Here is a 70,464-nt window from a genome sequence, read left to right as displayed (position 1 = left end):
TCGAGCAACAGAGAAGTAGGATGAAAGGAACCACAGGAAATGAACCAAGCGGCAGAGTTAACCGCCAACCTGCCCATGATGACCTCAACTGCAAACAGCAAGAATGCACCAACTACGAGAGACCCCAGAGCTTGCAGAATGGGCGAATGTGTGTGTGTGGGTGTGTGTGCACACACAGGGGTACACATGTGCACACAGACACGGTCCAAGTATAGGCTGCTCCCAAGAAAGCCCTTCCTGCTCAGCGGTCCAGGTGGCTGAATGCCAGCAACAGAGAAGGAAAGACATCATACAGACACAAACAGAAGGAAAGGCAGGGGCTTGTCACCATCCGATAAAACAGGCTTCAGACAACAAAAGGAGAGTCATTGAGAGATGTTATAAAAGATCAATCTGCCAGGAGAAATGGCAATCCTGAGCGTGTGCACCACCAGACTTCCAACCCTGGGAAACCCAAGGCAGGACTCATGGAGCTGGAGGGAGAGAGTCAAGCCACAGCCACAAACAGGTGTCAGCACTAGCCTCCAGCTCCCAGTAGGACTGTGAAATGGAGGACCCGAAAGACAGGATCAGGAAGCAGGTTCTGGCGGGCACAGGCAGAGCCATGCACAACAGCCACCCGGCATGTCACCCCCTGGCACGCGAAGGCCACCCACCACCACATTGCATCCTGCAGCAAAGGAGCCCAGCAGGTTTAAAAGATGGATGTCCACAGTGTGGTGTGCTCTCCCACCACAGGAATCAAGCCAGAAGTAAATAAAGATCTTTAAACATGGAAATCAAGCCTCACACTTCCAATCAATCCATGAGTTGAAGAAGGAGCCTAGCGGGAAAAAGACGTTAACAGACAGAACCCAACAAAAGAAAACCACGGCAGACCAGAATCCACGGGATGCTGCAGTTAAGTCAGCGCTGAGCACGGAAAGCACTTTACATAAGCAAATTTCTATAAATGCTGTAAGAAATGAAAAAAGTGTTCAATAATCCAAGTTCCCATCTCAAGGACCTAGAAAAGAAAGGCAGAATAAACACAAGTGAGAGGGGAAGAAATAATGCAGACAAGAGCAAGAACCAATGAGAGGAAACCAGCAAGAAAGAGAAAGATCAATGAGGCCAAAAGCAGCTCTCCAGAAATTCAATAAAATCAGTAAGCCTGTGTCAGCATTGAGAAAAATAAAAAAAAAATATGAAGGAAAAGACTAACTAACACTACGGATGCAATGAGGGTATCACTAAAGAGCTTACAGTCTTTAAAATAGGATAAAGAGATTCTGCAAACTTACTCTGACACATTCTGCAACTCAGAAGACCAAGTCCTCAAAACTTCAAACTATGCAAACTGAACCAAGATGAAATAGATAATCTAAATAGTACCATAATCATTAAAGAAATGGAGCTTTTTTAATTGAAAAGTTTCCCCAAAGAAATTTTTAGGCTCAGAAAATTTCACTGGAGAATTCTAGCATTTACAGAATTAACACCAATTTTACACACTATCTTCCAGAAAACAGAAGGGGAAAGAACACTTTCCAATGCATCTCTTGAGGCCAATATTAACTTGATACCAATACCAGATGAGCAGAGTACAAAAAAGGAAAATCCAAGACCAATATCCCTCATGAACCAACCTAGATGCAAAATTACCAAACAGAACATTACCCAACAGAATTAAAATACATAAGAAGTAACTCTATATATGACCAAGTAGGATTTATTCCAGTTACATAACATCTGGAAAATCAGTGTAATCCACCATAATAGGCTAAAGAATAAGATCATATGATCACTCTAATTGATGCAGAAAAAGTGTTGGAAAAAATGTAACCTTTGTTCATGACAGAAACTCTCAGTAAGTGAGGAGCAGAATAGGAATACCTTTAAAGAAGAGCACATATGGAGATCCTATATCCAGAACTATATTTAATGGTGAAATGCTGAACATGTCTCCCCTAAGAGAACAAGGCAAGGTTGTTTATTCTCACTACTGTATTCAACATATTACTAGAAATCCTAGCCACTGAAATAAAGCAAGAAAAATAAAAGAAAGATACAAAATTATGTCTATTTGCAAGATACATGATTGTCACAAATCAGAAAATCCCAAGAAATCCACAAAACAATTCTTGGAACTTATAGCTCCTGTGAGATTATAGGGTACATAATCAACACTCACAAGTTATATGCAAATCTATATATAGATAGAGAGCGAGAGAAAACAGAAATGAAAACACAATAGCATTTCAATCCCCCCAAAGACCAAACACTTGCAAGATCTGTATGCTGAAAATTTTAAATGCTGGTGAAGAATATTTGAAGAAGACATGACATGGTATGTCTATATGTGAACAGACATACCACGCTCATGGATTGGAAGACTTATAGTAAGGGGCAAGTGGACATCCAGAAATAATGAACCTCCATGTAAAATTCACACCTTACAAAAAATCTAAGTCAAAATTTTTCATAGACTTAAATTTAAATGTGAATTAAAACTCTTTTTAGAAAAAAAAATGAATAGTCTCTTCAGGATTTATAGTGGTGCAAATAGTTCCTGACTTGATAACAAGAGCACTCTCCAAGTCCATCTGAAGAAAATGAACAGCCAAGCAACAGACCACAAGTTACACAGGCAGAGTACATCCCAGCCACAGAGCTGACAACATGGAACAAACTCCCAATGTTACCGTAAGAAATAGACAAGTGAATTAGAAAACAGGCCCCAGACACAATGAACATGTGCTCACTCAGGAGGCAAATGCTGACCCACACCATGGACCTACCAGAACGGACAGAGCAGCAGCAGCACCCCCACAGGCCCAGGAGAATCCAAACCCACAGGCTGCCCACATGTTGGGGTTTGGGGGGCCTTAAAACACTAACTGTGCAATTGTCACCCAGCCCAGAAGTTCTACTCTTAACCTTTCATCCCAGGAAAACAAACACATTAACACAGAATGTGGAGCTCGCTGTCCACAGGCTGAGATGGGGCACGTGGAGCAACCCACCAACATCCAAAGCAGCTGTTCTCGTAGCAGCCCAAGGTGGGAACAGCCAGGGCTTGTTCATCCCAAGGGTCAAACTGACCGTGGCCCATCTGCCCTGTGGAGAACCACCCAGCAGCTGTAGCAGCAGACCCCGACTCCAGAAGCAACTGGGACCCTCCAGGAAGTGCCGAGGAGCAAAGCCTCAGTCCCAGGAGGGTGTAAGCCGCACGATTCCTCTTATCAAGGACAAAATGCCAGAAACAGGACAAATCAGTGGCTGGCAGAGGCCAGGGCTGGGGAGGTGGGAGTGGCCATGGAAGGGCAGCTGGAGGGATCCTCGCAGTGAAAAGGGTCAGCATTTGTCTATGACGATGAACACATGGCCCTGCATAGAGTCTCTCTCTCTCTCTCTCTCCCTCTGTCCCTCTCTCTCTCTCTCTCTCTCTCACACACACACACACACACACACACACACACACACACCCATGAACTGGGGAAACTGGAGAATCTGAAGGAGATTGGTGGCAGTTACTGACATCAATACATTCTGCTACTGTTTTCTAAATGTCACTTTGGGGGAAACTGGCCAAGTGTGAAAGAATTCTTGATTATTTCTTACAATTGCAGGTGATTCTACAATTACCTCAATAAAAATCACGTGTGTCGACTTTGAGTTATCACCAGAGTGGCCCCCACACAAGGACGGCTTAGACTCGCGAGCACAGACCCCCGTGCCCTCGTGGGGCGCTTGGCTGGAGCAGAGCTGGGGTCTGAGCTGCTCGTCTGCTGCAGGAGCAGGCGGTGGGAACTCCAAGGAGGTCACCTTGGCCTGACGGGCACCAAGAAGAGGGGCAGCTCAGGGGTTCAGCGTGGGACAGGAGGAGCTATTGGACGCAGGGTCTGGCTCCTTCGAGAGCCGCTTCCCTCGTGATGGCCAGATGCACGTTCAGGAGGGCCGTGACTCAGAGTTACTGATGGTCACTGTGTTGTTTTTGACAGTTACGTGAGAAAGTCACTGCTCCGACTGCTCAATAAAGATGCCCTCACTGCACGGGCCCCGGGGTCCCTGGAGAAGGCACCGGGCACTTCCTCTCCAAGAAGCAGGACTCTAGCTCCAGCCCACCTGGAGCCCACCACAGGTGTCTGCATTCGAAGCATCTGAGGGGACGATCAGACCACAGCATTGAAACGGGGACAGGGTGACCTTGGAAAGGAAGTCCCAACCACAGGCTTTCACCCCACCTCCTACCCAGCTCCGTCACCTCCATTTGGCCCCAGCAGGCAGCAGCCCCTGCCCCAGGCTGCCCTCTGAGTGAGGGGCCCTCACAGACCCTGCAGCCAAGGAGGGCTTGAGAGGCCACTGGGCCACAAGCAGATGGACAGAGCTCCCTGGGCACTGAGCAGGTGGCCCGGGCCCTGGAACTGAGCAGGGTGAGCCAGAAAAGGTCAGAGGTCAGTGTGGGAGCCCTTGGCGGGTCCACAAAGATGAGCCTCTTGGTGGGGGCAGCGTGGGGAGGCTGGCGGCCCCGGGGACAGGCCAGCCGGTCCTGCCTGTGAGGCTGCTTCACAGGTGGGGAGCTGGAGCTGGGCTCAGGTGTGCCCCCACCTCATAGCTCATGGTCACGAAGATGAAGTTAATCCAAGGACATGGCTCCCAGCAGCCACCCGCCATCCTCTGTGCCCGGAGCCACGGAGGACAAGGAAGGAGTGCCCCAGGGGCTTCAGGCAGAGCGATGGTGACCCTGCTTCTTCCAGGAGGACCTATGGGATCTCCACAGGGGAGAAGTGGAGCTCAGGAAGACCCCCACCCCGTGTCTCCAGGTCAGCAGCTGGCGGAGTCCTGTGGGCAGATAAGTCCCCTCTCTGTCCCCATCGGGAGCAGCCAGAAGCACCTGTGTGGCCTGAGCCCTGCGGGAGACGATGGTGTTGGTCTCCGAGGCCCCACAGAGTCCCCACCTCCCTGCACCCCAGCAGCTGCGGCCGGGGTGGAGAGGGTCCGTGTCCGTCCACCTCTGTCCACGGTGGAGGGCGGAGCCTCCCTCTTGCTTGGGGCTCTCATAGACTCCTTTGGTCAGTGGATGCTTCCTGACCGTCCCTGACTTGTAGCCAGAGCAGTCGGGGGAGAGAACAAGGTGGGGCTGGCTCAAGAGAGAGGTCCTCAAGGGGGATCCTGGACACCAGGGGACAGCGGAGCCCCCCAGAGTGAAGCCGTCTGAGGCCAGGGGTGTCTGCCGGCAGGAGAGCCCAGCTGCCCCACCCTGCAGGTTGCCGGTGTTCACCGGGGGTGTGCTCTGTCCTCGGGGCTCCCCGGACAGCAGGGCTCTCACCCCCCTTGGGTGAGGAATCGGCTGGCAGGTGAGCCACCCCGAGGTCGGGATGCTCTTCGTGCAGGGGTGCCTGGGGGCCGGCGCTGCTGCAGCCCAGCCTCCCGCTCCCCACTTCCTCCACGCCCAGCGCCCCCGGGAGGAGACCTGGCCAGGGCCTTCCTGCAGGCTCCCTCTGCCGTGTGCTCCCACCTCCAGCTCCTGGCCATGTCCCCTGCACAAGGGCACTTTGGGGCCAGGTTTGGCATCCTGTTCCTGCTGGTGGATGCCCACAGGAGCTGCCAGACTCCACCTGGGGGCCACGTGTCACTTCCCCAGCCCTGCAGCACCCACGTAACTCCCTGGCGTGTCTGTGTGTGGGCCTGTCCACGCGTGTCCCTCAGAGTGTGGCATCCCGAGACCCCACGGCCTGGCCATGCTGGAGACTGGTGATCTCGCCCATCGTGAGATGGTCACTGGGGTACCAGTACTGGTCCTGGTTCCCAAGAGAGACCCGGGCTCCAGAGCTGGGTGGGGGCAGCTGGGTGGCACGGGCACCCTGTCCTTGTCCTGCCCCTCCAGGTACTCCCTGCTCTCTGCTGCACACCCTGGGAGCCCCCGGGGTCAACCCTGAGGAGAGGAGGCCAAGGCCATGCCCAGGAAGGCTGTGCACTCTCAGAACCTCCCAGCCGTGTGGCCTGGAGCCCCTGCCCCCCCTTCTCCCGGCTGTGGAGGCCGAGCCGTGGAGGTTCTCGGTCTCCACTCACCTTCCAGCTCCTGGGCCCTGCTTCCTCCTGACGGTGCCCTCATGGCCGCAGCCGCCCACTGGGCAGGGGACTCCTCAGGGCCTGTCTCTCTCTTCTTCACTGAAAGGGGCCCTGATGGCCCCATGAGGCGACTGCCCAGCTGCCCTGAGGAGGACACAGAACCATCTCGTTCAGAACCTCAGCAGGAGGGTGGCCGGGAGGTGCCCTGAGCCGCGGGTCCACCCCGGGCTCCCCTGTCCAGCACCCATGTCCTGCCTGGCCAGAGTAAGCCTGAGAGTTGGCTTTGTGTCCCCACCTCCCCTGCCCTCCCTCCTCCCCTGCCCTCCCTCCTCCCCTGCCCTCCCACCTCCCCTGCCCTCCCTCCTCCCCTGCCCTCCCACCTCCCCCCCTTCCTCCTCCCCTGCCCTCCCACCTCCCCTGCCCTCCCTCCTCCCCTGCCCTCCCTCCTCCCCTGCCCTCCCACCTCCCCTGCCCTCCCTCCTCCCCTGCCCTCCCACCTCCCCTGCCCTCCCTCCTCCCCTGCCCTCCCTCCTCCCCTGCCCTCCCACCTCCCCGCCCTCCCTCCTCCCCTGCCCTCCCACCTCCCCTGCCCTCCCTCCTCCCCTGCCCTCCCTCCTCCCCTGCCCTCCCACCTCCCCTGCCCTCCCTCCTCCCCTGCCCTCCCACCTCCCCTGCCCTCCCTCCTCCCCTGCCCTTCCCCTCAGGCCCAGGGCCAGCACCCAGGGTGCAGTGCCGCCTCCTCTCTGCAGCCTGGAGCTCTGCTGCCCCGCGCCCTCCCACAGCTCCCACCCCGGCTCATCGTGCCCACCACCTAGAGAACGTGGGCAACCACAAACCCAGGGACAGAAAGCTAGGACTTACTGCAGACTGCGGGCAGCAGGGGACAGCAGGGCTCCTGCCCACAGAACGTGGATGAGCCGTGGTAGCCAAGGCCTCCCTGAAGGAAGGCCACCCGCGGGGAGCCCAGGCCCTGCCCCAGGCCTCTGTGGACTCCCAGGCTTTGCGTTGGAGCTGGCTGTGTCCCTGGGGGTATTTGGATTCCCAGGGGGACTGAGAAAATGGGGCCAGGTGCCTCCGTTCCTTAATCCACTGTTCTGGAAGCTTCTCTGAGCCAAGTGCTGCCCCACCTCTGGGGGCCTGGGAAGAGCACACGATCCAGAGACGCAGGGGGGCCACACGTGCAGGACAACCTGAGCCCCTGTCCACTGGGAGGAGGTGGCCAGGGAAGGGGAGGGGCGGGGAGGGCTGTGGGGAGGGGGACAGCAAGGGATAAGGGAAGCTGGGACAGGCGATGGGTGTGGGCAGTGACAGGTCAGGGGTGTGGGCAGTGGGGACAGCTCTGGGCTTGGAGGAAGGCCCCCCCCTCCGCCCCCAGCAATGGTGGTAAAGGCACGGTCTCCGTCAGTTCCCGTCTACACCTACCCAAGTGAGTCTCAGGAAACCAGGGACAGCCCTTTATAGGGCTGACGTGGGGCAGCAGGCAGGCTGCTGTCCCCCAGCAAGCCCACCTCGGGGCCCGCCCACCTCCTGCTCCTTCCCAGCAGGGCCGAGGTGCCAGGGTCGTGCACACTGGCGCAGCCTCTTCCTGCGAGTCGCCACCTGTGGGTCCTCCTCCCCAGGGGCAGGGGAAACCTGAGAACCTGCCCTGGTTGGCACAGAGGCCGCTGAGCCTGGGCCCTCAGCCCAGCACCCAGACCCCACCCTCCTCGCCCGCATCCCTGAGAGGGCTCCTGCCAGGAACCCCATGTGAGGGGCAGGTGCAGTGGCCAAGGTTAGCCCTGATTGCAATCCTCTTGGACTGCCCAGTAGACTGAGCCATGTGTCATTGACCCCTAACGTCCTACAAGATAAATCTCACTACTGTCTTCACAAGGCCCACGTGTACACGGATAGCCATGCCCATCACAGTGCCTGCAGCCCACGGGGCCGAAGTGGTGTTGGAGAGAGAGCGTAAGCTCCACTTATCTTACGCAGCTGACTAATTGCAACAAGCCGAGGCCTTTCACAGATGCAGTGCCAGGCGCTCGGGTGGACCCTCCGCTCGTCCCAAGGACCCCCAGCAAGCTGGCCCTTCGTCAAGCACCCGAGACGCTCCTTCAGGTCAAATCTCACTTTCCCCAGGTCCGTTTTCCAAGATCAGGAAAAGTGAGGCTGACCATTTGGCTCCTCGGTGGACAGGAGGCACGAGGAGACCAGCTTCCCGGCCTCCCAGCAGGGCCTGCCGTGGACCTCTGTCCCCGAGACCCACACGGAGCTGCAGCCCTAGAGCCGGAGGACAGCCACGGATGGTCCATCAGGCCCTGACAGCCGCCCACCCCCACAGGCCCCCACCAGGCCCCCAATTCCCAAAAGCTGATTCAAGGGCTTTTGGCAAATCTAATTAGCAAAATGTTTAAGACAATTGGAAAAGAGTAGACATGAAGAGGAAGGGCTGGGGCCTGCTGGGAGGGACGGGGAGTGGGGACGGGGGCCTCAGCCCAGAGTGAGGACAGGGAGCCACGGGGGATTGCAGGGAGGGGGCTCTGCTCCTGCCCCCCAGCTTCTCCAGAAGCTCGCAGTCCAGAGCACGGCTGAAGCTTGGCTGCGGGCTCAGGCACAGACATGGGGGAGGCTCTGGGGATGGAAGGCCCAGCAGGGAGGAGACCGCCCTGGTCCTCAGCCTGGCAGAATGGGAGCAGAGGCTGTGGGTATGGAGACCCCAGCTGCAGGAGGCTCCCAGAGGCCAAGGGCCACCCAGAGTTTGGAGAGAAGCTGAGGTCCAGTGGGTCCTGTCGCCTGGCTTCTGAGCACCCAGCGGCTCTGATGGATGAGGAACGGCCAGCCTTGAGGCCCAGGTCTCGCCTGACCCCTGCATCCCCCTCCTGCCAGGACCATGTCACTCTCTGCTTGGTGGATCTGGGACCAGGGTCTTGAAGGTGGAATCCCTCGCTCACCATGTGACCAGGACGGGAGGAACCAAGTGTCCAGGCCTGCAGGGAGGCCGGCTCCCGCTCCCCCTGGTCTGGTGCGGTTCTGTACCATCCTGCAGCCCGAGGTTTCCACCAAGGACTGTGGGCAGAGCCTGGGGGGCCTCGCTGGCCGTGCCCCCGCCCAGCTCCCACCCTGCCTGTGGTGCAGTCCCCTTGCCCACCACACCTTATCCCTGAGCTTGGTGCCTTGAGGTCCGTCTTCTGCAGGATCATATCTGTGGCATCACGGAACACTCCGGAGCATGGGGGACCCAGGGCCACCAGGGCAGGTGTTCACATCTCCGCCCAGGGCTCAGCTTAGGCTGCTGTCCTGCCTGTTCTGCTGCTAAGGGACACTGGAGAGAAGGAAGGTGGTTCCTGTTCCTGTTCCTTGGGGAGGAGAGGACAGGTGGTGAAGAGCTCATCTATCTAAGACATTTTTAAACAATAATGATAAAAACAAACAGGTATGATTTTGAAACTACATTAGGAGCAATGGTCAGTGGGGAGTGTTCTGGGCTCTTGTTCTCTGGCTTCATCTATGTTCAGGACAGTTCACCAGCAGAAGCCGGAACGTGGCAGGAACTGCAGTTGGTAGTTGAGCCAGTCACAGAGGAGCCTCCTGCCCAGCCCCTGCCCCGGTGGCCCTGGAGCGGTGGCCCGGCCTCACGCTCCTCACTGATCTCCCGCCATGTGCCTGTCTATCTACCGCGTTTTCTCGGGGTCTGCTGCCGGCCGTTCCTGGTGTGTCTCAAGGGGCTCTTGGTTGCTGGCTCTTCAAATCATTTCCAGTGTGTCACTTCACCCACCGCCTGGATCCTGCAGGAGGGCTCTTCCTGGAAGGGAGGAGCTGGTGGCTCTGACTCCACCTGGCCATCTGGGGCCGTGGGCACCTGGTGGCCCAGCAGCCGTACATCCCCTGCTCCCGGCTCCCTGGTAAGGACCTGGGCCCCCTGGGACCTCGAGTGCTGTGAGGGAAGACTGGGGTCCCTCTTGTTGGCAGGGGGTGGGCAGCACAGGAGGAGCTCAGCTGGGAAGCAGTGGCAGCCCACCTCGTGGGGACTGTCACCCAGCCCTGCAGAGCACAGGATCCAGGAATTGGAAGCTGGCTATAAACAAGCTACTGGTAAATAAGGCCAGCCACCGAGCCAAAATGCAGGACGTTCCTCCAGCTCCCGATGGCCACTGGGCACTGAAGCTACCAGCCTGCCCACGGAAGAAATGAGCATGAATAAGAGAACACGTATTTGGAAAAGCTGCCATTTTGATGAATGTGCGGGAGGCCTGGCTGTGAGGCCTCGGATGGATCTTATTTTGGGGTAGCCTCAGGTTGCGATTAATTGTCCCCCCTTCCTTCCCAGCCTCTGTTAAGGGAAATGGTGCTGGGGTTGTCTTTCAGGAGGCAGACACAGCTAATGATCAATCCCACTGGCAGCCGCTCCTGCTGGGTGCAGGACAGAGTGGGCGTGGCCAGTAGGAGCAGGTGCCTCTGCCCGCTGCACCTGTGTCCCCAGGCAGACGTGCTGCTCCTGCAGCCTCTTCCCTGGTGGGTGCTGGGGCCTGGTTCCCCGACGGGCTCTGGTTTCACATGGAGCACCTCCTCGGCACGGCTTCCCATCCTCTGCCCCGAGAGCCGCCGGTCAGCGAGGACAGACAGACAGCTCCAGAGCAGGGTCCTGGCCCCAGCCCTCCCTCAGGGTCCCGCCAAGGCCTAAAGGGTGTCCAGACTCCCTTGTGGCCAGCCTATTCTCCCTGTGGGTGTGGGTGCAGTTGCTCTTGGGATGGGCTTCTGCCACAGGAGCTGGGCTGCAGGGGTCGTGTGCCCTCTGCTCCCGACCCCCTGACCCAGGAGACTCCCCTGGGCATCCTGGGTGGCCACCCACAGCTGAGCCCAGCACGTGACTGTGAAGGACAGCAGGGAGCGCTGGGTGAGGGGAGCAGGCTCTGTCACTGCAAGGTGTTGGGGAGAGGGCTGACCCCTGCCCTGCGGCCAGGCCGTGTGCGTGGGGGCAGCTGACCTGTCCCAGCAACACTGCACAGAGTACTGCAGGGAGGGGCCCGGGAGCAGGGCAGTCCTGGGGGTCCAGTCTGACAAAGGCCCCAGAGGGATCCTGAAACCTCCCCAGGGGAGAAACCAAGACGTTTGCATAGGGACGCAGAGAGGAGGGTGGACAGGGGACCTCTACTTCTCCATGAGTCTCCACGGAGACTCAGGGCATCCCGGAGAAGGCTCCGGAGCACGCAGGTGTTTAAACGTCTACGATCGTCTTAAATTCCTATGCCAAAGTCACGTCTGTGAGAGAGGAGCTGGGGGGGCTCCTGCCTGACAGCGGGTGACACAAACCAGGGCACAGGGAGGGTGGAGGCAGGGCAGGCGCCCTGAGCACAGTCCAGTCGGGACGTTCTGACTCAGGGAAAGGCCCCTCCCCCACCCAGGCAGGACGCTCTGCCTGGTGGACCAGGGGCACAGCTGCCTGTCTGTGTGGACATGGGGAAGATCCAGCTCACAGCACGCTCCTGGGTAGGTGCCTCCTCGGTGTGGACCCCAAAGCCAGTGGAAGAGGGAATGTGGAAGAGAGGTGTGTGCGCGACCCCTGGTTGGGGAGCACTTCTAACCTACGTCGGCACCTGGGAAGCCATAAAGGGTACAGAGGAGCGTGTCCCCCAGAGGGCCAGACCCCTGCGGGGAGGAGAGAGGCAGCAGAGGGCGGCCCTGCAGGAAGCCCCCGCAGGCCTGACCACCATGCTGTGCCCAGAGCTGCTGCAGGGGCTTTCTCGAAGACAAATGGCTTAAAAGAACATCAGGCCACGTGTGGACGCGCCCTGGCAGACAATTCCCAGCGGCCAGGAGTCGAGGGAAAACTGCACCAGCATCCACAAGAGGCAGGTTCTTTAGGAGCTCTTCTCCCAGGGAGGCAGGAAGGAGGAGGGGCACTTCCTGGAGGCTTCGTGAAGGGGAAGGGTGTTCACATCACCGCTGGTGTGAAGGGAGGGGGCCAGGCAGCACCTGGGCTCTGCCAGCTCTGCTCAGCACTCATGGGGAAGCTCCTCCCTGGTCCCCAGCATAGTCCCCATGCCCTTGGCCCCAACCCCTGTGAGGTCTGCACAGCCTCCAGCCCCCACCTTGCAGGAGCTGGATCCAGGGCCCAGTGGTCAGGCCAGCTGAACATCCCAGGCTGCAGGAGGCCCAGAGGAGGGGACCCACCTACCTCTGCTCAGTTTGGGATCCAGGCACCTCCCAGGGCCCCGATGCTGGGCAGATGTGATGACGGCAGGACAGGGAAGCCGGCCCCACCAGGGAGAGGCGGAGCCACCCAAACAGCAGTCCAGGGCAGCACTGCCGGCGGGTCCCCTGGACTGGGTCTCCTGTCCTCCCTGGGCCCAGGCTCTGCCCCCCACTGTGATGATGCCCCCCCACCACTCTCAATGGAGGCCTAAGAGCCAAAGCCAGGATGCTCCTGCCCTTGCAGGAACGTGAACATGGACGGCTGGGCAGAGCAGTGGGCAGGAGTGCGAGGCCAGGGCAAGGCTGGGCAGGAATGCGGGAATGACACGGAGGCCCATGTCCAGGGGGCTGGGAGCAGCATGCTGCATGACTTGGACGGTTCTCATGCCATTTGTCTGTGATTAACTGCTGGGTCCAAGCCCAGGACGCCCCCTCCAGCCCCTGGCCTGAGCCGCATCTGCTCCTCCAGGAGGCCCGGGAACTGGGCTGTCAGGAACACTGGGCCTGCTCCTCACAGGCCATGCCGGGGCTGTCCATAGGAAGGTCATGGCAAAATGCACTCAGAGGGGCACCGACGTAGCCTGGGACCAGCCAGGAAGGTGGCACGAGCCAGGGCCCACGTGGCCCCAGGGAAGCGTGCAGAGGGGGGTGCTGCTGCTGCTGGGCAGGCAGCAGTGGTGGGTGGGGCCCCAGACATACATGCACCCAGGACCCAGCAGCCTGCGCCTCCTCCCAGGCAGGCCCTGGCCCACCCTCGTGTTGGAGGAGGACTTGGAGTCCCCCCGTGGCCCGCGGCCCTGTCACTAGCTGAAGCTCCTCCTTGCTAGGGGACAGCGTGGGCAGAGGTGGGCCCAGGGTGCACCTTCTAGACACCTGCTGCCTCGTGGCCTCTGGCTGGAAGGCAGGATGCTACGGGCTCGGCCCTGCCAGGGACACCATGGGGAAGTGGCCTCCTTGGTGCTGATGGACTCGGATGGTGAGCATGGAAACCTTTGATGCTGACCCTTCAGTGCAAATGAGCATCAAAGAAAGACACTAACACTCCACACAGCTCAGAAGGGAGCTGATCGCACATTCATCCCGTTGTCCGTGGTTGGCAGAAAGCTCTAAGTACCTTTAATACTTTCTAAATCTGACAGTTTTAATTATTTCCCCTGCGGCATTATTGATCCAGCGAGTCAACCTGTGACTTTGAAGGCCTTTGTCAATACCCACTGCCAATACCTGGCCCTGTCCTGCCTTGGCAGAGAGGGGCCAGCCAGGGAATAGGCCCCGGGTTGGGGCCTGTGGCCCCAGTGAGACTCCCAGAGCCCCCTGCTCACCCCTCCACAGCTGCCCTGTCCTCTCTGGAGAGCAACGACCCTGGAGCATCACCCAGGCAGCTCTCAGCCTGCAGCTAAGATGTGGTGAGGACCACTGTCCAGGCATGGCAGGTCCCCTGGACACAGGGCAGGGCACGCCCTAAAACCCTGCCAGCCAGTGTGACCCAGCAAGGGCTCCCTCTGGCCAGGCAGTGTCCCTTCAGGAGCTTGCAGGCCAGTCTAAGGGTCAAGTGCCCTGCTGAGCAGCTTCAAAGGCTAGTGGGAGAGGACACGGGCCTCCCTGGTGGCACTGGCTCTTCTTCTGATACTTCTGCTCTCCCCCCAGGTCTCCTCCTCCTGGAGAAGTCATCGATGCGGGCACATCAGGTGTCACTCCACCCACTCTCCAGCTGCATTCGCCCGTCCCCCCCATAACCCTCTGCCATGCATGGGCAGCGACTAGTGGGCAACTCCCCGTGAGAGTGGGGGCTTCCTGGCCCTCTCCAGCGTGGGGTGAGAGGCCACTGGGCTGGCGTCTTGGACACAGGTGCAGATCCTTCCCACTTACCCAAAGGGGATGACCGGAGAAGAGAAGGTGAGTTTCCCTGTGGGATGGGCGAGGTCAAATATCCCAAAAAGCAAGCTCTCCGGGCGTCCTGCTGAAGGACAGGCCTGGCGCCGAGCTGCCGAGCTCACGTGTCACAAATACCTTCTCTACCATCTCTGCCAATTCCACGTTGCCGATGTTATCAGATTTGTCCATTTCTGTGTTGACAAATCTGGCTTTCTTCACAAGGACCAAATTTGAAACCTGCTGGGAAGGTGGACCTTGGCTGCCCGTTTGCAGTGGTCATCTGTCTCTGCTTCCCCTGGCAGGCTGTGACGACCTCGACACGGTTTATTACAGCTCTCATTCCAACGGTGTTTGGCAGGACAGCCGTGTTCGCGAGCCAGATACCCATGTGTTCTCGGGTCTTTTCTGGACTCCAATCTCTGTGCCCTGCGGCTTGGCGTCCCTGTGCCCGCACGCTCTCTTCTGAGAACCTCGCCGCGCTTCCCTCCACTCCTCATTGGGAAGCTCTCTGCGTCGTGTTTTCAGGGCTGGACCTGCCAGTTCTCTGCCTCAAATAGACTTGAAGATTACATTTTGCAAAATACAAAATTGAGGCTTTGATCAAAATTGCCCTGAATCTACAAAGTGAACTGGGAAGCATTTTTCTCTTTGCAGTGTTAGGTCTCCCCACAAGCACCTGGCATGAGGGGTGACTCCAGGTGGCAGCCTGATGGCTTAAGGGACACTGGGAGAGCTGCAGGCACTGATCTGCATGTCTGTGACGGTGGCTCAGAGGTTGGCCTGCAAGCCAGTGAGCCGTGGGACTCCTCAGCCTGCCGGAAACAAGCTGCCCACCTGTCCATCATCCACCCACCTGTCATCTGTCAATCAAGCTATCGTTTCCATCATCTGTCTTTCATCTAATGTCTATCTTCTGCTTATCATTGATAACCTGCCTACCTGTCTATGCAAGATATATCATCTCTCAGCCTATCTACCTCTCATCTGTTAATCTATTATCTATTCTCTCTGTCTCTCCTGTCAGTTCTGCCTCTCTGGAGAACCCTGACTAGCACACATGATATGACTCACCTTCTAAACAATCTCCTATGTCTTTCCAATAATATTGATATCGTTTTATATTAAATGTGCCCACTGCATTTCTGATTTTTCTAGTTTTCCATTGCATACATGATGTGATGGAAACGAGGATTCCCACTTGATATCTGCAGGAAAATAATAAGTCTCGGGGCTGAAGTGTTTGTTCTGGAACCGAGACTCCTGCGGTACCTTGAAATACTGGCAGTGCTTTCCATATCAGTCCATTGAATTTTCCAAACACACTCTTCCATCTGTATATAGTTATATACTTTTAAAAAGCATCTTCCATTTTCTTAATTATTGTCTTCTTAATTGACAAATAGCAGTCGTGCCTATTCCTGGGGCACAATGTGACGTTTTGACTTAAACGTGTGCTGGAAAGATGCAAACAGCTAATTAGTGTCACTGGCTGGAGATGGAGCCTAGCGATTTTGGGATGCACAGTACTGTGGGCTGCGGCTGCTGGGCAGTGCAGCGGGGTGGGGGGAGGAGTCCACCTGCCCTTTGCTCAGCACCTGCAGTGCCCCTGGGGCTGACTTTCCCTTCCCAGGCACTTCCTTCCTCCTGTTAGTCACTGAGCCCCCTGTCCCCCTGTGGTAAGCCACTTCTCCAGGCCAGGTTTCCCATTTGTCCCCAGGATGCCTCGGTGGAGAGATGCCCAGTGTGGGGGCAAAGCCTCACTTTCTGCTTAAAACCCGGCCATGCGTGGAGAGGGCCCAGGCCTCTGTAGAAATACCACCGGCTCTCAGCGCTGTTAGAGGCCGGCCGTGGGTCTGCGTGGGCTCTCACAACCACGCCGAACTCCCGCAACTTCAGAACTGCCCCGGTGTTTACTCCGCGGAATGTGGAAAGCGCTCTGTGCTGCTGGGGAGGCTCAGGGGTTGATTTGCTTCAGAATCTGTTACTGTGTGTGGACAGGTCCCCTGGAGTTGGGATGCCCGGTGCTTCTGAGCTGAAACCTCTTCCATTGTGTCGCACGCTTTTCAAGTAGCCGTCGAAGCTGTTTCCTGGGCTCAGGGGGCTCTGGAAGGTGGTGCCTGTGTGGTGAGCCCCAGGGGAGCACAGGCCAGGCACCTGCTCCTGACCTGGGTGGCCGGGCTGGCCCCTGGCCTTCAGCTTCTCCCATAGCTGCGTCTGGGCTCCTTCAAACAGCTCTTCCACTTGCATTTTCCAAAGAACATCCTTTTAAGATTTTGCTTTAAAAATGTATCATTATATATTTTAGATTGTTCTTATGATTACGATCATCTTTTTTTTTTTACATTTTTCAATTTTTTTATTAGGATTTCAGAAAAGAAATATTTAGCTCTTTGACCAAGCCTAGTTCTTTTTGCAGCTTTCTTGAGATGTCTCACTGACTGATATCTGAAAAGTGCAGCATTTAAATTCCTGGTTTGAGCAAGTTGGGCACAAGCAAGAGCCAGGGCCACCACTGACCTTCATGAGGCCAGCCCCTTGCCCACCCACCCGGTCACAGCAGCTGCTTGGCCTCATAGGAAAGTGTCCAGAATTCTATGCAATGAAATCAAGAGAAGCTCTGTCTGTCGGTGACTGTCTTCATTCTGTGTGGCAACCTCGGGGGCCCCAGAGCAGAGCACACCTGCAGGTGGCTTCCTCTGTCACCCAGCAGAGTCCCGCTGAGGGGACCTCCATGGTCAGTCCACACTCTCTTCCGGGGACGTCGTGTGGTCTGTAGGGTTGTTGGTTGGCTGCAATGCTACCTCGAGCTTTCCCACGCCTGCCTCCGTGTGCACATGAGTCACCTCCTCTTGGCCGTCCCTGGGATGGGTGGCTGCACCATGCAGGGCCACCCAGGCTTTTGAGGAACTGACTGCCAGACTCCTGTTCAAATCCACGCCATTTCCACATCCACCAAGTGCCAGTGTGGAGGCCCCACGTCCCACCTACCGCCGGCCATCCATCTACCTCCCCATCGGAAGGCAGCCCCTCCCGCGGGAGGTCGGTGGCTTCCTCGGTGGCTGGCGAGTCTGGTGAGGCTCCGAGTGCCACTTCCCAGTGTGATTCTCAGGTAGAGGCCTGCTGAGGCCGTGGCCTCGTGACCGTGACTGCACTGTGTGTGTCATCGAGCTGTAAGAGTGCTTCATGTCTTTCCAGGGGAAGTTCTTCGTTATTTCAAAGATTTCAAATATGTCTTCTCTGTCTGTGCCTTACCTTTCCGTCTTCATTGTATTTCTTCTGCAGGAAGCAAACTAAACTTCTGGTGAAGCCCAATTTATCGTGACTTTACTTTCTAACGTGTTCGTATTTGTACTGAACTCAAGGAGAATTTGGCAAGTCTAAGGTGACTAAGATTTCTTCTCTGCATTCTTCAAAAGGCTGTGGGATTGACCCCGACACACGCCGCACAGGGGAGGGCACACCTCCATGTCCGGCTGTCCCAGAGCAGGTGGTGAGGGCCCTGCTTGCCCGGCCACGTCCACCTCTGCAGCCTCCCTCCTGTCCTTGGGTGTGACGTCTGGCTCTCTTCCAGGGCAACACCTTCATTTCAGCACGTGTTGGTGGCCACAGCTCCTTGGTAGTCTGGAGATTAGCTAGTGCGATCACTGGGACCATCTCCCTAGATGGCCACGTGGATTTTATAACCAACTGGACCATTTCCATAAATAGATAGATTAAAACCCCAGGGTGATGTTTCCTGGATTGTATTGGCTTCTTGAATCAGTTTCATGGGTTGTTATCTTCACAACAGTGAGTCTTCTGAGCCATGAACACCAGCAGCCCTCCATTTATTTGCAACTTAAAAGATTTTAGCCAATTTCGGGGTTTGTAAGTACATCTTGCACCTCTCTTATCACACTCACCCCAGAACCGTGCTATTGTAGGTGTGATCTGCGTTTTGCTTTCTGGGCTGCGTCCTTACTGTGGAAAGCACAGCCCATGCTCGGACTTGCTGCATCTGTCCTGGCCGATTCCAGCTGTGCCTCTGCGAGGTCCCTGGAGCTCTACCCGATCGGCATGTGGTCTCAGAATGAGGACAGCTCTGCTGGCTCCTTCCCCACCTGCAGGCCCAGGGTTTTCCTGCCAAATGGAGCAGGCTAGCGCTTGGAGGTCGGCGTTGAGCAGAGCCGCCCCGGGGGGCTTTCTCACAGAGTGTGGAGATGCTGGGCGTCCGTGTCCGCCTCGGCGTGTGCAGGCGTCCACTCCATTCTAGTTTATTTGAGTCTTTTGGTGAATGGCTGTGGGCTTTCACCAAGTGCGTCTGCTGTGTCTTCTAGAAGGACCACGCTTCCCTAAGCTGTTCAGACAGCTGATGTGCCGAGCTACAGGGTTTGCTTTCCAAACCTGAGCCCGACCGTGCAGCCTGGGGAGGAGCCCACTGAAGCGCCCAGTCTCCCTCTGTCCCCTTGAGCGTTGGTCCCACTGCACACGCAGTCGTGTCTGGATCTCCCCTGGTCTGGGTCTGCATGTACGTGTACATCACATGATTCACTAGTACACGTACATACGATATATGCCATGAATATGCAGTTTTCCTTTCCATTTTAAAAATAAAAGTAAGTGGGAGTCTTTCCTGATGCAGGTGATTTACGCCTTCTTTTTTTTGGTCAGTTGGCAAGAAAAAATAAAAGAAAGTGTGCATACATTTTATTGATGTTTTCTAACAAGTGAGATGCCATCTGCCCCAGATACCCACTCTGGGGACTTTCTCAGAGTGAATCGAAGCCTGCGTCCACACAGATGGTCACGGCCTCCGCCGCAGGTCTAGCGCGTGTCCTGGAGGCTGAGCAGGACTCCCTGTTTCCCCGGCCGTGGGGTCTGGCTCTTCCTTGGGGCGACTTCACCCCTCCTTCGTGCAGGGGAGCTGGATCCTCGGCTTCTGCAGCGAGCGAGAGGAAGCCCAGGCCTGTGCTCTCCGGCTGCTGGCAGGGCTCCGCGGGGCTCTGGGTTTTCCCAACCTTAGGGGGTCGGCCCCGAGCCGGGCCTGGCTCCTCAATTCCTGTATTCACCACGCCGTCTCTCTGTTTATGGAACGTCCACACTTCACAGAGCAGAGTGACCAGGGCTGCCGGGGGCCATCTGCCCAGCAGCTGATGTCTCCTTGGGCTTGGCTTCTACCCAGCTTCCCCCTGGGGTTGAGACCCCTTTCCCTGGTCCTTCCCATGCCGAGCGACTCAGCTTCCGGACATCAGCCACATTCCTCGAGACCCGAGCCTTCGTGGTGGGGAGAACGCCGGGTCCTTCTCTTCTGCCCTCTGTGGGCATCCAGGTACGGGCCAGCTGCTCTGCTGCCACCTCTGACCCACGGTGGCTGTGGCCAATGTCAGGGAAGAGGGAATAGGAAAGGAAGGACCAGGGTTCCTCCCATTCCTGGTCCCCAGACGTCCCTCCCACTCCCCAGACAAGGCCCAGGCCACTCCTGCAGGCCATCTCTGGCCGTCAGCCTGCCCTGCTCGGCCTGGGCTCCTCTGCATCAGCTCAGGGGGCCTGGAGGAACTGCAAAGGCCACTGGAAGTTTGGAAGGTTGGCCCTGGTCTCCTCCTCCTGGTGCCTCCCTCCACCCTCCGCCCTCAGAGAGCTGCAGCAGGACCCGCAGCCGCCCCCCCCCCCCGTGGGACACTTGGTTCTGCATGCGGACTCCTGGCCTCAAGCCTGTCCAGCTGGTACTCACGAATGCCCATTCCTCATGTGGACACTGAGCATCTGTCCCCAGCTCCTGTGACCTGCCTGCGTGGTCTGGGCCCACCCCGGGGCTCCCGGTTCCACGGGACTCTGTCTCTTTCTTCACTTTCTCAACAGCCTCTCTGAGCTTGCAGGACGACCTCTCTTTGTGTGCGCCCGGCCGGGATGCTCCCGCTGCTGGGCACCGTGCCCTTTGCCTACGCAGGTGGCCCTGCCATCGAGGCCACGTGCAGACTTATCGTCCCCCTTGCGGTGCCGGTTGGTAGGAGCACTTCCATGCTTCTCAGCTTGGATTTCCCACCTGCACGTGGTGGGGACGGGGACGACTGGCTTTTCTCACACTTTCCACCCGCCTGATGCCATTGGAGGCCAGTCTCTGCTGCCGGCCATTCCAGGTGCCGCTGCCCCTGCTCCTGGGTCTCCTGGTCCCACAGCCATTTCTGGTTCCCCTCTTTGGGCGCTCTGTTCACGCACCCAACCTCACAGTGAGGATCTCGGAGGACCCGCGGTGCCTGCACACCTGCCGAGCTGGCCTCCACATTTTCCTGGTGACATTTTTTCCCTGGTAGACTGTGTGATGTGCTTCCTGCTCCGTAAGCCACACAGGAGAAGACCTGCAGAGTTTTGTGGGAACTTCAGGGAAACCTGACCCACACCTGTGGTGGACATTTCTGTCCTAAGACAGCCGGTCGCCTGCGTCAAGCCTGTTGTGTGTGTTGTGTATGCTTTTCTTCGTAGAAGTCGTGTTAAATCCGTGCTTTGGTCTCCCTGGAGCCAGGAGGACAGGAGCGCCCAGTCCTGGGGACACGTGCTCTCTCAACAGAGGGGTGGATGAAACCCGGTGTGGGAGTCGGGCCAACCTGGGAGTCTCAGCTGACCACCCCCAAGCTGTGTGGCTCTGTGTGAGTTGCCTGAGCTCTCTGTGCCTCCAGGCTCTCAGCTCGAGGATGGGGAAGAACCTCCTCATTGCACCCCAGCCTGCTCTGCTCCTGGGGCAGGACCTGCTCACCTGCCAGTCTTTCCCCACCAGGCCCAGGCCTGAACAATGAAAGCTGTTTTTCTGAAGCAAAAGTTCTTCTGGAAGAATGGGAAGGCTCTGGTGCCCTTGCCTGTGTGGCGTGAGGTGTCTCCACCTCCAGACGGTCACCATGGCAGGCCAAGTCCCATCTGGCCTCTGATGCTCTATTCGTTGGAACCCTGCCCCTTGTCATGACATGCAGGTGACGCCCCTCCACGACCTGGCCCTGTCATCTCCCTGGTTCCCTTTGTTCCAAGAGGAGTTTCTAGGTGGGACCCGCAGGGAGGTGTCCAGTGACCCAGGTCCCTCCAGCACACCACACAGCACCTGCCTCAACCTGACGCCTGGAAGTCGGGCACCATAGGCTCAGTGCCCCTCGTGGCGGCCCTTACAGACCCCAGGCAGGCGCTGGGGTGGGAGTTCCCACAAAGCAGAGGTAGAGCACGCTCCAAGACCCGTGCTCCCTCCGAGCCCCGTGCCCCCTCCCAGCCCCGTGCTCCCTCCCAGCCCGTGCTCCCTCCCAGCCCGTGCTCCCTCCAAGCCCCGTGCTCCCTCCCAGTCCGGCTCCCTCCAAGCCCCGTGCTCCCTCCAAGCCCCGTGCTCTCTCCCAGCCCGTGCTCCCTCCCAGCCCGTGCTCCTTCCCAGCCCGTGCTCCCTCCGAGCCCCGTGCTCCTTCCCTGGTGGTCCAGGGGAGCTGTTCCGGTGGCACCTGAGCCAAGCTCCCATGATTTCCATCTTTTGTTTCCCTCGTTTTTCAGGGTGTCCTTGTTTTCTGGCCCCAGGTCCTGTGCGGGCATTCAGGATCAGCCTTGGAAACATGGCCTCCTCTGCTGGGCACTCACGTCAAACCCGTGGGCAGCAAGCAGCACTTTGCTGAGTGGTGGGCCAGACTGGTGTGGATGGGTAAAGGCCTCGGAGAGAGGGGCCTTGTGGGGAGGTGCAGTCACCAGACAGAGGGTGTGGGGTGCAGGAGGCTCCCAAGCCTGCGGGAGGCCGTGGGGGTGGCACAGGGCAGGGGTCCATGGGTGTGGGGAGTGCCATGGTCCAGGCAGGCGCTGGCTGGCCACGGTCCTGGGTACTTCGAAACTCCTGATCCTGAGTTCACCACCAGCAGACCTTTCCCCGACCCGTCTTGTCCCAGATCATGTGCTACTAACTAGGAACTGGTGGGACCCCAGCAACATGTGGGATTGACTGCAGAGGGTCAAGGCCACGCTGTGTCCCTGCTGATGGAACACAGCAAAGCTCCAGGTGACAGGTCAACTGGGTGTCGCTGGGAGGACCCTGGTCACCTGTTTGGCCCCTCCAGGCTTCCGTATCTGGAACAGCACGGGCCAAGATAAACCCCAGCTGCTCCGGGACAGTCTTCAGTACCTCTGTGTAAATACCGGTGGTCACAAACGCTGACAGGATGACTGCCCTTACCCAGGGAGGTGTCATCAGACCCTCCAGCAAGGTGCCGACCGCCCAGCTGAGCTGCCTGCAGGTTGGTGGTCTGGGCACGTGGCACGGGTGGGACCTCCAAGTCACAGTTCCTGGCCAGGACCTCCAAGTCACAGCTCCAGCATGAGGGCAGCGTGCTGCCCACCAGCTGCCCCTCCAGGACAGGGCTGGGCTCCGGGCCATGTTTGGTGTGGGAAAGACCCGTGACAACACCGGCCCTGGAGAAAGTGGGTTAAACCAGCACAAGGAAAGCAAGAGCTCCCACCGGCCTCCAAGACGGCAGGGCCTCCGCTTCTGAAGTGGAGCCACAGCATTCAGCCTGTGGGCACCTCGGGCAGCCTGACCCCCGAGGACGCGTGCATCGGCGTGGCAGCCCATCTGGGGGTCAGGAAGAGCTTTCTCCTGGATGTCTGTCAGCTGGGGAGGCACGGGGAGCTCAGCTGCAGCTCTCCCTGGGTCTGGGAGTCCCCGGAGCCAGGAGCACGGGTCGGCCCTGGGGAGCACAGGTCCTGCTCAGGCTGTGTGGAGCAGTGCTGGCCCTGACCAGGCCTTTCAGCGCTTAATAAGTGGGGAAAACTCAGAAAAGTCACTTGTCTTTGTGGGGAAGTGGCCGTCGGTTTGGAATTCCCGCTGGCCTGCAGGACGCTCTGGGGAGATGAGCCTTCTGTGTCCTTAGTGGGCGTCGCGGAATCTGGAACTCGCTGGGAAGGAAGAGGGACACTTGCTGAGTGTGGCTGAGTCTCTGGGTCCCAGGATGTCCTTGCAACAGCTACTGACAGAAGAGAGCTGCTGTGACCAGAACTGCCGGGCCGTGGGGTGACGTGGGGAGGAAAGCCTTCTGCCTGCCAGCAGGACTGCACACTGTGCTCTGCTCCCAGGGAGAAGCCGCAGCATGTGAGAGAGACGGAGAGGGAGCCAGCCCAGGAGCAGGGAGAGGCTGTGGCTTCCCACTCTCTACCAGGGAGGCTCCAACCCTGGCCTCTACATCCAGCACCAACTCGCCCACTGGATGTGGAGGTCACCTGGCGGGGCCTCTGGCTGATGGAGAGGGTCCTCACGGCCCCGCGTGAGGCACCTCCTGTCAGTGCCTCGTGATGGCCGGGTCCTGCAAACCCGCTCCAGGCTGAGCAGAGGACGGAGCTGGCTGTTCTGGGCACCAGGCCCTGGCTGGGCGCTCTGAAGAGAGAACTGACCTTCTGTGAACGTGGCCTGTGGTTTGGGCTCCTTCTGGGGCCCCCTCCTGGCCTTGAGCTGAAGGAACGTGGTTGGGGGCTCATGCTGGAGTGAAGCCCTCAGCACGGCCCAAGGTGGCATCCCGGGCACAGGGTGGGGCTCTGGGAACTCAGGCCAGCCTCAGAGGCCTTAGGCCCACTGCCACACCGTCTCTGGGCAGCTTGGGCACTGGCAGGCCCCTTAGCATCCACCTGCTCTCTGTGAAGTGGGGCAGGGGCGTCCGTAGCCTGAGCATGTCCACAGTGGAGTCCCTTGATGGTGTCTCTGGGATGGGAGCCCGGGGCCAACAGTGTCGTCTCCTTGCTCACTGTCACATTCCCATGGGGCGGGATGGAGCTGCAGACAGTGGGGACTCTGTCTAGGTGTCCTGGAGGGCAGGGGAGGGAGGTGCTGGGGACGACAAGCCCCACCTCTGATACCAGAGACCGAGTCAGGCTGAGTGGGGCTGTGGGGTGGGCCTGGTGTGAGCCTGGGGCTGTGATGTGGGCCTGGGGCTGTGGGGTGAGGCTGGGGCTGTGGGGTGGGCCTGGGGCTGTGATGTGGGCCTGGGGCTCTGGGGTGGGCCTGGGGCTCTGGAGTGAGGGGGGGGGGGCTGTGGGGTGAGGCTGGGGCTCTGGGGTGGGCCTGGGGCTGTGGTGTGAGTCTGGGGCTCTGGAGTGGGCCTGGGGCTGTGGGGTGGGCCTGGGGCTGTGATGTGGGCCTGGGGCTCTGGGGTGGGCCTGGGGCTCTGGAGTGAGGGGGGGGCTGTGGGGTGAGGCCGGGGCTCTGGGGTGGGCCTGGGGCTGTGGTGTGAGCCTGGGGCTCTGGAGTGGGCCTGGGGCTGTGGGGTGGGCCTGGGGCTCTAGGGTGGGCCTGGGGCTGTGGGGTGGGCCTGGGGCTCTGGAGTGAGGGGGGGGGGGGGCTGTGGGGTGAGGCCGGGGCTCTGGGGTGGGCCTGGGGCTGTGGTGTGGGTCTGGGGCTCTGGAGTGGGCCTGGGGCTGTGGGGTGGGCCTGGGGCTGTGATGTGGGCCTGGGGCTCTGGGGTGGGCCTGGGGCTCTGGAGTGAGGGGGGGGCTGTGGGGTGAGGCCGGGGCTCTGGGGTGGGCCTGGGGCTGTGGTGTGGGCCTGGGGCTCTGGGGTGGGCCTGGGGCCCTTCCTACTGCTCTTAGGGCCCTAGCCTGTCCAGGCAGAGCCCAGTCCCGCCCAACAGGCCTTGCCGTTCCAGCCTCTTCTACCAGCCCAGCATCTGCAGGGAGCCTTCCCCAGGGGCAGGATAACCTGGTCCAGTCGAATCCTATTAAGGAACAGACAACGTTGAAAACCAATTTGAAGTCCACGGAGCCCCCCCCCCGCCCCCGCCCCCGCGGTGTGTCCTGGTGGCCACTGACACCCGCCTCCCAGACCCATTTTACTCTGGTTGCAACAGCTCCACCAAGAAGATGGCTTAATCCAGTTGCCGGCTCCGCCCCGGCAGGAGGCCTGGGGGGCATGTTTGCATTCCAGACTCTGCAGGCGGCATGAAAACCGACAGCTCCAGCCTGCGCCAGCGTGGCGTCTGCGTCTTGGCCGGGCTGACAGTGGATGTGCTATTTTGAGGGTGGCTGGGCAGGCTTTCCTCCTCCCCCCAACCCCCAGGCCAAGCCTTTCTCAGACGGCGCAGCCTGCAGTTGGCAGGTGCCCCCGCCTGTTGTGCCATCATGGGAAGCTGGACTTCTGTGGAGAGGACAGGGTTTGGAACAGGGCCTGCAGGCGGGAGCTGCTGCAGACCCCCCTCCCTCTGTCCTGCTCATCTTCAGTGGGGCCGCTCGCTGGAAAGTGCCACTCCATCACCAAGAGTGGTCGTCCTGCGAGGCTCCGGGTGACTGGACACACTCACCGCCATGCTGACAAGTTGAGGAGTAACTTCCAGGAAACCGGAGGTGAAGCTGAGACCTCAGGGAGCTCAGGGTCAGCCCAGGGCAAACTGCTGTGCAGGGGGGTTTGGAAACACTCGCGTGTCCCTGGAATCTGGCCCCAACCACGTGCTGCACCATATCCAGGGAGCAGGCAGGCTGTGTGAGGTCACACTCACGCTGTGCCCCGCGTGCTTTCTGGCCTCTGCATAAGACAGTCAGAGGCTGCTGAGCACACACCATGGCTGCAGGACACCTGTCTCTCCCACCATCGCCTTCGTCTCTGTGAATGGCCCTGGAGTGCCTTGCACCAGGGTGGGCCTATGGGGAGGTGACGACTGTCAGCATGGGCTGACCAGCCTGCCCGGTGCACTCACAGTGCACTGACCACAGGGCTAAGCCAAGGCTGCCCAGAGGAGTAACAGTACCTTGATCCTCATTTGTTACCGTCCCTGCTGGTGAGGACAGAGATGGCCCTAAGGCTAGTCTGGCCCTCCGCCTGATGCTGTAAGTGAAGCTTTACTGGAATGGACCCAGGCCGGCCCGCTTCCCCACTGCCCAGGGCCTCATCCCCCGGTGGCAGTGGAGCTGGGTAGCTGTGACACTGTGTGGCCTATGAAGCCCAATTGTTTTCAGTCTACCAATGTATAGTATCAGCTCTTATTCGCCCTCGATCCTGTGTCATCTACCTCTACAGAAAAATCAGCCAACCTCTGGCTTCCCCGAGGCCTTACAGAGACCTCAGAGAGTCCCTCGTGTGCCATTGGGTTCCCAGCTACCTGGACCACTCCTGGCCCGTGGTCCTCAGAGTGGAAGTCAAGCTGAGCACTTGAGTTAGGAGATCGTTGATGTGGCTCAGAACGAGAGCACACTTTCTGGAAGGTTCTACCAGGCCCACCTCAAGCTCCTCACCTGGGCAGGCAGTGCCAGGTGTCCTGCTCTGTCCCGGGCCAGGATGATCACAGGTCCTGCCTCCCCTGTGTCCCCAGGCTTGGAGCACACCCAGGGGTGGGGGACGGAAGCCTCCAGAGAGGCAGAGAGGTGGGGATGCCGACCGGTGGTGCCCTGCCAGGTGTCTGGTAGCTAGGAACTCCACTTCACCCTCCTGTGGCGAGCACTGGCCCGGCTCCCTCAGCCCAGGGCATCAGGGGCATCAAAGTGGCTACCTTTAAAATAAGGTGCTGGACCCAAACTCTGTCTCCCTCCTTGACCTGAGAAGTGGGGGAACGCGGAGCATGTCTCGATCCTCCAGAAAACAGGTGCTGCACCCCCAGAGCCTCACCTGGGAGTGGTGGACACACCCAGCCGAGCCATGCCAGGGGACCTCTTGCAGGGTGCTGGCCGAGCACTTGGCACCCTGTAACCACAGGGTGCACAGGGCAGAGGCCAAGAGGGAACGTGCCCCCAGGGCCTGGAGGACTGTCAGCTCCTGGTGTAGGAGCTGGCAACGTGCCAGGCCTGGCGGAGGCCTCCCCGCTGAGCCCTGGCCAGTCCTCAGGGAAGCAGCCTCACTTTGCCGTCTGCCACATAAGCCCGTGGGTCCTGCTCTGCCAGCTGTGGCTCAGCCTCGGAGGAGAAAGAGCCGATAACTTCCTGGGGACCTGTGCCGGCCTCCCTGCAGCCAGCACATTCCTCAATGACATGGTGGCTCCCTGACTTTTGCTCTTCGAGAGCCACACACATCACCAGACCCCCGTGGCAGCCCACATTCCAGCACACCCCTTACTAATTCATAAGCCGGATGCTAAATCAGGCTTTCAACAATGTTCAGGACAGGACCTGTCCATCCACTGTCCACTGTTTAATTACTTGACTTTGTTTGATTTTATTCTCAGAATAATTAGCCCACTAAGCATCTAATTATTGCTAAGGCATGCATTATCAGGATCGGCGGGGCAGCTCCGGGAGATGAGCAAAGCGGGCTGTGTCTGGACTCCCTCTCCCAATGCAATGACGTTTTGAAATGGTTTTCTTTTAATAAGGCAGCTCTGATCTAGCCCAGCCCCATCCTGGCTGGGCATTGTCTGCTGTGCTACATTCTCAGGCTCTGGTTTCCTTTGGAAGCAGTGATGTTTCCAATTGAAAGTTGAGTCCAGAAACAATAGCTCGGACTCAAGGTCGAAGCTCTTTTCTAATCCAAAATAAACAGGGTAAACCTTTTATCTGCTGGCTCTAAGATGCAGCCGGCCCCAGTTCCCCCAATTATTAAAGGTGCAGGATCCACAAGCCTGCAGCAGATACTGGGTCTGAGAGTCTAATTAGAGAGATGGCAGATAAGTGGAATGGTTTTAATTTATCTAATCATGGAGTTGATGTTGCCGGGGGCATGCAGTGTTCACTGAGAGAGATTTCTATCTGAGTGTGCTCTGGTGATCGGGGAGGGAACATGCTGGGCTCTGATTTCTTGGCGATAATTTCTGTAGCTGAGAGGCTGGGAGTTAGCATCAGCTGCACTGAAGCTGGCCCTGGTTCCTTGTGTCTGGGGTGTGCCTCACACAAACCCAGCCTCTTGAGACCGGTTCTGTAGGCCATTGTCGGGGATTTCACAGGAAAATGCACCCAAACTCTCGGATGCCAAGTTCTGCTTGTCTTCTCCCTAGCCTAACTTTGCAGGCCACAGTGGCCAGTGGGCAATTGCCTTCTAGAGGCCCGGTTCAGAGCTCAGTGTGCCTGCCCAGCTTAGACCCCAATCTCATGGCAGGTCTGGCAGGGCCCAGCGGGCACCAGGGCATGCAGGAGCCCTCAATAAGGGGAGCTTCTGCCACCCTGGGTTGTGTCCATGGGGGTCACTGCCCAGTCTCTGACTTGCCCTGACTTTCTAGTGACCTCCACCCTCTTCTGGCGAGCATTTGTGGTTTTGAATGAGGACATACTGTTGAAAGCTTCAGGGTCTTCACTTGGGAACAGGCAGCAAAGCCCAGGATGGCCCTAGAATTGCCTTTAATGTGGTCCTAGAAAGAGACCCTGCGGGCGGAGGGTCCCTGTGCCAGGGCGCTCAGATTGCTCTGCCCTGGAGACAGCCCTCCTGGACCAGGTTGGAAGAACAAGCCTGGGTTCAGCCCAGAGCCCAGGAGAAGTGCCAGCAAGGGCGGGATGGGGTGGACACAGAATGGCCAGGCCACCCCAGGCCCACCCTCGCTCACCCCTGCCAGGCAGGAGATGTGCCCCCGAGGTCTTGCAAGGACTAACTAGAGCGAGACCTCATGGCGTCAGATGCCCACAGGGGCACTTGTCCTGCAGGAGGGACAGTGGTGCCCCAATGTCCCTGAACCCGTGCACGGTCAGCCACGTCCCTGTCGGGCTGGGGCATCTTGTCCTTGAGAAGGAAAGTCGCTTGGATAGGGCCATCTTTATAATCTGTGGGTGTGTGAAACCCTTTTCAACTTTGGGGGAAGAAGCTGCAGCTTCTGAAGACAGGGGATGAGGGTGCCGAGACAGGGCTGCGGAGGGCTTGCAGGTGGCAGGGCAGGGAGGGCTCTGACCCCTCCTCTGAGGCCAGGGCTCCAGCCTTAGCTGTGCCGGGAGTCAAGGGAGGCTGGGGCCAGGCAGAGGCAGGGCTGGGACTTTTGATATTTTGCTTCATTTGTTATTTTGGAGTCCTCACATGCTGGGCAAGTGCTCCACAGCTTAGCCACACCGCAGACCCAGGGAGGGTTTTGTTGGGATGGAGCGAAGGCAGGTGTGAGGACACCCAGGGTGTGCAGGGGGCTGGACAGCCCCTCGCCTGCCCTGGCTCTGTGCACACCCGCAGTCCCAGGGTCTGGCTCTGCCTGTGGGCCTGGCGGCAGGTCTGGGTCAAAGCCACAGCAGTTGGAGGCACAAAGACAGCCTTGAGGGAGGTCCCAGCCCAGCCTCTGGCCCGCACCCTCCACCCACATGGTGAGGAGCAGAGGGACGTGGGCCAGGCAGGCGGCACCTGTGCCTCTGCCTCTCCGCGGGGAGTGGAACCCACTGGTGGACGAGCGTCGAGTGAGACCATGTCTGCAGCACGCGGAGAGCCCAGGAACCGCCAGTTTAACTTCCCATCGACCAGCTGCTTGGTGTGTGCCTTGAGTCTCAGCTACTCAGGAGGCTGAGGCAGGAGGGTCACAGTCTGTGGCCAGTCTGGGCAACTGAGCGAGGCACCATCCAAGTTAAACACTTTTTCAAGGGGCTGGTGTAGCTCAGTGTCAGAGCCCTTGTCTACACTGTGGCGCATGTGTAAGGCGCATGGCTGCTCTGTCCTCTGCTCGGTGAGGTGTCTTTCCTTGCCCTCTTGGTCATGGGGAGGCTGTTGCCATTGCTTCCCGTTTACCTGCCTTCCCAGGCCTGGGACACAGGAACTCACAGCGGGCCTCTGTGGTTTTCCCGGAGGCTGCTTTACTCCACTGTGGCCGACTCTTCCCGCTGGGGCGACGCCTGGTGGGTCAGGGAGCATCGCTGCAGGGCCCACGTCTGTCAGAACGCTTCAACCCAGACAGAAGCAGAGGGGCCCTGAGCCTGGCCTGCTGGGGACTCGAGGGGAGGGAAGGGGCCAGCACTCTGGTGGGCACCAGGCAGAGGTGATTCGGACGGTCAAGGAGATCCCAAAGGTGGACCCGAAGGAGGTCCTGGGCCAGGTCCAGTTGCAAAGAGGGCTCAGCACAGGGAAGGTGAGTGACCCCACTAGAGTAGCATGGGCCGGGGGCTGGCAGGAACTGGGCACTTCATACCATGAGGGTTGGGGCCCAATCCCCACTCTAGAGGGCCTGGGGGAGGAAAGGCATCAACCAGGCCCTGGTACTGGGTGCTGGGCACTGGACGGGCAGCAGCAGGACTCACCCTGAACTCCTGGAGCCCTGTCCTCTCCTTTGCTTGGCAAAGGGGCTGGGGCAGGAGATCCAGGTGGACTTCACCTGAGAGGTCTGTGGTCACCTGGGCAGAGCACCCACACACGAGGGGCACCTGACACAGGGCCGTGCATGCCAAATTCTTCCACCAGAGGCAAGACCCATCCAGTCACCAGGGCCTGCAGCAGGCAAAGGACCTTCCCCCGCCCCCCGCCCTGTGTCCCAGGGCTGTGTCCCTCAGGAAGGGGGCGGGTGTCCAGCTGTGACCCTCCCAGCAGGGCTCCTGTGGCCTCAGGGCGCCCCAGACCCTGAACATGGAGCTCCACCTCTCTGTGACTTCATTTTAACTAAAAACCTCCAAAATCTGAGAGCGAAATGAAATCAATAAACCTAAAGAGGTTAAATGAGAGCTTTGACCTTAAAAAGGAAACACTGCGAGTGACTTTGAGTCGGTGACTTGACTGGACGTGATTGGAGGCTGAATGGGCGAGTGAAGACAGTTTTAAGCTGCGTTCAGTTAGCAGGTTGCGGCAGTCACCTCTGTGCTGTCACCTAGCACACGAGCACACCTACGTGTGTGTGTCCTTGTGGTGTGTGCACGGGAACAGGCGCCGGGGGCACCAGAGGCGCAGCTGTGATTAGTTAAGGCACATTAACTACGCTGAGTACAGGAGTCAATAAGCACGTTCCGGAAGCCGTGGCCGGTCAGGCGAGCAGTGGGCTGGCGACTCCTCCAGTGTGCAGCGCGCCTCGGCCTTGCGCACACAAGGCAAGCAGAGGTGGGGGACAGGCGTGTCTCAGGAGGACTGTGGTGGGTGAGGGCGGACGGCCCAGGAGGAAGGCCAGGGTTTGCAATTCCTGCCTCAACAATACACACCCAGGGTTCAATCCCCAGCGCTGCAAAGATAATAAATAAGTAAGTGCACAAACATAAAGAAAGCTCCAGGCAATGGCCAAGAGGAGCCCAGAGGGAAACTCGTGAAGCAAGAATCCAAGGAGCAGCGTTGGCCAGTTCCTATGTGTGCTCCTCACGCATGCTCTTACACACATGCACACGTATGTAATGGGGGTAGCACGGGTGCCCTGTGTTTCCATGTTAGCTATGGGAACGCGACCCAGGGCCGGCCTACCTCCCCCTCACTGACCCTCTGCTGGACAGGCTACAGGCCTCACCGCGTCTCCAAACCAACTTTGCCATCTCTACAGCGCTTCGCATTCCTGACACACCTTGGAGCCAGGACCCAGGGGAGCATCGTGCTGAGGTGACACCCTCAGGCAGGTGCCGGGCAGGCCTAGGTCCTCAGTGTGTCCCACCCCATGGAGGAGCCCTCAGGAAGGGGTGCCACGCTGCGGTCACAGGGGCAAATCTTGCTTCATCAGCCGGATGTGGGTCCTCTGCTCTGATGCTCTCTCTTGAAGAAAGCCCTGATGGTAGGAGGAGGGTGTCCGGCCCTCTGTTCCCACGGATCTGCTCACAAACAGCGGCCCCTGGAAAACCGTCCCCGGAGGGCCCCAACTCTGCAGGTGCTGTGGCTGGGTCCCACGGATGTCCCTTCCCGGGCAGGCACAGCTCCAGCTCCCTAAGGGGCAGCTGATGTACTTCCGGAGGGAGAAGACCGCTGTCTGTGGGGAAGAGCTCCCAGCTCCGTGAAGCACACGTGCCTCTCGAGTCGCGGAACGGCCCCTGTGTCTGAGGCTGAGCCACAGGCAGCACGTGTTCAGCCGTTGGGTTTGTGGACAGCGTGAGCACCTGCTTCCGTGGCCGGCTCACCACAGCCGGGTCACCACGGGCGCACAGGGCTCTTAAAAAGCTGACAGGAGATAGGTCACAGCGGCATGTGATTATGGGACCAGAGGCGACGGGCTGACGACCACGAGGAGTAGCCGGGCTCAAGCCCATCAGCAGCAGGTCCCCCTCACACGGGGACCTTCTCAGAGAGAGCACTTGGGATTCGCTCTCGGCGGCGGAGGGGCTCTGCCCGCGCATCCAGCTGTGCTCGCCACCTGCGCCTGGCGCCTGGGGGCCGTGGGGAGCCCGGCCTGGCCTGGGGCCCCGCTTCCTTCCTCTTTCTATCTTGCCAGCGTCCTCCTGCCCGAGGTCCCACTGCTGGCGCCCCGACAGTGCTCGGCCACGTTTGTGATCCTCACGAGAGCGTCCAGCTTGTCAACAGGACAGGGCGAGAGACACCCGCGGAGACGGGAGCCGACTTCCAACACCAGCGCAGACGCCCGTCACCTTATCCAGCCTGGCGTGGGCGAGGACGGGCTCCACTCCTCGTGTTGGGGCGGCATCTCCTTCCAGCCCTCTTGGTACCAACGGACGATCACAGGGCGCAGGCGCCGTTCTCCACGGTCACCATGGCTTTTGAGGACAGGGGTCAGTCCCTCCTCCAGGCTCCAGGGGGGCAGGTCACAGAGGCTCCCAGGTCAGCTCAGTCAGACCAGGGGCTCAGGGGCGGGTCCTCACGGCAGCCCGGCCCTTTGCCCTGTTCTGAGGTGGCTCCTGAGCGTGGTGGGTGGCACGTTACCCGGAGCCTAAAGCAGGAAGGGCCTGGGCCCTGCGGAGGAGCTGGGGCGCTGCAGCCTCCAGTCTTCAGAGCTCCAGGCTCAGGGGGACACTGTTTACGCCCTGGGGTTGGTGGTGACCTTCTCAGAACCTTAGGAAACTGTAGGGACTGACATGATGCCGACACCCAAGGTGACTCTGCTAGGAGGTGGGCCTTGTGCTGAGGGCACGGGAAGGAGGCCTTGTGGCGGGACTGGCACCCTAATCAGGAGCTCCAGCAAGCTGCCCACCCAGGACAAGAGGCCAGCTGGGAGGAACCTGTTGGGCCACGGCAGAGACAGCTCCCTCAGGGGTCTGGTGGCCTCTCCTCACCCCAGGGCTCCTCCACCAGTGTGCAGCACTGCTAACTGGCCCTGTCCCACCCACCCTGCTTGGGCAGCCACATCCCCTGCATCCTCCTTCTGTGGACACGGGGCTGGGCGCCACCCTCAGCAGATGAGATGACCGCACAGGGGTCAGGGAGCCTTCCTGGAGTCACACCCAGCAGGAGTCACAGCCCCGTTCTTCCCTGAGCTGTGTCCTCTTGACAGTGTCCGCACAGACGCCCCCTGGGAGGGACAGGCCGGGTCACCACTGGCCTCTGTGCTGACATGCACCTGGCCCTGCCTGCATGTGTGGGGCAGGGCACCAGGAGGGTGTGGAGGAAGAGCCAGGGGCAGAGCCCTCCCTGGAGGGGACCACGGCCGGGAGGGAGCTGCTCCGACTGTCCCTCACGAGCTGGCCCTCCGTTTCCCGTCAGCCAACACTGCAATGAGGGACCCAGGGACAGGCAGACACGGAGCCAGGGGGCAGCACGCGTCACCCGAGCCCTACAGAGCCCAGCCCAGGGGCCATCGAGGCTGCCCCCACCCCCGTCACAGAGGAGAGTGAGGGCAGAGCGGCTGAGTGGCCAGTCCAGGTCCACTGAGAAGGCGGTGGCAGGAGCGGGCCTTGTGCCTGCGTTCTATCCGCTGTCTCCCTGCGGTGACAGAGCCTGCCATGTCTGCTGTCCTGCTGGCACTGTGTGCTCACACGAGATGCAGCCGGCGCTCGGAGGAGCTGGGCCCCCGACTTGATTGCTCTAGCTCCGGACGTCCACTCCTGGCTGCTGACCCCTGTGCGGCTCGGTGCTCTCTGTTTCCCACCTTCCCCGGCTCCACCCCTCGCCCTGCAGGGAGCCTCCTGCACTGTCCTCTGCCACTGTGTCCTCTCCTGTCCCCGTCCAAGCAGGCCTCTCCCTGGGTGCTGCGCCTGCCCGGGCTCCCTCCACACCTATCACTAGGGGAGGAGCCCTGGCCACCGGACACTGCTCCATCAGGGAGAGCAGAGGCCACACACGCATGCACACGTGTTCCTTGTCTCTTCATGCGATGTGCGTGCTGCCTCGAGGGCCATGGGAAGGTGGTAACAGGAGTGACCCCTCGAACTTGGAGCTCCAGGACCAGGGGAAGACAGGCTGTCTGTGTGACCCAGCCAGCGCCGGCATTTCGTCATCGCAATGAGAGACCGACACAGACGTCTCTGGCGGCCATGTTTCAGCCTGGCCTGGAGCACACACCTGTTCTCCCGACACCCCTGTGCAGGCGTCTCTGCACACCTGGGGGGCTGTGCCTTGCTTCTGGGACGGTCCTCCCCTGCCCTGTCACCGCCTTTAATCTCTGTCAGCCGTGGCCTACCTCGTCCTTCATTCAGCAAAGGTTTATGGCTCACCCTCCACGCCAGGCCCCGCAGCAGCCAGTGGGATGAAGTGAAGTGACCGGCAGGAGCCCTCAGGACACAGGAGGAGGGACACAGCACTCACCACGGCTGTGAGAAGGGCGGTCCCTGTGACAGAGGCTCACGGAGGGGAGGGGCTGAGGCCCATCTGCAGGTTAGCTGGCTTTGCACAGCCTGGCCCTGGGACTGTCCTGAGGGACAAGGTGCAGACAAAGGGACCGTGAGTGGTAGTGGGGGGACAAGGCCAGAGAGCGGGTGGGAGGAGCCACGATGCTCTGCACGAAGGAGAGGCCACAGCCAGCATGGGCATGACAGCTCTGGGGGGGCCGTGGACATGCCGGCTGGGGCCGCGGCCATGTGGGGCACTCTTCCTGACAGTACCCCGGGGAGGTCACTGCTGGTGGCTCAGCAGCTGCCACGTGGCTGAGAGGGGCCTGGCCTCAGAGTCAGCAGCCCCAGGGCCAGGGGTGCAGCCTTGCAGCGCTGACGTGGTTGCTTCTGTGAACCGGGTGAGGGGAGGCAGAGTACAGACAGGACATGGCCACGTCCCCTGTGGGTATGGAGGCCCTGCCGGCAGGCATCTGCAGCCCTCCCACCCAGTCAGCCTTAGTGCACAAACAGCAAAAGTGGGCAGCAGCTGCCCGCTATGACCCCTGACGCCTTTGAACTTGATGTTAACCATCTGCTCTTCTTTGAGATTTGCCTCTGCGAGAGCCATTACTCAGGTCCTTTCAACCCTTGGAACCCTGATTTGGGCACTCTCCCTCCCCATGCCCCAGCCCAATGCTGGGTGCTCCCTTGAGAGCTTTCTCCTCATCTCTGACTGGACGCCATGGCCATGTTCCCAGACTTGTACCAGCTCTTGCTGCAGAAACGAAAGAGCTCATTGTCACAAGAGTTCAAGTGTAAAGTGAACTGGGGCCAAAGGGAACCAGGTTAAAGGACAGCTGTGGGAAAGATGGACCAGATTTCTGCAAAACCTACTCATGCTGAACCTCTCTCCCACCCTAGGGCAAAAGCAACCTCAAGAGGACCCCAGCAGAAATGCACTCGGGACCAGGCAGCAACCATCAGAGTCACCTGGCAATGGGCCTTGGCTCCACCCTTTTACCTGTCTGTGTGATCTCAGGTGAACTGCTTCACCTTTCTGAGCTGGAGCTGCATCAACAGTCGGAAGGAATTGTTCAGGTTCTAAGGAGGAAGAGTGGAGGAACATTTGGGAAAATGCTCACATAGCACCTGGCAACAAGCAGTAACTGTGATGACAATCATTACCACCACCATCATCACCACCATCATCACCATCATCACCACCATCACCATCACCAGCATCACCACCATCACCATCACCAGCATCATCATCACCACCATCACCATCACCATCACCATCATCATCATCATCATCATCACCACCATCACCATCACCATCATCATCATCACCACCATCACCATCACTATCACCATCACCATCACTATCACCATCACCATCACCATCATCATCATCACCACCATCACCATCACCAGCATCATCACCATCACCAGCATCATCACCACCACCATCATCACCACCATCATCACCATCATCACCACCATCACCATCACCAGCATCACCACCATCACCATCACCAGCATCATCATCACCACCATCACCATCACCATCACCATCATCATCATCATCATCACCACCATCACCATCACCATCATCATCATCACCACCATCACCATCACTATCACCATCACCATCACCAGCATCATCACCATCATCACCATCACCATCACCAGCATCATCACCATCACCAGCATCATCACCATCACCATCACCATCACCATCACCAGCATCATCACCATCATCACCATCACCATCACCATCACCATCATCATCATCACCACCATCACCATCACCATCATCATCATCACCACCATCACCATCAGCATCACCAGCATCATCAATATCATCACTATCACCAGCATCACCATCGTTATCGCCACCATAGCCATCATCACCATGAACATCACCACCATGACCACGATCACCACCATCATCATCACCACCATCATCATCACCAACACCATCAGCAGCACCAAGACCATCTTCTTTCTCTTCCTCATCATCATCATTATCACCATCATCACCACCATCACCACCTTCACCATCATCACCAAGATCATCACCATCACCAGTATTGCCTTCATCCCACCATCATCACCATCGTCACCACCATTGTCATCATCCCCAGCATCATCATCGCCCTCCTTGTCAGCGTCTCCGTCATCCCCATCATCCCCATCATCCTTACATGAGAAACAGCACTCATCCTCAGCACATCCCTAAGGAGCTTCAAATACGACTTGGGGCTTCCTATAAGATAGCACAGGGCCTCTTTCCCATTCTGGGTCTGAAGGAGCCTTGGCTCAGGAAAACCCTACTGAGATGCATGCCTGGGCACCTGCTGGGGCGCCCGTGCCCAGACCTCTGTGGCACCAGCTGACTCTCCACAACACAGGGGCCTGGGTGGCAGGGACTCAGGGCTGCAGGGTTGAAAGCTGCCCCGGCAACCCCAGCACTCAGGAAGCGTGGCGTGCTGGTGCAGGCTTCTCCTGTCCTCGTCACCCTCCAAGGTACCCGGGAACACAAGACGCACAACCCACATGGGCAGGCAGCTGAGAGGAGCAGCCTGGGGAGGAGTCCATCAAATCTCGGGGGCGTGAGAGGCCCCACAGGTGCCCACCTACTTAGCACCTCCAGCGAGACCTAAGAAGGTCTTCAGGTGGGGCTGCTGGAACAAGGCTGCAGGGAACCCTGCAAGTTAGGAAGCAAGACACGCGTGATCCAAGGGTCCGAGGCCCAAGCCTAGCTGGGCCACCTCACGGGGAATACTTGTGCCCAGTCCCCTTGCCCCCCACCACGGTGGCCTGGGGAGACCTGTCTCTGAGAGGGTGGGATGGATCCACTTGAAGCCAGCCACCAGGATGGACTGAGGGTGGGGACTGATATTGGAGGACCCAGCCCACCCACCTGTCAGGCTGTGGCAGCTGGATCTGCACCTCTCCCGCCCCTTCTCCTGGGGGGTGACAGAGTCCCCACATACTGGGGCTCAGTGGTGGACAGGTGGCTGCCTGTCCTCTGTCAGTTCAGCCAGTGGTCAGGGATGCCACTCGACACAGGCCTCTGGGTCAGCCTGTAGTGTCTCTGCATTAACAGGCAGGCTGTGACCCCAAACCTGGGGACACTTCCAGGGTGGAAGGGAACGCAGTCCTTAAACAGGGACAGGGACTCAGCGATGGGGAGGCCTCCTCCTGAGGAAGGACCAGCCTCGAGGCACACCGGAGTCCAGAAGCCAGCGGAGAGGAAAGCAGGAGGAGCTCTGGGAGACCAGAGCCTCGAGGAGCCAGGGTCCCCACAGCCACCTTGGAGGCTTCCGGTCCTCGCCGCTGCACCCCACCTGCCGCAGCCTGCTAGGGGCTTCCTCCTTCTGAGGACGAGTGTCAGAGGTAAATATGCCCCCGACTCTGCCTTCCCTGGGAAGCTGCTACGAGTGTCCCCTTGAACCCAGCCAGAGGAGAAAGTCCTGGGGTCCAGAGAGCACCAAGTCCGACAGGAGGTAAAGACCCTGGTGAAGACAGGCCCGAGCGCTCCGTGCTCAGCAGAGGCAGCATGGAGGGAAGTCTGGGCCGGATGCTCTGGGGGCAGAAAGAATCTTCTAGAAGGCCCGGCATACTCCCTCACACTGTTAGGAGGTTTTCCTTCCCGCGTGCTGATAAATGACAGGTGGCCAGAGAAGACACTTATCATGGGGAGCACAATCCCCTGACTCACTGGGAGCTCCGCAGGACTGATTGCCCAGGGTGCCGAGATTGGGACCCGGGTGGCGGGACACGCCTGGGGTTTGGAGAGGACGTGAAGGACATAGACCCCTCACTCCCCATGGTGGGAACATCACTGCACACACACACACACACACACACACACACACACACACTCTAAAGGGGAACAAATGTGAAGGTGTCTGAGCACAGGGAGGCGGAGGGGCTGGTGGGGCACCTGCTTCTGAGAGATAGGAGGTGCCCAGGCAGGAGACGGACATGGCTGGTCACGTAAGGGGCCTCGGGTGCCACCCGCCCAGGGTCCTGCAGGGATGGACACTGGCCACGTGGAAGGGTCTGCAGTAAGGGCCAGGATGTGGGCGCTGGACGGGGCTCCACCTAAATGCAGGTACGGGTTGGTTCTGAAGTGAGGCGCAGGGCTCAGCCCAGCATGTCCTCCAGGCTGAGGGAGCTGCCTGGGCTTCTCCTGCAGCTGCAGAGGGGTGGCCACCCCAACACACTGTGGGCTCCAGGGCTCAGAGCAGGACTGCAGGGGCATCCAGAGGGGCAGTGGCCTTGCGGGAATAGTTCCAGGACCCAGGGACCCCACAGCCCCTCTGTTCTCCTTCCTCCCTTTGGGGCTTCGGTGAAGACAGGGTCCTTGGGAAGTGGGTCTCTGTCTGGCCAGCGTTGGGGGCGGTGGGAATTGCCATGATGGGAATTGCAGCACTAACCAAGCCCTCACCGTGGCCTGAGGGTGATGGAGACCAACGCCAGCTCACTCCCCAGTGACTGGCACCTCAGAAGCACACGGCCAGGTCATCCTTGCTGTGAGTGTAAACAGCAAGGGCTGAGCTGCAAAGACAACTGGGAACAGATGCCCACAGCCACCTCCCCCAGCAGCGGGGGCTCTGCAAAACCAGTGCTGGTCGCTCAGGCGTTGGAGCAGGAGAGACCTTACAGGGCCCTCCCCACTGGGGTTCCCAGCCTCCCTGCCCATTTGGCTGCCAGAACGTCCACGTGCCAGAGGAAGAGGCTCTGCTTCCAACCCTGCCAGGCGGCCACGCAGACCCTGCCCGGTGCCACCCGGGCACCCCAGAGCTTCTGCCGCTGTGGATCTGAACCTCGGAGTCGCAGCCCAGCCCAGGGAGGGCGCCTCCTCCGAGCTCCGAAGTCCTTGCAGGGAGCAGAGGCAGCCAGCTTCAGCGGGGCCCCCGACTCTCACTCTCTGCTCTTGATACACGTTCAGCAAGCTGCCCCCTGAGCATGGCCACCTGATGCTGTGTGCAGTCTGCAGGGGACAGGCAGAAGAGGCCAGGGCTAGGGCTGAGCCCCAGCATGGGCATGAAGAGGGAGGAGCCAGAAGACGAGGGTCTCCGCAGCAGGGCCGGGTGGAGGCCCAGGGAACCAGTGGGCACCAGGAGCCTCGCTGGGGACCTTGTGGCAGTGAGGAGCACTCTGATGATGGCAGGGAGTGGCCTGGTGGCCATTCTTGGGGAGCCACCTCAGCCGGACGCTGGCTTGGCCCTGCTCTCGTGGGGTGTGGGCCCTGCTGCCTGCGTTCCCTTCCTCCACGCGAGGAGCTGCAGCCCACGTCTGGAGAATCTCAGTAATGAAGCAGCAGCATTTCAGAGTCGGCCCTCGTGTCACTGGTGGTGCCTGACCGGCACCCTTCTGAACCTCACCTGTGCCTGCCCTCGGGATGAGCCCACCCTGTAAGGAGCCAGGGATGGGGACACAGAGTGGGGCGCTCCATGGGGCTCTCCCTTGCCCGGGAAGGGCTCCGAAGCCAGTGTGAGCGCCGAGTGGGGGACGTGTGTCCGTCTAATGGTGACAGCACTGCAGCAGGGCTTCCAAAGCCGGCGGCTGCACCGGGCTTTCTCCATCCAGGCAGGACCTGTGCTTGCCCGGAGTTTCTGGAGTCCTGTGATGGGAGAGTGGAGCAAGAAGAGGATCAGCCAGGGAGGCGCTGCTCCTCGGGGGGCTCAGGACACACGCCGCCCCTCCCCGCCAAGGCCACGCCAGTCGAGGAGGGAGCTTGGCCGCTATCCCTCGTCCTCAGGAGGGCCGCTGCGATGCGGTGGGCGCTGGCTCTCGCTGGCCAGATAAGCTAGGGTGGCCCCCTGGGCTACTGCTCTCCCCTGACCTAGTTGATAAGGACGCTTCACGTTAGCTTTCTTCGAGCTTCGTGGGGTCAAGTACCCATATTCTCAAATTCAGCTTCCTGACTTTCTGGGGTGCAAAAACTGGTTTCCTGAGAACGGTGGCCTCACCACCTCCTGGTCCCGGCCAGGCCACCGTGTCCAACCTCTGCTACTCAGTGTTGAGCCCTGGTGGCCGCTGAGGCGGACGCTCCCTCCCGCTGGTCTTGTTAGAAACGTCCTCAGTTGAAGAGGACGTTCCTGGGAGGCTCAGCGTTGTTTGTGCAGAGCCAGGGAAACGCCATCCGGTCCCGTTTGGAGCTGCTTTCTGTTTATATGCTGGTTAAATAAGATGCTGAAGGCAGAGGTGTCTTTATCCCGTCAGCCTGTCCTGCCGTGTCTGGCCGGGGCCTCAGCACGCTTGCTGCTTGCCTTCTGTGGCCCCTGTGCCCTCATTATTCAGGTGTCACTCCCCGTCGGCACCTGGTGCCGATATTTTTGAGGAGATTATTACCGTTCCGTGTCTAGCAGCTGCTTGTTGGTATAGAAAGACTATTAATTTGTGTTTATTGACTTCACGTCCAACCGCCTTTGGAAATCACCGTGAGCTGGCAGAGCGCGGTATTCTGTGTGATCACTATGGGGCCGGAAGATGGGAACCCAGGTGCCAACAGGAAGAGAGACATTGTCACGTGTCTTGGTGGCAGTGGCAGCCACCTCTGTGGGAGGCAGAGTGTAAACCAAGGCATGGAAACCCACGCGTGGTGAATGACACACGTGCCCCGGGACACAGACACCCCCTGAACAGGCCCGGGTTCCTGCACCCCCACAGACGCTGGCAGCAAGGGCATCTGCTGGGAGAGCTGGGAGTACATCCAGAAACCCCCAGAGTCCAGCATCCGCCCTGGGCCACCCGGGCCCAGGAAGCAGGACACATTCCAGCAGCACATGGGGAATGAGTGAAGGCTCCTATGGGCAATGAAAGAAGAAATGTTCGTAGAGGTTCAGACCCATTTGATTGATGATTACGTGCTGATTGACTGGCAATCTTTCGCGTAGTTGATTGGCAATGCTTAAACTAATTTTCAGGGAGAGAGCGCGGCGGTGGGTGCTCCCAGCATTGCCAGAGATGAGACGGCAGCCTCTGCTTTGGAAGGAACTGGAAATATCTATGCCTGTTAGACAGACACACGCCCTAACGGAGAAACCCTGGGGCCTCACGCGGGGGCCGAGTGGAGTCCACACACGGCGGCTCCCTGGACGCTGGACACAAGAGACTCCACAGCCTCTCCACTCCAACTCTGCGTGGACAACCCGCTGTCCAGAGGGACCACCCGAGGCGCTCTCCAGTCCTTCCCACCCTCCTCTTGCTGTCTGCCTGGCTCCTCCCTTGTCCCAAGATGTGTCCAGACACCCCTCCTCCGGGAAGCCCACCCTGCTCCTGGCCCTTGGGCCCACGTGCAGCCTCTGGTTTGTTTGCGGCCATGACACAGGGTGCCTCTGAGGTCTTGGACACTGAGGTGTGGGCCCCAGGCAGGGACTCTGCCCTCTCAGATTCCCCCTAGAGCCCAGGGGGAGGCGCAGGGTAGGCCGGTGTCTGGCCTGCTGCACAATGTTCACTTCTCCCACCCCTTGCCTGGCAAGGGCTGGGAGGGCCAAACCAGAGCCTGGTGTCTTCATGGGAGAAGCCTGCAGGGGGTGGGAGCAGCTCTGAAGACCAAGGGGCACAGGGCAGCATGTGGAGGACTTCCTGGGGGCTCTGTCCCCGTCCCATCCTGAGGGCTCCTGACAGGGGGGCCCTGTGGGCCATGGACCTTGCCAGGGTCTGCACCTGTCTCCCAGCTGAGCAGGCTGCAGAGCCCTAAGTGGCCCCTTGCCCTGATCATCTTTCCAGGCAGGGCTGCCTCGAGCAAGCCACAGAGCAGGAGGGCACATAGAAAACATCCCGGGTCTTGGGTAACGGTCCCCACAATTCAAAACAAGTGCTTTGAGGTAGCACTTTGGAGTCATGATCGCATTTTCTGGGCAGCTTAGTGCCAGCTGCTGGGCTGGGCTCAGAGGATGGTGGGATGGGGGGGGGGGCTTAGTCTCCTCTGCACCCAGCAACCTGCAAGGTTATTGTCCCTGTGACCTTTCCATCCCAAAGAACTGTCCTCTCGAATCCTCTGCAGACACCAGACACCGTAGGCCTGGCCAGCAGAGCTCACATTCCTCCTGATGGCTGTGCCGAGCTGCTAGGCCTCGTGCCTGCCTGCCCAGGGTGAGGCCAAGGAGATGCATCGTCTTGGACCAGAGCCAGACCCCCAGAGGCCTGCTGAGGATCAGGCGCCCCGGGCTGGACCTGAAGGAGAAAAGCAGCCAGGCGGGGGAGACCCCCCTAGAGAGAGCCTGCACCAGGGGTCTGGCAGGGTGGCCGTCCCTGAGTGCAGAGAGCCCTGCTCTGGGTGGACAGGGCCGGCAGGGAGAGGACTGGGAGCTGCAGATCTGCCCACTCTGAATCCCACCTGCCCCTCGCCCTTGGCTGGCCTTGGGACACTCGTGAACCTCTGAGTCCTGGTCGGTCCGTCAGGGAAGGGGCTGACGGTCCACATTCACCTGTTGGGAGATGAAAGCCACCATTTGTAGGTATCTCCCCTCTGAGGGACACTCGGTGGTGGTTGTCTTCTGTCCTCTCTCCTTGGGTTGTCCCTAAAAGGGACAACCGTGTCTTTTTATCCACGTCCCTGAAAACAGGTTCTTGGGGTGTAGGACAGCCGCTGTCCTATAGCCGGGAGGCCCTGGTGGGCTGGCCCTGAGCCCCTTCCCCGAGGCCATCAGCACAGGATACACTCCTGCCCCTTCCACCCCAGAGGGGGCTCGTGGTGCGTGTGGTTGACCAGGCCTGTAGGCCGCAGGGCACCAGGCTGACACCAGGCCTCTGCAGAACAAACCCATGATGGACAGTCCTCAGCCTCCCCCATCATTGTCCCTGAGCCCCCGTGTGCCTGAGCCCATCAGGGCCCTTGCCCTGGGCTCTGAGGACAGTGTGGGCTGTGAGCTGGGACTCGGGCCTGGCTTCTGCCACGTGGACAGCACTGGGGTGGCCTCTGTGCAGGTCCCTGGGCTTCTTTTGGTTTGGGGCTGGGTTCAGGAGTGACACTTGCCAAGTCCTGCACAGCCGAGTTGTGCTGATTTCTAGAACGCTCTCCCTGTCTGGGGCGCTTCCTGCTCCTCATTGCAGAACAGGCCCAGGGAGCCCTGCCTTCTTCCAGCTGCCTGGGCATGGTCTCCCTGCCTTGTCACTTGGCTCAATTTTATATTCAAACTTGTCTTTAGAAGTTGCATAAAATATTAAACGGAATGGTCTCGGGTGGCCTCCTCTGCCGTGGCCTACTTTTAGGGTCAGCACAGGCCCCTCCGAGCCAAGCGTGGGGGCCTCACTCGCTGTTTCTGCAGTGTGCAGGGAGCAGAGGCTGCGTCGAGGCCAAGGTCCCACCACAGCGCTCAAGTCCAGGATCAAGAGCTTGCAATTTAATTTAAATCGAAATGAAAACGACTTACAGGCCCAGCGTGGCACACTCGCACGGAGACTGTCTGATGAGGGGCGTCTGTGGCCCACACGTCAGTGCAGACGGCGGGACCCAGGCTCCTCTAAGGGCCAGTGATTCCTGGCTGGCAGGGGAGGACGGGGAGAGGAGGGAGGGGACGGGGGGGCGGGCAGGTGGGGCAGGTGGCCGGAGCCTGGGCCATCCCTGAGCTCAGGTTGAGAAGGCTGGGCTGCAGATGCCTGAGAGAGCCCCATGGACGCCTCAGTGCATAGATGGACATCCAGACATCCTGTGCAGAGATTGGGCCCCCTGGGGAACCCCCATGTCAATGATGAAACAAAACGTTCACTTTCCTGAGCTTCCTGAAGAGGCGCTGGCCTGTGGGAGACTCCTAGACGTCAGTGCCCTGGGTGGACACACCTGCAGGACCCTGGGCCCCGGCAGCACACATAGCTTCCCTCCTCCCTCAGGAGCCCTGGGCAGGCTGCCAGGAGCTGTCCATCTGAGAGCCTGGTGCCCAGCAGCTCTGGTCACCATGGCTTTTATAGCCCTGGTGAACTCCCAGCAGCTGGACGTTACCAGCCTCTCAGCCCAGGTGTGACCAGAGGTACCTGCAGTGACCGCAGAGCCGCAGCAGCCTCGTGTTCCACCTGCTCAGCTCCCCAGAAGGCCTTCACCTGCTTCATGGCGAGGTGTGGTCAGTGAGGATGGACAGTGGGCCCCGAGGCCACTGTCCCAGAATGCTGCTGCAAGTCCTGGGCCCTGGATTGTGGGTGGAGGCTGTGATTCCCCAAAAGGACACTTCCTTGGGGTCTCCAGGAGCTGCCCGCTGAGTTCTGCAGCTCAGAAGCCTTTGGGGACAGCCCTGGCCTCTGTGGTGCGATAGCCCTGGACTCCCAGGCTTCACCCTGGGCAAACACACTCCTTGGGATTGCACTAAGCAAGTAAGTCTTCATGCCCAGCCACTGGCCACCTGTGCATCCTCCTGGGCCACCAGCCTTCCTCGCTTTTGTCCCTGGGCTGGGAGAAACTCTGCCCCATCTCACTGTCCTGACGGACACAGGGCTGGCCTGGAGGCCGTGCAGAGCCTCCTCCCAGGTCCAGATCGGGTGGGAAGGCCAGCGTGCCCAGCAGGCCTGCGCATGCCCACTCTGTTCCTGAGTCTCAAGCAAGCAGAGCGAGGCGGGCGGAGCTATGTGATCTGCCACAGGCCTGCATCTGGCCAACACCTACCCCTGCTGCGCCACTTCCCGTCACCAGGGGAGCCAGAGCGTCACTGCCCACGGGCGGGGCCAGGTTACCTGCAGCAGGGCTTCTGGGGGCTCTACCCTGATTGGTGTGTGGGTCCAGCAGGTTCCAGGAGCCCATCTGTACCGTCTCCTGTCCTGTCTGGCGTCTGCCCAGCCAGGCATCTGTCCTGCTCGTCTGTCTGGGAAGCGGAGGGGCAAGCTGCTTTGGCTTTCCCGACAAGCAGTGAATTGTGTGGATTATGAATATCAGGTTGCAGGTGACAGGTGACAGACGTTGCCAACCTTCAGCTCCAGACTGAAATAACACAGTATTGACCTTGCTCAGAAAGGCTACCAAAATAGAAAGCTCAATACTCTCTATTTTAACTGACAGTTAAAAATTCAATCAGTCTGCCCCTTGCCAGACACCTGCATGTGTGTAATCAACCTAAGTAAATGCCCTCGGCCCGGCCGGGCGGGGTCTCTGGGTGAGTCTTGGCCCTGGCTTTGTGCATTCCAAAGACAAGTCCTTTAGGAAAGTCCCCCCCCCCCCCCGTCCCAGGACGTTTTCACACCACTGAGGAGTGAGCCGTGGCGAGGAACCCAGATGGCCTCGCCCTGGGCCAGTGCAGACTGCAGATAAGGTCCTGCCGTGGGTGGCAGAGGCAGAAGGAGACATGCCAGATGTGCCCATGGCCACATGCATGGCATGAAGGGGCAGTGACAGACCCGCGATGGGGGACAAAGCTGCTGGGTCTCTGAAAATTCCACAGAACCTGAATCCTGCGGAATAGAATATGTAACAGGAAAGTAAACAGTTCCAGAGAAAAGAAACAAGGTCTCAGCAAGACAAATCCTGGGTCAGCGCAGAGGAAAAGGGTTGATACTTTTCTCTCTTAAGAAGTAAAAGCCGAGTGACATTCCGCTGAGTACATACACCACGTTTTCTCCATCCGCTCATCTACTGAAGGGCACCTAGGCTCTTCCATAGCTTAGCTATTGTGGATTGAGCTTCTATAAGCACGTGCCAGGTGTGCTGGGTCAGTTGTGCCACCAAGGGAAGGAATGAGTGACACGCGTCTTCTCTCGTGTCCCCACTGCCCTTCCCAGGACACAGGCCCAGGCCGCTTCTTCCCATGCTGCACTGCAGAGTGGGCCGTCCTGTTCCACCTCAAGGCCTGGCTCCCTGCCCCTCCCACTCGGACTTCAGAGGGACAGAAGGACCAGGCGGCAGGCAGGCTGGGCCCAGGGCACGTTCCACGTCGGCCTGCGCCCACCAGCCTGCGACTCGGAGAAGCCCCAGCCCTGTCCTGGGATTTTGGTGTGAGTACAGCATGGAGCTGCTGCTCAGGGCCCAGAGGCTGCTGTGTCACCGTGGCACCCAGGGGCCCTGCGAGTCTGGGCAGGAAGGACCCCTGGTGGCAGTTGTGATTGTGATATTGACACCACCAGAGCTAAGGCTCCAGAGAACGTTCCACCTGAGCCCCGTGAGCCGCCAGCCCCCTCGGTCTCCAGCCGTCCTGGGGCACCTAACCTGGGGCAGGCGAGAGGCCGCGTTGTGCTCTCCAGACCTGGGAGCTCTGGCCTGAGTGTCCACCCCATCCTGTGAGCCCTGTGCTGGGCCACACGGCTCAGGGATACCCGGCAGGGCCCCTTTGGAATCTAGGTGGTTTCTCCCACCTGCTAAGACCCAGATCTACACTAGAGTGGACTGTGACCAGGACACCCTACAGAGGGGTGCCCACTGCTGCCAGGCTGTGTCCAGTGTGAAGCTCCTATTAGACCCAGGGTCTCCACCCTCCAGCCCCCTCCGCAGTCCATCTCCTGCAGTACAGTCGCACTTGGTCCCAACGCTCTCACGGCACCAGCCCTCGGCACCACGCAGCCGACCAAAGGCAACTTTGGCCTGGGAGACTTTCTAGGTCTGGAGTCGGCAGAGACTCACTTCTCTGTGGCACACACGTGTGAACGTGCACACACGTGACCTCTGAGGCAGCTGCCCTTGGCATGTGGAGGACAAAGAGCTGCACTGGGCGGACAGGTTTCTCTCCAGACCCAGCTGGGCCTTGGTAATGCCCCTGCTGCCCAGTCATCCCTGCCACCCCAGAGCACAGGCGCGTGGACCCTCCTCCTGCAGGCCCTGGTTCCAAGAGCAGTGTCCCCTTAGTAAGGGCAGGAGTCGAGAGCCAGGACCAGCCTCGACTCCTGACCCTGGAGTCACAGTGGCCGGGGCCACATTCGTCCTGTGGAGGGAAACAGCTTCTAGAACCTGTGCCTCTGGGACCCAGGCCAGCAGCTGACCTGCCGCTGAGCTGCAGCCAGGCGGCCAGTGGGTGTCCGGAGCTAATTAGCAGAGGCTGTCTGTCCTGGCTTCAGCAAGCTGCCTCCAGGGCAGAGGAATGCAAGACGGATTGCTTGTTTATTTATCCTTCTTCTGGTGCAGGCTGCAGCCCCTCCACACGGAACTTGGCCGTTGGTTCTGTTTAAAAAAAAACAGTGATCCATTCTACCCTCGGATTCTAAACTGTTGAAGTGCCGTTTTAATCCCTGTCATCCAGTACCTTGACACATCTATTCCTTCAGGGCCAGGCTGGAATCTGATCTCACACCCTACAGAGGGGGAGGGAGACACGGTGTGGTGGCAGGGGTGCAGAGGCCAGCCACTCAGCGCCACTGGGAAGCCACCAGGGACCTGCAGGGAGCCACAGACCCAGGACACTCAGGGGGCAGGGGAGAGTAAAGCCAGCTCAGGGCAGACCAGGCCTGAGGGGGTGGAGAGGTGGCTCCATTCCTTCCTCCTGCCTCCTCTCACTCTGCAAGACTGACCGGAGCCCGCCTGGGGGACTGGGGACGGTGAGGGGGAAGCTCAGCCAGCCGGGGAGGAAGTGCCCTGGGGGCCTCATCAGGAAGCGCTGGGGAGGCTGGCCCAGGGCATTTGATGGAGGCCTGGACCAAGCCAGAGACTGTGGGTCTCGGCAGAAGAGGTGGCCTCAGGCAGGGACACAGTGTGGGGGCTGTGCTGACTTAGGCCACTCCTGTGGTCTGGCAGGATCTCCCAAAAGAGGCTCTGCTTTTCTCAAATACTGAGGTGGTCCAGGGAGAAGCAGCCCAAGATGACCTGCTGGGTCCCCGTTGCCTGCAGGGACGTGGTCTCCTCACACTTTTCTGCTTAACCACCTCTAGTCGGCCTCACAGACCCAAGATGGCAGCTCCACCTCCAACATCACATCCTCATTCTAGGCAGAAGAAATGAGTGGGCACAGGGAAAGCCACCAGTCTGTCTCCTCTCAAGTCATCCTCTGGGGTTTGCATCGTGTGACCACCAGCCAGGAGAGAATTTCCACGGTGGGCATGTCTACCTTCTCTTTCATTTTGCATGCTTGTTTGGAGAAATCTGGAAGAAGAACAAGAATTCAGGGGAGATGTCACTTCCTCAACATCCTCTATGTTCCCCCCACACAAAGACGTTGAGACTCACTGAGCTTCCAGAACTTTCCCAAGTTACCCATTGCTTGGCCAATTCGGATCCAAGCAGATTGCACCAGATGCTTCTCCCTAAGTCCTTGCATCTGGCTTTCTGGGGGGGCCCTGTCTAGGATGTCCCACCCAGGGTGGCATCTTCCACTGCAGGCCATGAGTCCCATGTGACAGGGACTCAGGACATTTGATTGGAACTTAACTGTGTGCTCAAAGCAAAGCCCTAATCTCACATTAACCTGACGCTTGGAGCTTGGTTTATTTCAGTGTTTATGGTAATTGTTTTTGATTTTTTAAGATAAAGGGGACAGAGAGTACCTGGTAGGAAATGAAATTGACAGTAAGTGCTTATTATGTCATTATGCAATCTTTAATATGCATATTTTTCTCTGTGTTTGGTAGCAACTAAATCCATAAGGACTGGGTTTTAAGAAGAATTTTATCTGCAGAACCTTCTGTGCACAGAGAGGGAGGAAAGGCTCTTGCCTGGAATGGCCGAGTCCACCGACCAAGGCCAGGTCTCTGGAGGTGAGGGAGCTGCCGAGAGGGCGGAGGGTGGCCTGAGACCCGAGGGGACAGAGCTGGCCTTGCTGACGGAGCAGACGCACCTGCTGGCTCTCACTGTCAGGGACTGGCTGAGCCTCTTTGGGCCCCTACAGCACAACGCCACACAGTGGGCACTTAGGGACAAGCGCATTCCTCAGCCTGGGGTGCCCACCTTCAAGGCACCAGCACATCCCCAGTCTGCTGAGCCCTGGTCCTCCTAGGAAATGGCGGCTTCTTGCTGGTCCTCCAGACACGCTTCCTGGCCACCAAGCTGGGGCAGCCCAGTGGTCCCTGCTGAGAAGTGACAGTTGAGCATTAGAGCAGAGCAGGGTGGCAGATGGGTGCAGCCGGGTTGGGACACTGCAGACCAGCACCCAGGTGAGCCAGGACACATGTTGTCATCCACCAAGGCTTGGCCGGGTCCAGCGTGGACACCACTCTACACAGCTCTGTGGCGCCAGGCCCCCGGTCCCCAGCATGCGTGATTCACTGACGGCAACCTCCGGCTTCCCGAGAAGCTGGGAGAAAATGGAAGTCGGGCAAACCCGATCAGGATCCAGGGCTGACCGACAGCACTGGTGATTTCCAGACCCCATCAGCATAAGTCTGGACCAATAGCGTTGACCCAAGAGCGTATAGACCCCTAGACCAGCGCTCTCAGACGGCCACCCTGGACACTCCCCTGTGCCCCGTGGGCTTCTGTGTCTCCACAGCCTTGAGCTCACTGGTCTCTGGATTCGTTCTCTGAATTCATGAGACAAGAGCCAGGAAGAAGGATTGGGCAGTAAGTGTGGGCGGGGGCTGCTGCAGCCTGGACGTGGACGACGTTAAGAGCTGACCCCTGGCTGCCGGGACCTGCGACCTCAGGCAGACTCCACCTGCCGCAGAAGTGGGGAATCGATCTCACCTCGAACTCTGGTTTCAGTCACGTGATGAAAAAGACGGGGGGCCCCCTGAGACAAGGGGCTCCCTGACGCGGCTCTTGTCAGGCCGGGGTCCCCTCCAGGGCTTCCACCCTCAAGCCCTAATCACCCGCTGAAGGCCCACCTCCTGCCGCCACCTCCTGGGGTGAGGTTTCAACCCATGTGATGGGAGTGGGACGGACATTGAGCACCTGGGGATTGGGAAAGGGGTGTCCAGAGGAGCCGGGGGCTGGCTGGACACCCTGGCAGAGCCGTCTTTGGGAGGAGTGGCCGGTGTGACTGACCCCACGCGGGGAGAGACCAACAGGAGGCCCAGTGGAGAAGCACAGAGACGCTCGGGGTCACAACTGCTCACACAGAGGCAGGCGCGGGCACACAGGGCTGGGGCCGCAGGAGCAGAGCTGGAGGTGTCCGCAGGAAGTCCCCCATCCAAGGGTCCCCGACACCATCTGACCCCACACTCACAGGGTCCTCGGGTGCCAGGCCTGGGCTCCAGCGCCATCTCTGTAGGGCCCCTGGACCCCTGGGTCTCCTGCTCCCCAGGCCTGACCCCCACGTGCTTTAGGGTTTTCAGGAACTGCCTCGTGATCCTAGGCAGCGAGGACAGAGTGCCTGGACCCACGCACAATGACCACTGCTCCAGGCCTTCAGGGGGCCCTGTGAAGCCCTCCTGTGGACCAGGGGCAGCAGATGGCGAAGGAGGGCATGCTGGGGGTAGTGAACATGTGGAATGGACGGGACTGTGGACTGGAATGGGCACATGGACCTGACGGGGCCTGCTGGGAGGGGCATGGGTGCTGACCCCACCCAGAAGACAGCTGAGTGACCAGGCCTGATGCTGCCTCCCATCTCCCCAGGTCCCCACGCTTGCCCAGGAGCTGAGTTGGGCCCTGCCTCTGTGTGAGAGGGCGGCAGGACTCAGGGGAGGCCCGCAGGACTCGGGAGAACCGCAGCCCGAGCAGCGTCGGGGGGGGAGGGAGACCGGCTCCGTCCGCTGGCTTGAGTCTCCGGACACCCACAGGACCTGCCTGCCCAGGGGTTTCTGTGGGCTCTGCTCGTCTGTATTCAGGCCTGGCTGAGGTTTGGGGGCACATGATGGGGTGAGGCCAGCTCTGCTGTGGGCATCACAATCCACAGAGAGGTAGAGTGGACAGAGTGGACGGGGTGAAGGCTGGACCTTTTCCCCTCGCCTGCCTGGTGTCACCAAGAGAGTGTTTGCCCTCCTTCCCTGTCTGTCGCCACCCTGGGGACACTTGCTGAGGACATGTCCAGTTTGACCCCTGATGCTGCTGTGTGGGCACTCAGCCTCCTTGTCCCCTCATTGCAGGTGGCTGGACACCTGTAAGGCTGTCTCCACTGCTGAGACCCACAGGACTCGCCTGTCCTCTGAGTACTGGTCCTGCACACAGGCCACAGCCCGAGCTGGTCCTCCTGGCTCCCCGGAGAACAGGCCATCTCTGTTCACTTCCTGACTCCTTCTGGAAAGACTGGTGTGTCTTCCAGTGACCTCTGCTGTCCCTTGCATTTCAAGAGGCCATGCTTCCCATGAAACCCTCCCCTGGCCCTTCCAAGTCACCCTGCTCCTCTCCTGGCCATGATGCTGGGGTCACTGGAGGCCTGGCAGCCTTGGGGTGGCTCCATCTGGCTGTGGGGCCATGGTGGCCTCTCTGAGGTAGAGGTGCTGCCCAGCCCATCCTCAGGAGGCCTCAGTGCCTTCAGTCCACGGGCCGCCTCCCACTGAGGGCTGCGGCCCCCGCTCACAGCACAGAGGGTCCCTGCGACCCAGCCTTCCAGGCCAGGTGTGACCAGGCCTCCTGCGCTCAGAGCCCACCTCCTGCCTCAGGGCTTCTGAAAACACGGGGCCGGAACAGCTGACCTCCTGGAAGACCAGCCGCAGCCGTCTGTGGGGAGTGGGGAGCCGCTCCCTCCCGTTCACCAAGCATCTCGAGAGAGGGCCTCCCTGGCCTCTGCTGGCTGCGCCGCCCCGCGGTCCCTCCGTCCTAAGGAGATGGGTCTGCTCCCCACAGGGCTCCTGCCCAGCCCAGGGGTGCTCTCCAGGACTCCGCGGGGTCCAGCTGCAGTCCCCCAGGCCACAGCTCCATGTGGTCACACAGGTGTCTCCGCCTGCCCAGAACCTCCCACATTGTCACCTGAGGAGCTAAACCACCTCCAAAGAGCCCACTGCTCAGGGCTCAGGATCTGTGTGGACGGGGCTCTGCGTGTGCTGCTGGCCACGGGGGCCCAGGCTGGCCCGAGCCCCCAGTGTGTGTTGAATAAATGAACGCTCACTCAGGTGCCCAGGTGCCCCGAGGGAAGGACTGCGGGGAGATGAAAGAGGGCCACGGGCGGTTCCAGGCTCCGGAGCTGCGCTCGCCAAGCCTGACGGGCACACCCAGACACTGCTGCGGCCATCTCTGGCGACACGTGAGGGAGACACACCCCGTGTCTGCCTCTGGGTCCCCAGGGGTCTCGGGCGCTGTCACACCCCCTCCTGATGCTCGGGGACGGTGGCGTTATCCATGCACACTGAACAACAAGGTCAGTATTTTTAGATGTGATTCTTTAATTTTTGAAAACCCTCCAAAGAGATTTTAGTGATGGGTACATTCTGATAAATATAAATAAATGTAAGAGCTATAAAAATAAACTTCTCAAAAACTTTCTGTTCTCTTTTCCTTCTGCAGGGGGCCCGCACGTGTACTCTGTGGGGAGAAGGAGGCCCAGCCCCTCACCTCAAAGCAGGAGGCTGACACAGCCCGGGCCCTCTCCAGCCAGGGCTGGCCCTGGTCATGGTGAGGCTGTCCCGTAGTGGACACAGGGTGTGCTGAGCCCCTTCCTACCTGGATGTCCACACCGAGGTCCCGTGGCAGCCCCAGCTCTGAGTTCTCAGGCAGCATCCCTCCTACTGTGCAGGGACAGCCCGAGAGCCACCAGCAGGACACCTGGCCCACCTGTCCCTGGGGCGCGGGACAGGACGTGCTGCCACAGAGGACCGCGATGCACTGAGGTCGGGGAGCTCGATGGCTGGCCGTGGAGGGCAGGTGGGAAGGAGGGGCGGCTCTGTGTGGGCAGGGGCCCAGGAGCCCCACTGTTCCGTGCGTAGGTCTCTATCCAGAGGGCAGCGGGGAGCCACAGCTTGTTAGAGGCCCGAGTCCTGCCCTCAGACCCAGATCCTCCTTCCCACCACACCTGGCCTGTGGCCTCATCGACCTCAGGGCGTCACTGTCTGCCAGGGACCAGCGAGGACACCGGGGAGTCCCAGATGTCCTCGTCCAGGACACTCTGTGTGCACTCAACCCATCTGCCCTTGGTTCTTGGCCGGCCACACCACTGGTTGGCGTCCCTGGCCGCCTGTCCTCCACGTGATGCTGGCATAGAGCCACTCGGTCCAGAGTCCCTGCCTGCTGCTGCACCTTCTGCCCTCACACCCCAAGGACGGGCCTTTGTGGCCCGAGGCTGGGAAGATCCTGCCTTGGCGTCCAGCCCCCTGCAGATGGCCTGCACCCCGTGCGCCCCTGTATGGCACCATAGGAGCCCCAGCATCTGCCCTTCTCCCCAGCCCCTGCCCTGCTTCCTCTCTGTGGTGTGGTCTCCCTGCCTCCAGGCAGCCCCCCGACTCCTCCACCACAGAATGGACTTCCTCGCCTGCCCTCGGGCCACTTCCCTTCCTGGACAGCTCCATAACTGACCGGTACCAGCCAGCTGTTGAGCAGGCAGCACGGGCCCAGAGACTATGGAGCCAACGGCGGAGTGAAGCCGTGACCCTGTCACTACTGAGGTGGGGACGGCGGTTCTCCCCTCCCTCTCCCCCGAGGTCCATGGTGGACAGTCTGCAGAAGAGCAACGATACATTATTAATTGAATCAAAGCAAACTCCAGATAGTCTTACCCTGAGCATTCTTGCATACATTTGGCAAATTAAATATTGACTTGACTGATGCCCAAATCGTCCAAGGCTGTGACGCTCCGAATGTGGGAACCGCTTCTGTCCAGAAGTGAGTGTCCCCGTGTGGTGGCCTTGGGAGTGTGAACAGGCAGGTGGTCCTTGCCCTGCAGAGCCAGCAGCTGGATGTGCCTGTGGTGTGAGGGACGCGAAGGCCCTGGACTAGGCCTGTCGGGCCCATTAGGATCCGGCCAGTGAACAGGAGCCAGGAGAAGCGTTCGGGGCCCACAGGGCCAAGACCCTGCCTGGGTGGGATGCCCGCTGCCTCCCGCGGCCTCCTGCCCCACACCCTTGGTGTCTTGGTGCCACCCTAGAAACCTGCTTGACGGACGGTTCGACCGTCACACCTTCACCGCTCCCAAATCCAGGTCTCACTCCGCAGCCCGGGGAAGTGGCCGAGGGCGCTGTTCAGCTGCACCCTGGCCTCGTGCTGGCCCTGCCCCCGGGCCCACTGCCCTCATGAGGAGTGCCCCGTCCCCTCCAGAGCACTTCAGTTTGCTCCTCCACATCCTCCTACGTCCTCCACGGTCCTCGGTGCTGGCCCTGCTCTTCTGCACCCGCCTGGCCCGGGAGCCTTCCTCAGCACGTCGTCAGAGCCGCGGCTCAGCCCAGCGGCCAGCGCTCCTGGACGCGGTTCCATTTCAGTCCAGCCTGCCCGCAGGCTCTGCCAGCGCCAGGAGCTTCATCTGCTTATCCCACAGACGAGACGTGGAGCGTCATCATGGTTTTAATTTTCTTGATTAACTGCGAGGTGGTGCACACGGTGTGAGCTGGCTAACGAGCTGTCCACGCCCCGCTCCGTAATGAGCTGTCCGTTGCACAGTTCTGTACAGGATGCTCTCTTTTATGTTTTTAATGATTTATAGGAACCTTTTGCATATTTTAAATAAATTTGCTATTTATTTTATATGGTGTAAATCTTTCTCTCCATCTGTGTCCTTTATTTTCTCGTTCTGCGATGCAGGAGGAGCTTTGCCTTGAATGGGGTTATTTTAGTTGGATTTTGGTTTTTCAGAGTGTATGTCAGAAACCTCTTCACACTCCTGTGTCGGACTGCAGTCTCCTTGTGTTAATCAGCTTCCCAGAGCTGTGACAAAGCACCTGAGAAAACCAACCTAATGAACTGAGAGGTCTGATTTGGATCGTGGTTTCAGAGGTCTGTCCTGGGTCACTTGGCCCATCACTTCTGGGGCTGTGGCGAGGCCGCCCGTCCTGGTGGGGAGCACCTTGCAGAGGAGGCTGTTCACCTGACAGTCAGAAAGTGGAAGAGAGAAGGGAAATGGCTTTCAACATCGCTTCTGAGGGTACGCCCCCAGTGACGGAGCTTCCTCCCACCAGGCCCCACCTCGAGGGTCCCACCACGAGGGTCCCCCCACCTCCAGGCCACGCGACACACTGGCAAGGAGCCGTCCGCACCCGAGGCTTTGGGACCTCCAACCCAAGCCCAGCTCGCTGTGATTTCTCCCACAATGTTAAAGCTTTTCTTTTCTGAGGTGAGTGGTCGTCCACCCTGTCGGGAAGGCAGAAGCCCAGCTGAGCTGCTGGCTCTACAGCCTCCACCCAGCCTCTCCATTAGCTGGGCCTCCTTTCAACATGGCGGCCTGGGTCACCAGGCTTGTTAGACCCCCCGGGCTGCATGGTCTTCCCTGGGCAGACAGGGATGGAGTCCCAGTGCACCCTGCCTTCTGCTGGCCACCTGGAGTGCCTGGACGAGGGTGGGGGAGAGAGACGGAGGGCCCTGTCCGTGTGGGCAGTGTCTCGGAGTCTGTGCACCTGCTGTGAACTGCCACGGGTCCTCCTTCTCCTTTAAATTGTGTTCTCTTTGCCCCACAGTGTCCCCATGTCTCCACCAGCCTGCTCCAGCCTGGGACTTTCCACGAGGGTCCTGCTGCTCAGTGGCATCAGGCTGTGGTGCCCGGTGCTCTTGCCTGGGTCCCGGGCTGGCATGCAGTTGGCTTCTCGCCTGCACTGTCCTCAAAGCCGAGGACCCACACTGGGGACTGGAGTGTGTGCTCTCTGGTCTGTTTTGGGGGCTGGGCCTCATCCTCTTGCAAGGGAGGGGCTGAGCGCACGTGGCCTCCTCCTGCCGGGGTGCGGCCACCCAGGTACCGGGGCTGCCTGTGGCTCCTCGTCGAGTCCTCTCGGTTTTTAAATTTCTCATTGAGGATGTTTTACCACACGATGCTGTCTTGGGGTCTTAAGGGGAGCTCCTGGCACGTCCTGCGTCTCCCAGAGCCCCCTCTTACCCCTCTCGTGGCACCTGATCTTACTGCGTGGCCTCTGCTCACTTGGAGGGTGATTAACCAGAGTGAGCGGCCGCTCAGCTACCTGCACAGCACGTCTCCCGGGGGGAGCCAGGTTTGTTGGTCCCTAAGCCATGACCTGAGTGTGACATGGATGTGCCCACCTGGTGCCCAGCCGGTGGAGGCCATCAGCCATCACAGGAGGAGTAAGGAACAGGGCTTCCGGTTGGAAGCAGCAGAGAGGGCTTCTCATGTGGCAGGAGGCTTCTGTCCAAACTGGTCACACTCAAGTTGCTTTTAAAATGACTGTGCACTTGACCCCTGGCAAAGTACCCAGGGACGTCCTCCTTCCAGCCAGGCTCCTGAGGAGTGAGGAGAAAGGGCACAGGCTGTGCCCAGGTGGACAGTGTGCCCCCTCCTGCCTCCTGCTGAGTGGGCCCCAGGGAAGGTGCTGTTCCCAGCTGAGCCACATCGCCTTGTGCACGTGGACCCCAATGGTGAAGCGCTGCGCCTGGGAGGGGGTCGAATGTCCAGCTGGGCCCACAGGGCAGGGGATGTGGACAGTCTCTACTCAGGAAGAAGAGTGACCATCTGGGTCAAGGAAAATGTCCAGTGTGTGATTAGAGCTGTGTCTCCATGGCCGTGCTTACGTGGCAAGACAGACGGATGCAGGACAAGGGGGAGGAGGCCCAGTGACCAAAGACGCAGACGCCATGGATGGAGCTGCGTTCCCACGTGCTTCACCACCAGCTTCCGAGTGGCATCTAAATCAGACGGGGCACAGGGGGTCTTTCAGGCAGTGTGTGTGCTGGGAGACGCAGGGCGCCGGCGTTCACATGAGCAGTGCGGTGTGCAAGCTGCTCCCTCATCCGCCTCGTCTACGCCTGTCTTGGAGGTGACAGTATGTGGCCCTGTGGAGTTGTGGTCCTCCTCAGGCTGCCAGTCCCCAAGGCCACCCCGACCACCCACCCCAGCCTGCTATTTGCTAGGCTTTGATTGAGGAGCGGGAGGGGACGCACAATAACCCCCAGCTGGTGCAAAGTCCAGCAGGGATGAGAGGCACAGAGAGGGAAAGCCGGGGTGGCCGGGCTGCCCAGCTGGCACAGCTGGGGACAGCTCTCAGCAGGGCCTGTCTAAGCAGGTCAGTGTGCCCATGGGACCTGAGGCCAGTGTGTGCCCACGACACTCAGAACTGATGCTTTGCCAAGCCCCTGCCCAGGAAGAAGATACGTAGTGCTCAGATGCAAACACTCGGCCGTTTTGTAGAGACTGGCGCATGTGTGGACTGTGGTGTTTTTGGCGGTCTTTGAACAAACCTCCCTTGGATTCCCTGGTTTCTGGACTTGAGCGTCCTCAGGACTTGAGTGTGAGTCAGCCCCGTGGGGATGCGGTAGGTGGGCAGTTGGAGCTGGTGTGCAAAACCTTAGTGATGGCTTCTAAGGCCACATCCAACTCTGCAACCAGGAGCCGAGAAGGGAGCCCTCTCCCCATGTGTTAAGTCTAACTCTTGTGCCCACGTCCTGGGGCGGGACCTGAGGCCAGTGTGTGCCAGCCTGGAGCTCCGCGCAGCCTCCAGACCACAGCCAGGGGCCGTGTGAGGCATCAGCCCAGGCAGGAATTTTGCACGCTTGCTTTGAAGCTGAGTGGCGTGGTGGCCTCTAGAGCCCATGTCTGCTGGGACCCCTCTTGGGGAGTGCTGTCCCACGGCCCTGTGTGTTGCACGTCTGTCCCACGTGTCCATCGTTAGTATCGACATCTGTGCGTACATTAAAGCTGTATGAAAGCGGCACATCACAGCACATCACTGCCGCCTCTCTCCTTCTACCTCCCGAGTCAGAGCTCTGAATTCCGTCCTCCCCGCTGGCCTCCAGGTGTCCCCTCAAGGGCCGCTCTTATGGCCAAGCAGCCTCCTTTATTTTTAATTCCCCAGCCAGGACGAAGATCATTCTCCCTCTCCTCCGCAATGGATCGCGGCCTGGTGACCCTCGTCCTAGCACATCCACCGGGGACACCTCACCCTGGGAGTTTCTTGAAGGAAAAACACCTAGAATCTAAGCTGCTGAGTGACAGAATCGTGCCGCCACGTCCCTGGGTGTCAGGTCTCGCTCCAGTCTCTGCAAAGCCACCTCCTCGTCTGCGGGCCCTGGCTGCAGGGATGCCCTCTGGAGCCTGGGGTTCTGCCCGCCCCGGCTGTCCCCTGGCTCCTGCGACCTCAGTGCAACTGCTGGTGCCACACCGGTCCCCAGCTGCCGCGTCCCTGCCGCTGCTCCTGGGTCTTCCTCCCCCGGCGCCTGCTCCTTGGCGGGTTCTCTCTGTTGGGGCTCCCCCAGGAGTGTCGGTCCCTCTCTCCATTTGCACATGACTCCTTTTCCGCTAGGCGCGGGTCCCTGCTTCCAGTCAGGAGTTTGTTATTTCACGGTGTTCCTGGTGTCCCTTGTCACTCAGGCACTTTTGAAGTCGACAGAATCGACTCATCCAATACTTGGTTTGTGGTCAGAGCTTCCCGTACCTCGCCCAAGGCCCCCAGCTGACCCACGTCATGAGATATCCTCCTGGACAGTTTCCAAGACCGTGAGCGTGCGTCTGTGAGTACTCAGAATCTCAGTCTCTGTGAAGGACACGTGTGTGTGCAGAGCAAGATCGGAAGCTTAACTATGGCCGTCACAGATGCCGTCACCTGGTGGCACATGCGTGGTGCCACGGATTGAAAGTCACACGTGAACACAAGGAATTCGGTCCTGTGATACCTACCACACGGAGCAGGGTTACCTGTCCACAATTGCATGACAACACATGGGCACCGCTGCACGTCACACACGGAGCCACTTCCCCAGGACAGCCAACACAGTCCCACACCTCCGCTCACAGCAGTGCCTGGCCAGGCCCACGGGAGGCTGTGCTCTCTGCTTGGTGCCAGTGGTCAGGCCACCTCGCTACAGCCACAGGATCTCCATTCATGTCTGCTGTGAACTCCCAGCATCTTCTTGTGTATTCTTTGTCCTTCACTATTCAAATTAAATTTAGCACCTCTTCAAAAATTGATGAAAGACCTTTTTGCTATTTGATGGCGTACTTACAGATTGACTTTGGGAGAAAATGCAATGCTGGGGGCATGAATCCATCCCCTCCATGGCCCATGGATTAGGGTTTACTTTCAAGACTATTTTATAAGGTTCTGTGCTCGTCTGTTGGACATCTTATAAGGTGGCACAGGGAACTTTTTGCTGTGACAAATGGTGAACTTTGAAGTCCTCCTTCCTTGGTGGCCTCACAGAGGTGCTGTGACCTGCTCATGGGCCTACAGCCTGCCCTGCTGCTGGGAATCTGATGTCAGGTCGGCGCACCCACAGGATCATGTTACCCTACTGCTCGCTCACTGCCCACTGGGTAGCCCTTTGCTGACTAGCACCATGCATTTGAGATTAGCAAAAGTGACAGAGAGACATCTATGGGAAAAAAAAGAAAATTCATGGTGCTCACCTCCCGGCAGGGAGACAAGGTGAGTTAATAAATAGAGCAGTGCACATGTGCTAGTTTGGTCACTCTTGGGCCTTCTAGGCCGACCGCTGAGGCACCTTGCAGCTAAGGCACCTCCCCGTGATCCTCTGGCCTCGGATCCTGGTTCTTTTTCCTGTCTTATTGCACTGGCTAGCACTCCCAATATATTTTTGACCCAAAATGGTTTATATGGACTCTCTTTGTGCTCAGGTAAAGTTTTCTCTGTCATTACACAGGAACACAGGTCCCCTGTGAAGTAAGGCCGTCCCTTCCTCAACCCGCATTGGTGAGAATCTGACTTTCCCCTCCTGTCAACCGCTAATGAAGGTGAAGTCTCACGAGGCCTTTCTGTGCCCAGTGGAGACGATGGTGGAGCATGTTCCTGCTCCTGCAGCAGAGGTGGCGGCTCAGTGTGGCGCGATGGCCAGCGGCTCACACCTGGGCCTCTGGGCGAACCCCCCCCCCACCCCGGTGTGGGTGCCCTATGGGTATGGCTTCTGCTGTGAAGGGGTGGCCTCTGGGACGGTCCCCCTCCAACACCACGACACTTTGTGCATCCCGAGGTGGGATTTGTTTATATTTCAGTTATGAATTTTGAATTTATGTTTGTAAATAAATTGAACTTTTCCCTTTCCCACATAATGGAAATCTAATTTTTAGATCAAGAATAGAGACTCCTCATAAAAGAGTGGAGAATGTTTCATCTTTTCTGATTTCTTGAAAGATCACATAAAATGACGATTTTTTTCTTCCTTTGGAGTAAACCTGAGCTTTTGTTTTCTTGGCTGGGGGCAGTCATGCAGTTGATTTAATGAGCTTTTTACATATTGCTCATGCTTATAAATCTACGTACTTAGTCTATTTCTGACTGGACTTATTTTGGTGAATTATATTGAATTATCCCTTATAATTCAGAGTTGTTGGATTTGGAGGTTAAAATTGCTCATAGCATCATCTTATTTTTAAACCCCTGTTTAATCAGCACTTAGAGACTCTTCTCCTTTTACACTGCCTGCCCCGCCCCCCTCCCCGTCTCTTTAACTGACCTCTCCAGCACAGTGCCTATTTTCTTTTCTTGAAAAAGCAACCGCTTTGGGTATTTGTGACCATTTCTATTATTTCTTTGATTCTGATTGTGTTAGTTTAAGCACATTTTTCTATTTGTTAGTGTCTTTGGGTTGTTTTGTTTTTCTCTGATGTTTTAAGTAAAGCTTAATTCTTAGACTTTTCTTACTTCACTAGATAGTGTGGGCAACGCTTTCCATTTAAATGAGTGCTTCCTGCAAGCCGGAGCCGTGGGCTGCACCCAGCCCTCCTGGAGTCTGCAGACCCAGCCCATGGGGACCCGCCCCACCCACCGGGCTGCTTGTTCTCCAGCACTGCTCTCTACCCCAGCAGCACAGCCCAGCGGGTGCCACAGGGACAGGCTTCAAAGAGATGTCCCTACTATTGTTACTACTATTGTCGGCAGATTATGGCTGCGTGAACCGTGGTGCACAGTGGGATTGCCTTGGTCGGCTTCGCTCTGCTGTGATCACGACACCCCACAAAAACAATGCTCGAGGAGGGACAGTGTCCTCTGCCTCATGGTTTCAGAGGTGTCAGTCATTGGACAGCCGACTCCACAGCTCTGGGCTCAGGTGAGGCGGAACATGGTGGCGGAGAGGCGTGGAGGAGGAAGCAGCTCAGGGCTTGGCAAGAGGGAGCGCTCCACTCACCAGGGACAAAACTAAAATCCAAAGCCTCGTCCCCGTGACCCACCTCCTCCCACACCCCACCTGCCCACCGACACCACGGGTTAATCTGTTCATGTGGATCAATGCACAGGTTAAGTTATACCTCGTATATCTAATCATCCCGCCTCGAAAGGACTTGCATTTTCTCACACAGGACCTTCTGGGGGACAGCTTATATCTCAACCACGACAGGGATGTTTTGACGCACGTACGCAATGTGGAATAATCACACCAACCTAATCAGTGAGCCGACTGTTTACCTGTTGTCAGTTTTTGTGATGAGACATTTGAAACATGCCTTGCAGCTACTTTGGAGTGCACATTAGCTGTACCCCCCACCGCCCACCGCACCCCCCACCCCACCCCACCCCCTGTGCGTTAGATCTCAAGGGCTTTGCGTTCCGACCCTCTAAAGAAAGTGGCCCAGCCCTCCTGATGCCCTTCCACGCTCTGGGGATCTGAAGAAGTACCAATCAGGGTTTTATTTTAAACATTCCCTTCTTTCTGTTTAAGTCTTCTTTGATTATTGAGTTCTTTAGAAGTAGGTTTTTTCTAATTGGTTTCAATTAGTTGTGCGTGACACTAGAATGCATTTATGCACTTTGACATATCGTACATAGATATCATACATACATAGACGGGATATGATTTCTCATTTTTCAGAGTGTACATGTTGCAGAGTCATATTGGCCATGCAGTCACATGTACACATACGGTGATAATGTCTGTTTCATTCTGCCATCTTTCCTATCCCCACCTCCCCTCCCCTCCCCTCCCTTGCCCCTCCACCTATCTCAGGTAACGCTATTCTTCCCTAGTGCCCCCACCTCATTGTGAATCAGCATCCACATATTAGGGAAAACACGTGGCCTTTGGTTTTGTGGGATTGGCCCACTCATAGGTTTTTATGGGACTGTTTCTGATATTTCTAATTTTGGTGTGTGGTATCAGAGGATGTGTCTGCCAATTCTGATTTTTTTAGTAATCGCTGAACTTCCTTGGGATGCCCTGTGAGTGTCTGTGCATTCTTGATTTCCTGGGTTCAAATTTTCTGAACAGCTGACACAAACTTCCTGAGCTCACCAATCACACCGCCAAGGTCCTCTAACTGAGTGGGGTCTGTGTGTCTCTGGTTCTGAGCTCCATGGATCCAGATCCTCTTCTCCTTGAGGTTTTATCTGTTTTGAAGTCGTAGGACACCTGCGGTCACAGTAGTTCCGAGGGACAGTTCCCTTCCTGGTGATGTGCTGGCCCTGAGCCTCCGTGATGGGTTGGTTAATATGTTCTCTTCCTACCCAGACAGCGATCCCAGCCCCTGCTGGCAGCACTCAACACTTTGTATTTCTCTCCAGCCTCCCCAAGCCCCACTTTTTGATAAGTCTCTTGTGTCTTTTGATCTGAAGACCCTATTTTTCAAAGCAATGTAGACTTTCTGAAATTAGGAGTCAATTTTAAAACTGCTGAGCACATTTAAAAGCGCTGTTTTAATCTATAGTTATACCCACTGAGCCAGAAATGTTCTCAGATTTGGGGCACCTTCCCTTCGGAGCTCAGAATTGAGTGGCCACGTCACTGACATGGAAGAGTCCCAGTGAGCGGCAAGGTGAAGGCCTGGGTGCTTCCACAACCACACCTGGGTGCAGATGGCCCTCAACTTCCTTTCTCAAAGGGCCAGAGAAGTGGCGCCCAGCACCCTGGGCAGAGAGGACACGGGGAAGGAAGGACGGGCAGGAGCCACCCCCAGATGGTTCCACGTGCTTCCTGAGAGCCAGCTGCTGCTCTGGGCCACGCCAGTGACCTTGATAATTCCCTGAAGGGCCTGCGGCTGTGCTTGGATGGTCACAGAGACCTGGGCTACTCTTGGATGTGCTGGCCGGACGCCTCACGGCTAGGTTCATGCCAGAGGTCTCCAGAGCACCTCACAGTAAACAGCAAGGGTTTGGGAGACTTTGGTGTCAGCTCCGGGCTCACGTGGCCTCAGGGTGGTGGTTGCATCAGAGTCTGGGAAGGGATGTCTTTGTCCATGAAGGAAAAGCGCCCAACCCTGGGGAGAGGGCCCGCCCAGACCTGTGGCAGGTGCTTCCTGGACAGAGTGGGCCCTGGGCCTGCAGGGCTGGGAGGCCTCGGCCCGCACTGGGTTAGATGGGTGCAGAAATGGCTAAACAGGGCAGGAGGTCTTTCAGAGCTCGGTCGTCACAGACAGAAGGAGCCAGGGTGGACAGGCCTGGCCCCTCAGCCTCGCAGCTGCACGAAGGGCAGCCTCCGCCAGGGGTCTTCACACAGAGTTCAGTGTAGCCAGCAGAAGGAACTCTCTCTGCAAGGGACAGTGACCTCACCCGCCAGCTCCCTACTGGGGCTTACGTTTGATCCCACTTCCCCCAGTTTCTGTGTCTCCCTCCTGCATGCAGCAGATGCTGCTGATGAGAGAATCTCCAAGACCTAAGGCCAGAGGAAGAGAAGAGGCCGTGAGGTCGTCTTGCCACTGGGATGCACCCACAGTCACGTGTCTTCGTCACACAGAGCAGGCGCACCGGGTCCCTTTGCGGTGCACTTGGCTCCCAGTGTTTTCTTGCCTGTGGCCTGCTCAGCCTCAGGCGCTGTGTGGGGATTTTAATGACACTGGTCGGGGACAGAGCACTGCGCTGGACCCAGCTCCTGCAGAGAGGACAGTACGGAGGTGCATGGAGAAGGTGACTCTCGTGCTGGGCATCTCCTTCCCTGACCTGGCCTGTCTCCTGCAGGGGAAATACCAAGGGGGCTTGTCAAGAAGGGACTCTTCTCTGCTCTGTCCCGCACCTCCTCCTGCCCCAGACCTGCCCGTGAGCCAGCTGCACGTCCTCTCTGCTCCCAGGAAGGCCCATACCTGCGCCCGTGGACACAGTGCAGTGTGGACAGTCTCACGTGTCCGAGGCTGGGGGCACCTTTTGGACACGTGAGCATGCTTTTTTGTTTCTTGGTGTTGGGAGTTGAACCCCGCGACTGGCCGGCAGCGCTCGACCACTGACCACGCCCCAGCCTCCGGACATCTCCAAGTCTCAGCATTTGCTTGCATTTCTTCCGTGAATGCCAACGCGCTTTCTTTGTGATTTCCCTCGCTGCCCTTCCTGAGGGCAAAGGCAGGGTGTCCTTAGCGTCCGTCTGGCTGGAGGCCCAGGTGTGCACTAGAAACTCGATAAATGTTTGCTAAATCCACACATTTGCACAGCTGAGAGACCCATTGAAAGGGGCAGTTTTGCTCTAAGATGTTAATTGTGTGGCTTAATAATGATTTTTATTAATTAGGCTATTAATTTTCCAAACCTAAGCTCTGGGGCCATATGGATATTGCTCCTGTCCTCAAATAAAGCCAACACGCATTGACCTTGGGTTTTGAGAAGGCTCAGGGCGGGAGGGGGACTGAGCTCCCTCTGGGTTAAGCCGCTACAGGGCAGAATCAGGCTCAATAGCCATTAGGAGCCAACGGCTGTGGGCCTACGATTTTATTGGTTTGGGATAAATAACTCAAGAATAAAGAAAATCTTCAGTACATTTTATTTTAGAGCCCCCCACCCGGACTAACCTGTTGAAATAGTGTGACATTTGAAGGAGGGTCTCTGCTTTGTCTGATCAAGGTGAACGCTTGCTTGAAGTCAGGAGGACACTAGGTTCCAAACTTCCCTCGCACATCGTGTGCACCCAGGAAAACTGGAATCAAGAACTACGTTGACTCTTGGTGTTTTTTAAAAATAATTTGTGGATAGAGCACCTCTCCCTTCCTGAGCCCACACCTACCCCAAGGGCAGCCGCGCTGGACTCTGAAGCCAGATGGGAGCAGAGTCCTAAGCGAGGGCCAGGCTCAGTGGCAGCCCCAGCCGGCCACAGGTGTGGCCCACCCAGGCGTGGCTCCCCAGGCCCACACTGCCCTCCCCTTGGCTCAGAGGTGCCAAGGCTGTGCTGACAATGAAGAGGCCCTCCGCCCAGCCAGGCCCGCACCAGGGCATCTCGGGCAGGCGGGGGGGGGCACCAGGCCCCGGGCAGAGGGCCTCCCCACAGCACTGGCTGAGAAACCAGAACTGACTTAGCAGAAGGAAGGAAACAGCCCCACGCGCAGCCCCGCCCACTCTCTACCCGCCTGGGTGCTGGCCAGGGCCCCGCCGCTGACCCCCAGCCGTCGGGTAGGGCACGCCCCACCCCCGTCCTCCATCCTCCACTGGCCCATTCCCACGGGCAGCTGTGGTTTCCCACCATGTCCAGGTGCAGGGAAGGAGTGGCCACAGGCCACCCCAGGACTGTTATTGAAGCAGCGTCTCTGAAGGGTGCTCCCTGGGAGCAGCCTGAGGGAGCTCTGGGCCAGGGAGGCCCGGTCCTCTGGCCTGGAGCGGAATCTCCACAGAAGCTGGGACAAGCAAGGCCTGGTCTGGAGCTGGGCCCCTCTGGACGCTGCCCCCCTCAGCGGTGGCCACGGTGTAATGGGGAGGGCCCCAGGGCAGCAGGAAACAAATTCATCTGTCCTCCAACCTGGCCGCGTCAATCGAAATCTGTGAAACCAGAGCGCAAGGCCTCCTCCGAGACGTGCCTGTGCAAGCCACCTGCAGGCTTCTGGTGGCCAGAGCCAGAGGTGGCTGCCCTCTGCCAGGACTCCCAGCAGCTCTTCCCTGCCCAAGGCCACACTGGCCTGCCTCGCTGGGGAGGGTCTCTGGGCTGCATGCTGCACCCCGAGTGACAGGGTGCCAGCACAGATGCCACCTGGGGCTCAGCCTTGAGGGGTGCAGGTGTCTCCCAGAGCAGAGATCCTGGTGCTGAGGGGCTGCAGCCAGCTTCAGCCTGGGAGCCGCTCGGGCCAGCCTGGGCCACGGCCTGCCGTGCACATGGACGCTGCTAGGGTGGGGGCTGCTTGTCCCCTGCCTGGAGCGACCCAGAGGAGGCGGCTCTCTGTGTGTGACTTTCTCCAGAGGAGCGGGTATGGAGTTAAAATTGGATTTCTGCTCAGATTGATTATCTAATGTGATAGAAAAATATACAGTCTGGGAGCAAATTTAGATTTCAGTGAAAAATTAAACTGTTATACCAAGTTGCCCACTGAAGCATTAAATGCATTCTCTATATAATTATATCTGCAGAGAGTGGCGGAGAGGTGGCTGTCACTCCAGCTGCCTCTCTGGAGGCCCTCAGGACACCAGGCACAGATGCCACGCCGCCCGGAAAGCGCGGGGGCATCCTAATTGATTCGCCTGGCTTTCCTGGGAAGAGCTGTCCCCTGCCTGCGGGTGTGGGACCGGCCAGGGAACGCCCTTCCTCAGCGCCTCATGGGCAGTGGCATAGACGGCTGGGCTAGCAGGGAGAGCGGGACAAGTCCTGTGTTCCTGGGGGGCCCAGTCCTCGGCTGGACCCCAGGAGACCTGCAGGCAGAGAGGCCTTCCTGGGAGCTGGGGAGCTGAGGCACCTCTTCCCCGGCAGAGGCTTCTGAAAATCAGACCCTTCCCTCCAGCCTGCGGACGCCCCTGATCTGTCACGGCAGCCATTAGCAGTACAGTAATGAGGTCCCCCAGGCCAGGGGGGCAGGATCAATAGCAGAGATGAGCTGATGTAATTGGGCTGGCTTCTCCTCCCCCTCCGTCACGTTAGGTGAAGGACCCTCCCACGAGTCCCTGTCCCCGCCAGGGTCTTCTGTGCCTGTCTGGGGACCCCGGCCCTGCCAGCCGCCCGCACCCATTCCTCAGACCAGATTGGGCTAGACATGTCTTCCCAGAGGTAAATAAATAAATACACGGAAGAAAATTCATAGAATAATCACGCTTGAGCCCGCTGCGGGGGACCATGAGGGAAGGGGGCTGGGGGCTTCCTGGAAGGCCACCCGACCGACAGGGAGGGCCCAGCCACACCCAGGACATGACCCCAGGCCACTCCTGGCAGGGCTTCCTCCGACCTGCAGGATGAGCACTGCTGCTGGCACCTCCAGAACGTCCTGCCGCGGGAGGAACGGGGTGCCCAGCGACCAGGCCGGGCAGTGGGGCCTTCCTCGCCACAATCACCATTGACTTCCGGGAGCAACAGAGACTCTTGATACCGTCGAGAACTGCGCTGCAAGCTCCAGTGGACCTGGGAGGGAGCCACTGTCCTCAGGGACACAGCGGTGACAAGGTGACATGCCGCGATCCCTTCTGGTGCTTGGAGGCAGTTAGCCCTGGGAAGGGCCTTTTCTTTCCTTCTCTTGCTAATTGTTTGCCAGACAAACTGCCCTGATTGGGGGTCACCGGGACTCACAATCCCCAGGAGCTCTCAAGAGTTCGCCTCCTTGTGACAACCTCCCCAGGAGAGCCAAGTCTGCCAGGACCCGGCGGATGCGGACCTGCTGGCAGGACCGAAGGCCGTGCAGTCTGGCCTGTGTCCGAGAGCCACCAGGCTGCGCAGGCCACAGCAGCCCAGCTCCTGAGCTCCCGTTGGCCAGGGCTGGGCTGGGCTGAAACACGAGTCCTGGCCACAGCGGCTGCTCCCCATGACCCCACTCCTGCTCACTGCTTTATCCAAGTGCACCCAGTCCCGTCCCAGTCACTGTCCCCAGAGGAGGAGAACCCACAGGACTTATGTGAATGGAGACAATAACTGCAATGGGGGAGGCTGGGAAGTCCCGTGACCTGCCTCTCACTCAGAGACCCGGAAACAGTGGGGTAGGATCACAGTGAGTCCAGAGGCCCGAGGAGCAGGACAGAGGCACTGTGAGCCTGTCCCCGCAGGAGGAGGTGCAGCCGGGCAGGCTGCTGGGCAGTGGTTGCTCTTCCTCTGCCTCTTGCCCTACTCAGCTCCTCAAAGCTCTAGATGACACCATCCACATTGGGGCCACCGATTCCAACGCTGGTCTCTTCTCGACACACCCCCAGGTGCCCCTGGACGAAGGTCCACCCCGCTGTCTGGGCAGCTCGCGTCTGATTACATTGACCCAAAGGAGCTGTCGGGGCCTCCTGCTGGGAGGGTGGCCCTGATGTGGTGGTGTGGCAGGGACAACACGGAGCCAGCCTGTGGCAGCCGGAACCTCAAACTTCGTGGGCCTTTCTATCTCGTGGCCACGTAGTGTCCGGGAGGCCACATGCCCCTGCATGGGGTCCCCCCTGCACCTGGCTCTTCCACGCGTAGCACCTCCAATGCTCATGGTGGTCCTCTCCCACCTGAGCCCTGCTGCGGGGCCAACCTCAGCTCCTTCCTGAGTGTCCCCCCCACTCCGGGTGCTGGCTGGGTGCTGCTGGGTGCTGGTCCTGCCACCTTTGAAGCTCCTCCTCCCCCAGCCAACAGCTGGGACAGAGACCAGGCTGACTACCTAGCAAGGGCACCGGAGCTGTGGCCTCCCGGGGTGGCCGTGGTGTGCCAATCCATGGCTGTGTGGCGACCAGCAGGTGAGGCGATGGTGTGCTCTCGAGGCCAGTCTCTAAGGCTCCCCAGGGCTGCACAGCTGCAGGGCCTCAATGCCCCTAATCTCCACACAGCTCCTTGGGGCCCTCAGCTGGCCCCAGAGTAACAGCTTGCGGAACTGGAGGTCTGGCTGCCCCTCCCTGAGCAGAGGGGAACGGGAACACTACTGTGGACAGGCACAGGCCTTCCAACACCCAGATGCCGCCAAGGGACACCTGTGCTCCCCAAGTCCCTGCCCCCGCAAACCACCCGGGCTTACCACGCCTCCCAGGAGCCCACCGGAAACTCTCCTGAGTGGCCACAGGATCACAGAGCAGGACAGACAGACCCCGGTCTGCCTCCCTGGAGAGAGGAGGAGTTGGTCCCCTGCTGAGTGTCACCTCGGACCCCGAGACAGTGTGTGCACCCCTGTCCCACTGGGGAGGGATGAGTGACCCCACCAGCACTGGCTGGGGAGAAAGCCCCTGCCCCCGGCCTCCTGGAAGCACAAGCTGAGGAAAGCCTGGACCAGCCCCCAGCTCATCCCCCAGAGCCGCTGTCACCACAGTCTGACCAGCGGCTGTGTGCCCAGCCTTCCCAGGGCAGCCTGACGGGCAGGGAGCCCCCTCGAGCCTCCACCTGCTCTGCACACTGCGTCACACCGGCAGCCACGGGAGCGGGAGGAGCTGGCAGGCCTTACCCCACGAGAGGTGTCCTCACAGACACGGGCAGCCAGGCTCCGCCACCAGTGGTCCCCAGTCAGGCCCCCACGTGACAGAGAGAGGGAGGAAGGGCGGCGGGAGGACAGGGGAGGGAGAGGAAGGGGAGAGAAGAAAGATGGTGCGAGGGCGATGGCCCCAGGGAAGGTAAGATGGACAGTGGGCAGCAGAGACGCACGGGCTGCCCACGCCAGCCTTCCTCCCTCCCCCTTCCTCCCTCCATCTCTCTCTTCTTCCTCCCTCCTCCCTCCTCCCTTCCTCCCTCCTCCCTTCCTCCCTCCTCCCTTCCTCCCTCCTCCCTTCCTCCATCCTCCCTTCCTCCCTCCATCTCTTCTTCCTCCCTCCTCCCTCCTCCCTTCTTCCCTCCTCCCTCCTCCCTTCCTCCCTCCATCTCTCTCTTCTCCATCCCCTCCTCCCCTCCTCCCTTCCTCCCTCCTCTCTTTCTCCCTCCTCCCTTCCTCCCTCCATTTTCTCTTCTTCCTCCCTACTCCCTTCCTCCCTCCTCCCCTCCTCCCTCCTCCCTTCCTCCCTCCTCCCTTCCTCCCCTCTTCCCTTCCTCCCTCCTCCCTTCCTCCCTCCATCTCTCTCTTCTTTCTCCCCTCCTCCCTTTATCCCTCCTCCCTTCCTCCCTCCTCCCTTCCTCCCTCCTCCCTTCCTCCCTCCTCCCTTCCTCCCCTCTTCCCTTCCTCCCTCCTCCCTTCCTCCCTCCATCTCTCTCTTCTTTCTCCCCTCCTCCCTTTATCCCTCCTCCCTTCCTCCCTCCTCCCTTCCTCCCTCCTCCCTTCCTCCCCTCTCCCCTTCCTCCCTCCTCCCTTCCTCCCTCCATCTCTCTCTTCTTCCTCCCCTCCTTCCCTCCTC

The sequence above is a fragment of the Marmota flaviventris genome, chromosome 3 (genome assembly GCF_047511675.1).
Source record: "Marmota flaviventris isolate mMarFla1 chromosome 3, mMarFla1.hap1, whole genome shotgun sequence".
Lineage (NCBI taxonomy): Eukaryota > Metazoa > Chordata > Mammalia > Rodentia > Sciuridae > Marmota > Marmota flaviventris.
Note: the sequence above shows the minus strand (reverse complement) of the source record.